The sequence below is a fragment of the Hordeum vulgare genome, chromosome 5H (assembly GCF_904849725.1).
Source record: "Hordeum vulgare subsp. vulgare chromosome 5H, MorexV3_pseudomolecules_assembly, whole genome shotgun sequence".
Classification (NCBI taxonomy): Eukaryota; Viridiplantae; Streptophyta; class Magnoliopsida; order Poales; family Poaceae; genus Hordeum; species Hordeum vulgare.
In genome coordinates, this window is record NC_058522.1 from 54,922,869 (window position 1) to 54,994,957 (window position 72,089).

General features: G+C 44.5%; 1 protein-coding gene across 2 annotated transcripts; it reads right to left on the reverse strand.

The window, feature by feature from the left end:
* Positions 1-11,359: 11,359 nt before the first annotated feature.
* Positions 11,360-15,140, reverse strand: LOC123397187 (phosphatidylinositol-glycan biosynthesis class X protein). 2 transcript variants are annotated; one of them, XM_045091834.1, is made up of 4 exons: positions 14,780-15,140; positions 14,148-14,514; positions 13,910-14,064; positions 11,360-12,239 (listed from the first exon to the last, which is right to left on the reverse strand). In XM_045091834.1, exons 1-4 carry the CDS (start codon positions 14,864-14,866, stop codon positions 11,985-11,987), a joined length of 864 nt encoding a protein of 287 aa, XP_044947769.1. In that variant the 5' UTR covers positions 14,867-15,140; the 3' UTR covers positions 11,360-11,984. The 2 variants fall into 2 exon arrangements, with proteins under 2 accessions (XP_044947769.1, XP_044947770.1); XM_045091835.1 differs by lacking the exon at positions 14,780-15,140 and adding an exon at positions 14,602-14,772.
* Positions 15,141-72,089: the final 56,949 nt, after the last annotated feature.

The following is a 72,089-nucleotide window of genomic DNA, read 5'->3' on the forward strand; positions in this document are numbered from 1 at the left end:
CTCCAAGTCTTGGGTTTTGTTTGGCCAACTAGATCTATGATTCTTGTAATGGGGGAAGTGCTTGGTTTTGAGTTCATACCGTGTGGTGACCTTTCCCAGTGACAGTAGGGGCAGCAAGGCACACATCGTGTAGTTGCCATCAAGGGTAACAAGGTGGGCATTGTCGTAGATATGAGATTTTCCATCTACATCATGTCATCTTGCTTAAGGCGTTACTCTGTTCTTTTGGACTTAATACACTAGATGCATGCTGGATAGCGGTCGACGTGTGGAGTAATAGTAGTAGATGCAGAAAGTATCGGTCTACTTGTTTTGGACGTGATGCCTATAGATATAATCATTTCCATAGATGACGTCACGACTTTGCGCAGTTCTATCAATTGCTCAACAGTAAATTTTTTCACCCACCGTCTACTTGCTTTCATGAGAGAAGCCACTAGTGAACACTACGGAGCCCGGGTCTATTCACTCCTATCGTTTCCACTTTTGCTTTTACTTTGCTTTGTTACTTTGTTGCTTTCAGTTCTCACTTGGCAAACAATCTATAAGGGATTGACAACCCCTTCATAGAGTTGGGAGCAACTTTTGTGTTTGTGCAGGCACTAGTGATACTCCTTCACTGGATCGATACCTTGGTTCTCAAAACTGGGGGAAATACTTACCACTTCAACGCTACATCACCCTTTCCGCTTCGAGGGAACACCAACGCAAGGCTCCAAGGCCACGGGGAAATCCTTTGCATATTTGCCTAGGAAGTCCCTAAAGGCGTAGCCGTAGCAGAAGGATTCCTGGTGCCGTTGCTGAGGAGTATCAAGGCAAGAACAGTCTCCCGTCAGCACATGTTTCTGGCGCCGTTGGAAGGTCTTTTGTTCTAGTAGCAGAAGTATTTCTGGCACCGTTGCCGGGGAAGGAGAGATCTATCCAAGTAGGTCTCACAAACTCATCTCCTGCATTTACTTTTTTGCGAGTTGCCTCTCGTTTTCCTCTCCCCCACTTCACATTTGCCGTTTTCATTTGCCTTTCTCCTTTGCCGTTTTCTTTTGCCTTTTGCCTTTTTGCCGTTTTCCTTTGCCGGTTTTCTTGCTTGCTTGTGTGCTCGTTTGTTTGTTGAAGTCATCATGGCTTAAAACACCAAACTTTGCAACTTCTCGAGTACCAATAATAATGATTTTATTAGTACTCCGATTGCTCCCGCCACTAGTGCGGAATCGTATGAAATCAACGCAGCTTTGCTGAATCTTGTTATGAAAGAGCAATTCTCTGGCCTTCCTAGTGAAGATGCCGCATCCCATCTCAATACCTTCATTGAGCTTTGCGATATGCAAAATAAAATATATGTGGATAATGACGTGATTAAGTTGAAGCTTTTTCCTTTCTCGTTGCGAGATCGCGCAAAAACTTGGTTTTCTTCTTTGCCTAAAAATAGTATCGATTCTTGGGATAAGTGCAAAGATGCTTACATATCCAAGTATTTTCCGCTAGCTAAGATCATCTCCTTACGTTACGATATCATGAATTTCAAGGAACTTGATAAGGAACACGTTGCACAATCTTGGGAGAGGATGAAGCTTATGATTAGAAATTGTCCCGCTCATGGCTTGAGTTTGTGGATGATTATACAAATCTTTTACGCTGGCTTGAATTTCGCTTCTCGCAATATCTTGGACTCCGCCTCAGGTGGAACGTTCATGGAAATCACGTTAGGAGACGCTACAAAAATCTTAGACAATATCATGACCAACTACTCTCAGTGGCACACTGAAAGGTCACCTGCTAGCAAAAAGGTACACGCTATAGAAGAAATTTACTCGCTTAGTGCTAAGATGGACGAGTTGATGAATTTGGTTGCTAGTAGAAACGCTCCTTTAGATCCTAATGACATGCCACTATCTTCCTTGATTGAGAGTAGCAACGCTAGTTTGGACGTTAACTTTGTTGGTAGGAACAATTTTGGCAACAACAATGCTTTTAGAGGAAACTATGTTGCTAGGCCTTTTCCTAGTAACTCCTCTAACAATTATGGCAATTACTACAACAACATTTATGGAAATCACAACAAATTACCCTCTGATTTAGAGAGTAATATCAAAGAGTTCATCAACTCTCAAAAGATTTTCAATGAGTCCATAGAGGAAAAACTACTCAAAATTGACGATTTGGCTAAGACCGTTGATAGGATGTCTTGTGATATTGATGCTTTGAAAGTTAGATGCGCTCCTCCCAAGGTCAACTTGGATGAAACTTTGAAAGCTATGCGTGTCTCCATGAATGAGAGCAGAGAAAGAACTGCCCAAGTTCGCGCTAGGCATGAATGGTTTAAAAGGGTGCGTTCTAGTGATGCAAATCACGAAGATCTTAAAGTGCTTGGTGTGACTCCTCTTGAATCTTTGTTTTCGTGTGTCAAGCCTATTGATGAAGGGGCTGGATATGAATCCACTTTAGTTGAGAAACGCCCCAATGATTCGGAGTCCACCCATCTTGATGATAAAGGTGTGGAGAGTGGAGTAGAAGAAATCAAAATTTTGGGTAGTAATGAAACTCACACTTTGGATTTCAAGGAATTCAATTATGATAATTTCTCCTTGTTTGAATGCATTTCTTTGATGCAATCCATTGCAAACTCTCCACATGCTTATAGCCAAAGCAAAGCCTTTGCCGCGCATATCGTAGATGCTATGATGAAATCTCTTGAAGAGAAGCTCGAACTAGAAGTCTCTATACCTAGAAAACTTCATTATGAGTGGGAACCTACTATCAAAATCATGATCAAAAACTATGAGTGCAATGCTTTGTGTGATTTGGGTGCTAGTGTTTCCACGATTCCAAAGTCTTTATGTGATATTCTTGGTTTTCATGAGATTGAAGAGTGTTCTCTTAATTTGCATCTTGCGGATTCTACTGTCAAGGAACCCATGGGAAGGATTGATGATGTTCTTATTGTTGCAAATAAGAACTATGTACCCGTGGATTTCATTGTACTTGACATAGGTCGCAATCCTTCATGTCCCATTATTCTTGGTAGACCTTTCCTAAGGACTATTGGTGATATCATCGATATGAAGGAAGGGAATATTAGATTTCAATTTCCTATAAAGAAGGGCATGGAGCACTTTCCTAGAAATAAAATAAGATTGCCTTATGAATCTATGATGAGGGCTACTTATGGTTTGAGCACCAAAGATGACTATACGTGATTCCATCACCTTTTGCCTACCTAAGGGCGTTAAACAAAAGCGCTTGTTGGGAGGCAACCCAACGAATCTATCCTTTTTATTTCTGTTTTGTGTTTTTCACACTTTTATAATTCTGTTATGATTGTGTTTTTTGTGTTTCTTTTTGCGTTTGTGCCAAGCAAAACCGTTATGATTAGTCTTGGGGATGATCGTTTGGTCATGCTGGAAAAGACAGAAACTTTCTGCTCACGGAAAGAATTTTCATTTTTTATCTGTAAGAGATTTTGAGTTGATTCTTTGTTCCGCTGATTGCTACGCAAATTCTTCAGACTTTCGTAATTTTTCAGAGTTTTTGAAGTACAAGAAGTATACGAAGTATACAGATTGCTACAGACTGGTCTGCTATTAACAGATTCTGTTTTTTGTTGTGTTGGTTGCTTATTTTGATGAAACTATGGATAGTATCGGGGGGTATTAGCCATGGAAGATTGAAAATACAGTAACCCAACATCAGCATAAGTAGAATTTAAGTTTGCTACAGTACCGAAGGAAGTGGTGGTTTGCTTTCTTATACTAATGTTATCACGAGTTTCTGTTTAAGTTCCGTGTTGTGAAGTTTTCAAGTTTTGGGTGAAGTTCTTATGGATAAAGAGATAAAGAGTGGCAAGATCTCAAGCTTGGGGATGCCCAAGGCATCCCAAGAGATTCAAGGATGCAGTAAAATCCTAAGCTTGGGGATGCCCCGGGAAGGCATCCCTCTCTCGTCTTCAATCCATCGGTAACGTTACTTGGGGCTATATTTTTATTAACCACATGTTATGTGTTTTTGCTTGGAGCGTCTTGTATCGTAGGAGTCTTTTATTTTTGTTGTGTCACAATCATCCTTGCTGCACACCTATAGAGAGAGACATGCACTCACCGTGATTTTTTCGAGCTTCACTTATATCCTTTGGTAGACAATTCAGCTCACATGTGCTTCACTTATATCTTTTGAGCTAGTTGATTTTGTTCTATGTGCTTCACTTATATATTTTAGAGCACGGCGGTGCGTGGCTTGGTAGTTGATCTATGCTATGAAAGTAGTCTCAAAAGGGGTATTTATCCAGAGGGATATGAAAACTTCCACCTTCATGTGCATTGAATAGTTAGAAAAGTTTGATTCATCTCAATTAGTTTTGAGTTGTGGTTATGGTAATATTGAAGTTATGCTAGTAAGGTGTTGTGGATCTAGAAATACTTGTGTTGAAGTTAGTGATTCCCGTAGCATGCACGTATGGTGAACCGCTATGTGATGAAATCTGAGCATGATTAGTCTATTGATTGTCATCCTTTGTGTGGCGGTCGGGATCGCGCGATGGTTTATACCTACCAACCCTTCCCCTAGGAGTATGCGTTGTATGCTTTGTTTCGATTACTAATAAAACTTTTGCAACAAGTATATGAGTTCTTCATGACTAATGTTGAGTCCATGGTTTAGATACACTTTCGCCTTCCACCATCACTATCTTCTTAGTGCCGTGCAACTTTCGCCGGTGCACGAAACCCACCATTAGCCTCCCTCAAAACAGCCACCATACCTACCTACTATGGCTTTTTCAAAGCTATTCCAAGATATATTGCCATGCAACTACCACCATGACATGTGCCACCACTTCTACATTGCCATTGCATGATCGTAAGATAGCTAGCATGATGTTTCCATTAATGTCTATGTCATGCTAGATCATTGCCACGGTACACTACCGAAGGCATTCCATATAGAGTCATTATTGCTCTAATTTTTGAGTTGTAAGTGTGATGATCATCATTTATGGAGCATTGTCCCATGTGAGGAAATAAAAGAGGCCAAAGATGCCCACCAAAAAAAAAGAGGCCAAAGAGCCCACAAAAAAATGAGAGAAAAAGAGAGAAGGGACAATGCTACTATCCTTCCACACTTGTGCATATTAAGCACCATGATCTTCATGATTGAGAGTCTCTTGTTTTGTCACCACCATATAGCTAGTGAGAAATTTTCATTACATAACTTGGCTTGTATATTCCAATGATAGGCTTCCTCAAAATTGCCTTAGGTCTTCGTGAGCAAGCAAGTTGGATGCACACCCACTAGTTTTCTTTAAGAGCTTTCACATACTCTTAGCTCTAGTGCATCATTTGTATGGCAATCCCTACTCATTCACATTGATATCTATTAATGAGCATCTCCACAGCTCATTGATATTCCTAGTTAATGTGACCATCTTCTCCTTGTTTGTCTTGCAACCTCCACCACACTCCACATCACTTATAGTGTAAAACCATGGCTCACGCTCATGTATTGCGTGAGAGTTGAAAAAGTTTGAGAAAGTAAAGGTGTGAAAACAATTACTTGGCCAATACCGGGGTTGTGCATGATTTAAATTCGTTGTGCAATGATGATAGAGCATAGCCAGACTATATGTTTTTGTAGGGATAACTTTCTTTTGGCCTTGTTATTTTGAAAGTTCATGATTACCTTGCTAGTTTGCTTGAAGTATTATTGTTTCCACGTCAATAGCAAACTATTGTTTTGAATCTCATGGATCTGAACATTCACGTCACATAAGAGGAGTTACAAAGGACATCTATGCTAGGTAGCATGAAAGCATCAAAAATTCATTCTTTATCACTTCCCTACTCGAGGACGAGCAGGAGTTAAGCTTGGGATGCTTGATACGTCTCAAACGTATCTATAATTTTTGATGGTTTCATTTTGTTATCTTGTCATCTTTGGATGTTTTATGTACCTTTTATATCTTTTTTGGGACAAACTTATTAATTCAGTGCCAAGTGCGAGTTCCTGTTTTTTCTGTGTTTTTGGCTCTTTTCAGATCTGATTTTTGGAACGGAGTCCAAACGGAATAAAATCCACGAAATATTTTTTTCCCAAACGGAAGAAGATCAGGGGGCTTGAGGGCCAAGCCAGGAGAGCTACAAGGGGCCCACAAGCCCCCTAGCCGCCACCAGGGGGTGGCGGCTAGCAGGCTTGTGGCCTGCCTGGCGCCCCCTTGACCTATATATTCCCTAAGATACAGGAAAAAAATCAGGGAATCCACGAAAACACTTTTCCGCCGCCGCAAGCTTCCGTTTCCGCGAGATCTCATCTCGAGACCCTTCCCGGTGCCCTGCCGGAGGGGACTTTGGAGTTGGAGGGCTTCTTCATCATCATCATCGCCCCTCCAATGACTCGTGAGTAGTTCACTTCAGACCTACAGGTCTGTAGTTAGTAGCTAGATGGCTTCTTCTCTCTCTTGGATCTTCAATACAAAGTTCTCCATGATCTTCATGTGGATCTATGCGATGTAATCTTCTTTGGCGGTGTGTTTGTCGAGATCCGATGAATTGTGGATTTGTGATCAGATTATCTATGATATATATTTGAGTCTTTGCTGATTTCTTATATGCATGATTTGATATCCTTGTAAGTCTCTCCGAGTCTTGGGTTTTGTTTGGCCAACTAGATCTATGATTCTTGCAATGGGAGAAGTGCTTGGTTTTGGGTTCATGCCGTGTGGTGAGCTTTCCCAGTGACAATAGGGGCAGCAAGGCACACATCGTGTAGTTGCCATCAAGGGTAACAAGGTGGGCTTTGTCGTAGATATGAGATTGTCCATCTACATCATGTCATCTTGCTTAAGGCGTTACTCTGTTCTTTTGGACTTAATACACTAGATGCATGTTGGATAGCGGTCGACTTGTGGAGTAATAGTAGTAGATGCAGAAAGTATCGGTCTACTTGTTTTGGACGTGATGCCTATAGATATAATCATTGTCATAGATGACATCACGACTTTGCGCGGTTCTATCAATTGCTCGACAGTAATTTGTTCACCCACCGTCTACTTGCTTTCATGAGAGAAGCCACTAGTGAACACTACGGACCCCGGGTCTATTCACTCCTATGGTCTCCACTTTCGCTTTTACTTTGCTTTGTTACTTTGTTGCTTTCAGTTCTCACTTGGCAAACAATCTATAAGGGATTGACAACCCCTTCATAGCGTTGGAAGCAAGTTTTGTGTTTGTGCAGGCACTTGTGATACTCCTTCACTGGATCGATACCTTGGTTCTCAAAACTGAGGGAAATACTTACCACCGCTGCGCTACATCACCCTTTCCGCTTCTAGGGAACACCAACGCAAGGCTCCAAGGCCACGGGGAAATCCTTTCATATTTTCCTAGGAAGTCCCTAAAGGCGTAGCCGTAGCAGAAGGATTCCTGGTGCCGTTGCTGAGGAGTATCAAGGCAAGAACAGTCTCCCGTCAACACGTGTTTCTGGCACCGTTGGAAGGTCTTTTGTTGCAGTAGCAGCGGACACTTGGTCCGCGACACCGGCGACGTCGGGGCTGACGATGGGGACGCGCTCCACCCCTCCTAGCACCGAGAACAGGTCGAGGAAGACGCCGGCGTGCTCCAATACATGGCGAAAGGCGGTGGGGGAGCCACCGGAGGCGATCGACTACGATGGAGACGGCCGGCGCGCCCCTGTAACTACTTTGAACCTCTCAGCTCTCTGGTCTCTGCTCTTAGGAGCGTCGTCAGGAGGAGGAGGAGGAGGAGAAGGAGTGGCGGCGGCGCGAGGGAATGATGGGTAGCCCTAGGGATGCGGACCGCTTTATAGGGGGCACTCACGGGGCGTCCGTGCACACTCATAGTGACGCTCTCTCTCGCAGACACTAGAGGAAGGCGACGGCGTCAGGTTGCGGCAGGTAGCTGTCTAACGCGGGAGCTGGGCTGGCTGCACGGAGAGATGTTGGGCCACTGGGGCTGCTGATGCGCGCTCGCATGCTCGCGTGCTGGAGTTGGGCCTCGAGAGAGGGAGAGGCCCAAGAGAGCTCTCTCTCTCACACACACCTGATTTTTATTTAAAAACCAAACAAAACAAACAGTCCCTAATAAAATCCATAGAGGAAAATTAGGGAGATTTTCTTATATGAAACAAAAATACATTTGCACTCACGAAAAACATGCCCTAAATTATAGAAATGGTTTGAAATTTTTTAGAGCAACAAAATAATTCACCCCAAAACAATAATTGACATTGTTTTTAAGAAAAGTCACAACATAAAGTATCCACAACACCCAAGCGTTACTTTTAAAATACTTAACAGAATATTAAGTGAAGGTGCAACAATTTTAATAGTTTAATTGAGCAAGTTTCAAACCACACCCATCTATTAATTGAATAAGAGGGTTTTTCATAGTTTGTAAGAAACAAGGGTTTTTCTTGGTATGAAAAAGAGTTAAACTAGGAGCCACTCACCACTTGCAAGCACGCAACACACACAAACTCTCACATGGCATGAACAAACATTATGCACCGAAAAAATGATATGATGATTATGATGCCATAATGCAATGATGAAATGTGAGAGTCATGAAGCTAAAACTTTAGTAACCCAACACATGGATGGTTCCAACATGGAATGCGTTACAAATAAGGCAAGGGGTGCACTTGAGCTGTTACACTGAGGCACTGGGGATGGACAGCACCGGCAGATCGAAGTTGCATGGCTAGCTGGCTGGAGGAAGGTGGCGGCGGATGCGTCTGGATGGGTCTGGAAGGGAGGCACGACGGATTTTCTGATAAGAATCTGAAGAGATTAGTGAGCGTTAGATTCATACCCGATGGTTGAAAATGATAGTTGGAGGACACACCATCATCACCAACTCAGTCTTTTATAGGAGTAGAGAAAAAGCCTCGGATTTGTCTTTTTATACAACCCTCATTTCAACGTATTTAGTCCTTTAAATTTACACACTTGTGCATTATACCTTCATCTATCTATGTGATTTCTTCAAAAAAAATAAAAATGTAAAAATACATTTTTTTTATGAAATTAGAATTTTGCATTTGAATGCCTTCATAGAGCTCGGCCTCCAAAATCAATTTCCATAGCATGTAGTACTTATGCTGCTCTTCAAAAGCTTTTGAATTAGTCTATTTTATACTCCCTCCGTCTTAAAGCAAGTATCATTGATTTAGTAGTTTTATTAAATCAACGACACTTACTTTATCACGGAAGGAGTCTGTATTTGATATTTTTGATGACTTGAAACCACGGTCACACCAACGCGTCTCGTTAGTCTTTTAGATCTTCACGCCTTTGTTGTCGAGGCCGATTTCATTGTTTTGACCTTTTTAACATAGTTTAGCCCCAATCTTATCGATGTTTTTTTTTATTTGACTATTTTTTTCTATCATCATCCGCTGAAGCGTTAGGCATCCACACCCTACTGTCAGTCCCTATAACGCTAAGGATCGGGCCAATGCAGACAGTGTCGTCAGGTCAACGGGGTCAAACGAAATCGTTTGTGTTACCCTGATCCCTACGCCACAGGAAATGACGATATGATGTGGATGCCTATTGCCACAGGTAGGAAAAAGGATCGGGCTAAAGTTAGTTAAAAGGGATCAAAACCGTGAATTTTGGCCGGCTGTCGACCCCAAATATGAGGGGAAGTTGATGCTGGCCGCGGCAAACGGGCAGACGATCTAGTCCACACAGGCCACGGGGGTGCCGTGTCAGCGAGGTCCCTATCCATGGCCTCCCTCGGCCATGTATGTAGAGAAACCGAGACGTCAGCACTAGTGCAAAGCGAAGCAGGGCTCAGCGAGGCGGACGATGAAATGAACCTGACCGACGTGGAGATTACTGCTGTGACCCACCACTGCGCATATCATAATTCATACTGCTAGTATCTTGTGTGGACACCTTTGATTCGATGATTCTACATCGTGTGGCCCATCTGATTCGCAGGGTCATGCGTCTTGTGGACTCTCTTTCATTCCCGGGATTCTCACGACCTCAACTCCAAGGCACGACCCTATTCTGTCCGAATGCACGACACAGCGCGCAGGCGTAAACGGACTCTTATTCGTTTTTTGTTCGCTTTTGATCCATCTCCGACCCAAGTTTAAGCCGTCTTTGATGTGAAACGGACATCGTACGGATAGACTGAACGCACGTGCTTGTCCTTCCCTGGTCCGTCGGTCGATGGCACGGGTCTTCCTTTTTCTATCCCCCACCCACCGAGCCCTCCAGCCGCACCCTCACCACTCTTGTCACTCGTCGCCGCCGCCACTACCATTCGCCGTGCAGCTTGGACGCGCGCTCGCCCCAAACCTTCGCAGGCCCCGCTCCCTCGACGCCCCCGAGTTTCCCAACCACGACCACCTGATTTGCGCTCCCGACGGTCAGATTTGGAGCGGATCCGGTCGGACTTGGGACTCGTCCGGCTGCGGGGAGGCCACGTCGTGCCATGGACTGGCAGAATACCAGGCCAAGACCTCCCGGCAAGGTCGCAATGCCGCATGCAGGTACTGACTCCTCCTCTAGCCGTCCGGATCTACGCTGTCGACGGTTCGCAGGCAGATACAAGAACGGCGGAAGGTCGAGGTCAGTGCTGGCCCAAAGGGTCGTTGAAAGGTCCAGCGTCGCACCGTTGCCACTTATTAAGTGCGACGACTGCCCAAGGAAGGTCCAACGTCGCATGTCTACAACGTCGGAACATCCTGGATGGGTGTTCATCAAGTGCCCAAACGATGGGGAGGTATGTGCTACTTTAGCATAGTTTGTGCTTTTGAATTTGACTACTTGTGCTAACTTAATTTTGTTGTTGTATAGAATGGATGCGACTTTTGGTATTGGAAAGAAGAATACATTGATATTTTGTTATAACATAAATTAATAGATGTTCATGCGCTTTTAGCTACAATAAAAGTTAAAAATAAGAATAGTGTACTTGTTGCGAGGAAGCAACGTCAACCTTTTTAGACACGAATTTTTAGACACGAAGAAGATAGAAGCACGCAAGATCGAGCCTCCATAGATCAACAACAAATGCATTAGAAGGCACTAATCCAACTTATGAGAGTAGTTATGGAAGTTGAATTTATTTTAAAATGTCTTCATGTGGTTTTTGTTTTCTTTGATCTTGCTATTCTAGTCAAAATTTGATGATGTACTACCATGTATCAAAAATTAATAATAAAAATGAAAGGATATGTACTTGAAAAAAATGTATACGGACGGGAAGCGATCGACCCCATTGCCTGACCCAAACGAACAAAAACCGAATCAAACGGACATCCGAATGAGGTCGTACGCTGGAGTTGGCCTAAAAACATGATGGAAAATACAGTAGCATCGCTGCCAGTTCATCCTACATGATGTAAGGTGCAATTGATTGCACCAAAGAAACAATATAGGAAATCACCTGTTTATTTTTCTTCTTTGGCTGAAGATTACAATCCATGGAACTTCTTTTAAAAAAAAAGTGGAATTAGGTGAAAAATGGCCGGTAGGCGAAATGCTAAAAATCAAACTATCTCTATCGGAAAATCGCTTGGACAAAAATCATAGAATTCCCTTTATAATGATAATAAGAAGAAAAGCCCTCTGCAGTTTGAACAGGTAAAATAAGGGAGGTGATCAGGTGAAGTGCGGAGACGTCCAGCGGATCCATTATGTCAGACAGAGGCCATGGAACACCTCCCTCTTTTTTTCTTCTTCTTGGATGATCCCCTTCTTCTGCCAGTCAGTTAAGCGTGCAGTGACAACAGGAGAGGTTCGCATCAAGCATGCAACTGATGCTCTTTTCCCCTGCTTGTACTCGGCTTCCTCAAAGATGATGATATAATAGAACAATGTAGCTTCGGATCCGGATCAGCTCCTTTTTTTTGCAAATGACACGCAAAAGTGTGCGCGAAATTGTGCGTATAAGCCTTGCGACAAAAAGTCACATTCTGTCGACCATACCAATGCATCATGTCCTCCGTTTCCAGTACTTGCATCAAGGAGTCAGGGAAGCTGCTAGGACTATGGACATGGAGCAAACCAGAGCCGAAATGAAAGTGAGGCTAGATACAAATCCTGTGTGCGCTTTGTCGCCACAGGGTATGCGCCATGCGGCTTTCTCCACGGGCGTGGCGTCGAGATTCTGGAGGACACACACACAGGAATCAGGATGGGTTTCCTTTCTCCTGTAACGTAGGAGCAGGTCTGGGCTGCCAAACTCAACCGTTGCATAATCGCTGGCATCAAGAGGCTGCAAATAAACACGGCAATCAGACAGCAGTTTTCTTTCCATTACGGAAGAAAAAATAAACCACATGTATTGAACATATTGAAAATTGTTTATACCAAATCTACACATGAGAAGCTGACCATTCATCCATGATAATACATAAAACAGGAGTTTATGTATTATCACTATCATGTTTCTTTTTGATAGTGAATAGTTTGCTAGGACCGAGCTTTCAAAAAGAAATAGCCCACATAGACGTTTTATGTATTATCACAGGAGTTATTTTCAGAGATATTTCAACAAAGAATCAAATAAGACCCTTTTTTTTATAAGCTTTGAAATTGCATATCCTAAATATATGTAGGAGCAGTTGGCCATGATAAAACCTTAAAAGGAAAAATATTTAGAATATTAATATTTAGAATTCCAACTGCTATGGACATCCACCTTCTAGAACAAATGAAGGGCAAACACAAATAAACAGCACAACGAGGCAAAGCTTTCATGACACCACATATATCTCAGGCATGTTTGTAGCAAGCTAGAAGATTCAAATGTAGGGTGGGGTAGGTGTCCACCACCACAAATGTAGCTTCCTTTGTTTTTCTCGTTATTTCCTGGAGCCTCCAACAATCTCTCCAATGCATTGTAGGGCATTTTAGATGAAAGTATTGGATTGCATATTTAAAGTCAGTGTTCCGTAGAAAGGTAAATCAAATGTACTCCAACAACTTGGTTTCCATTTCACTAGCTACATTTTATGATCACATAACTGCAGTTACCCTTATTTTACTCAATCCCTTGACACCATTCAACCTTCCATATTTTCTCGAAGGTGTATAAAATTCAGGTAAGCATGATAATATTAAACTCAACCTACAGAGATGAAAGCCAAAACACCCAGATTTTATGCAGCTAAGTTAATAGCATTCGTCTTATTTGTCTTCCTCATTTCTCGCTGTCTTGGTTGACTGTATAGCCGAAGTAAATTTATTGTCAGGTGCAGTCTATTAGAAAATTAAATTTGCCAGATGTAGCCCACCTCCCTCGCTATTCACCAGTTTTAATATTCTTATGGAAAACTTTGGAAGCCTTTTAAGGTGGGTTGCTCCATAGCATTAGCATAATTGCATAAATAAATGGAGCTAGTAAGATGTGACCTAGAGCAAGACTAAACAGAAATGAAGTTGCAAGATTTTGCCTATCTCTACTCAATATTTATTACTTTAATGTTCTGCAATAAATAAACACGTGCCAGGCTTTCCATTATTGTGGGTCAACCTGACCTGAAATAAGTGTTTCCTATGTTGAGATGATGAATTGTTTGATATCCATCATGGAGGTAATATGTAGATAACCACCAGAACACTGTTCAGTATTTCAAATATCTACATGAACTAGTTTACTCAAATTGAGAACACAAATATGAGTGAAACCTCTTCTATTGTCACTTTCCGTATAAGAAGCATGTAGCCCGTTTGTTAGCACATATAGCTTATTTCAAAACTAGAAAACTACCGGGGCCTCCCGATGGCACCCTTTGATCTTGCAGCCTTGACAGTTTTGTAGTTAGTTTAGCTTCTTCTATTTCTCTTGTTTTTGTTTCATTTAGTTTTCGTCTGACCTATGCTTCGGGTTGGTAGCCTGCCAAACACGTAAAGATGCATGTTTGAGAAGAAAAATAAACTTACTGGATATCTAGCATGGAGAGGAAGCTCTATTACAAGGTTATAGCCCATTGATGTGCTTGGCTTGAGATCAAAATGAATCTCAACAGCTGACCAGTTGGACAGGGCAGAGGGCAGTTCAAGGTTTGTGTCTCCAAAAACAGCAACATCAAGAAAAACTGCAAGACAAAAATGGAAATTAACATGGTGCAAATGAGTAGTATTACCATAGTTGATTACCCAGCTCAGAGTATGGTTCCACCTTTCCGCTCAACAAAGTGCTGCAGCTCAAATGGGTCGGCGAATACACCTCTTGGGAGCTTTTCAATTAACACCAGACTGGCATCGTAACCATCAAGGAATTGTACCATACCATCTTTGGAGTTACCAAATTTAACAGAATAGATTAAGCGGCGGTGGGAACCTTCACCCACCAGCTGACGATGCACTTCTGAAAGCGCAGGCACATCAAGTTCATCAGCAAGTCCTTTACACAAGTCAGCGGTATCAGGTACTTCGGTCAAGTCACGATGTTGAGAAAGCTGTCTCGCCAAGGAACCCACATGTGCATCAGCAACGTATGTCCTAGAGCAAGGCATGCAATTGACATATTGCTGGCTGCCGTGTGCCTGTTTGGAACAGGAGTTATAACTCGTCAACAACAAAATATGAAACAGCCTGGAACAAAAGCACACCAAAATTCAAAATAGCAAGACCATGGAGGCGTGGAAGCTTTGCGGAACCCATCTCTTGTCGAGCTACACGTCGCACGGGCACCTCAAGCCCCAACCAATCCCAGCAGGCAGCAGCATACACAGAACATTGACAGGTTGCAGATTCCGCAGAAAATAATTGCGCACCGTCCAGGCGAATCCATTCCAAACCCCCACTCACCTGCCCATTCGATGACGAAGCGTCGGAGATCCAAGCGGCGGCGAGAAGCGCCACGGCGAGCAAGCACGGCCCGCTCCCCGCGGCCATGGAGATGGTGGAGAAGAACGGGAGAGGGGCCAGAAACGACCGGGGAAGGGCGCCGCCGGACGGGTTCGCCAGGCGCCCTCGAGGACCGCTTGGAGGGTACCCCGTCGGCCCGCCGTGCGTGGGTGCGTACGGCTACGGGCTCGCGCGCCGGATTTTCTTCTGTGGAGGCGATCTGGGCCGTGTGCCTCTTCCTTCTCCCTTCCCCTTCTTTCTTGCCTTCCCCTTCTTTCTTCCGAGCCTCCGAGGCATGGAAATACAGGGATCTATGTGTGACGTTGAAACACGTTTTCTTTTCACAAACTAGTTCCTATGAGCCGGTCACGCCGAAACTTTCGGCCGGTCACGCGCGAGCCGTCAGATCGAACCCTGTTTGACCGTCAGATCGAGTCAGGCAGCAAAAATCATCGACGGTAGCAAAAACAAGCAGCGATGTAGCAAATTTCGGTCACGGACGCAACAAAAAACATGGTTGCAGCAAAATCGTCGTCGTCGTCGTCTTCGCAAGGTCGCAACGCCGCCTTGATGGATGTAGCAAAAAAGTTCTTCGGTGGTAGCAAAATGCAACTACGGTTGCGGCAAAAATTCATCGCGGCCGTCGCTAGGTCGCAGGTCCACCTTGATGGATGTAGCAAAAAAGTTAGCCGGTAGTAGCAAAATGCAACTATGGTTGCAGCTTTCCTTGCTGGACAAAGCCGATTGAAGCTTTTTCTGTCTATGCTTGTGTTGGGGAACGTAGTAATTTTAAAAAAAAAATCCTACGTCACACAAGGATCTATCTATGAAGAAACTAGCAACGAGCAAAGGGATAGAGCATCTTCATACTGTCGGATTTCGGGCTCCGCAAAACCCTAAAGATTTGAACTCAGGAGCGTGTACGAAGATCTCTCACGGCCTAACCTCGCATAGCTCACTACTCGACGGGGATGGCGAAGAACTCACTCGATGATGAGGGAAACACAGAACATAACAGTTTACCCAGGTTTCGGCCACTGCGAAGCGTAAAACCCTACTCCTGCTTTGGTGGATTGACTCTCGTGGGGGCTGGTGGATGAACTAGTACAGTGTTCTTCCGCCTCCTGAGGCTAGGTAGCCTTAGCGGCGTGAAGATGAGTCAATGAAGGGTTCGGGGTCAGATCAGATCCCCTTCTACGAAGCAACATATCCTCTATTTATAGTGGCGGCCCCGGTCCTCTTCCCTTATCGTTTCCGCGGGAAGGGATCCCGCAACGGCCAATTTCGAAGGGGGACAGGCGAACATGCTTTCCCTGTCCAAAAGTGGTCTTCGCCTGCAAAGTAGCTACCTGCGCTGCAGGGGTTGGCTCAGGGATCACGTCCGTCCTGCCGGCGGACGGCCAGGGTCTTTTTGCACCAGAATGGAAACCTTTAGAAGGTGCCTTGCGAACCTGCATTCATCCTTGCCTCCTTTGCACCAAAGGGGAAACTGCTCCGTCCTACAGTCCGCTGCTCGCCCGTCCTTCTTCTGCGTCATCCTTGACTCGTGAGGCCGGGCCTCGCCTCGGAATATCTGCCGCTCGGGAGGGGTCCTGAGGAGGCCCCCTGCGGGTCCTGATGTCGTTCCTCCTCACGAGGCTTGGCCCCTCGCGAGGGACTTGTCTTGGGTGGTGTCGGGCCCGTTGGTTTGCTTGATGAAGTGGGCCAGCCCTGGGCCGTAGGCAGGCAGGTCTGGGAACCCCCATACCCAGAACGTCAACAGTAGCCCCCAGTCCCAAGGCACGCCTGGGTTGGCTTCTCGGCGAAGCCTTGAGGGCGACCCGAAGCGTCGCGGGCCCTAGTTGCATGCGGGCCAGGCGGCACACGTGTCCAGCGGCCATGCGGCGACGCTCTCGCTCCTCGAGGCATCCGGGGTGCACCCCGCCACGATGGCACGATTTCCAAGAACCGCGCAGGCCATCATTGTTCTCATTGAATGGCGTTGGTGCGGCCTGACCATGCCCAACGGCCCTTTGCGGACGTGACCGCTCGGTGGACAGGTGAAGAGACGTGAGCGTCAGCGCTCCATTCGGCCCACCTCGCGATCCTCGTGGGGCGCGCGACGCTTGCGCTTCCACGACGTTTGGTATCCATGGTTCACCTATAAATCTGCCCCGCCCCCGCCAAGGGGGAGGCACCATAACCTTGAGCTCCTTCTGTGCTTCCTCCACTTCGCCGCGAAAAACCCTCTTCTCCCCTTCGTCCCTTGTCCTCATGGCGTCTCCCGGATGTGATCTTAGCCGGGGGAAGCGCGTGGCACCTTCCGCACCTTCGTTCGTTCCCGGGGGCAGCGGCGTAGGGCCCTCCGAGTCGTCGCGCGTCCACCATCGTTGGGCCCTGAGCGACGAGTAAGTCCCTCGTCTGCATCTCTTTTCCTTGTCGCCTCATCTGCTGCTTGCTGGTTGATAGTACCTTTACCCTAGAGCGCCCTCGGCCAAGAAGCTTAGGCTAGGCGAGCTTCAGGAGGAGGTGGAGGGGCTGTGGGCTCAGCTCGCGAGTGCTGTGGCCACCTGATGACGAGTTGATGGATATAATTCACGCCCCTCGTTGGTTACCCCAAGTGGAAGGTGGAGATGTAGTCAGCAGCAGATTTCCCTTACATGGAGACTGTAAGGTTTATCGAACCAAGAGGACTCCTAGGCTCAACAAGTAGGCGTCTTCCACCCTGGCGCTAGCAGAAGACGTGGACCTGCACACACAACAAATAACTTTGCTCCCAACGAGTACTGAGAGGTTTTCAATCTCTCCGGCCTTGTAGTTTGCAAAGGATCAAAACACAAGCGGGGAGGTAATAGTGATTTCAACGGAAAAGTAAATGAAAGCGGTAAATGATGGAGGTGTAAACGATGATGGTAATATGGATCGGAATCACATGATGTTCACTAGTGATGTCTCCCTCCCAAAAGACGATAAACAACTATGCTTGGGTAAACAAATCACAGTTGGGCAATTGACAGAATTATGACCGCACCGCAATGCTAATTGTGCTACTTGATAGTTAGAGGTCCAGTAGTAATGGGCAGTATGACAAGACAAGTAGACCGTTTATTCATCAGCATCTACTTACTAATCATCCACCTTGAGATATCTATCTAGAACATCTCTCCGGTATTAAGTTGTGAGCCCCACCCAAAGTGTAAACTCAAAGCAACGGACAACTGCATTAACGAACTATGTGTAAGGTAAACAATCCTTGCAACCGTGGTCACAAGCACCGTTGTTTTCTCCCTAGTGGCAACAAGCACATCCCCTAGTCTCATGTTTCTATCACTCAAGCTAGACATCGAGGGGCATGAACCCACAATCATGCACAACGCTCCCTCTTGGAGTTACAATCTACTACTTGGCCAAAGCAATAAAAAGCAACGGAGAACATGCATGAATCACTAAGGAACATAATATAAAAGGATAATCAAATATATAACTCATAACAATCTGAACATAATCTCATAATCGATCGGATCCCAACAAACCGAGCATAGCAATAGCAAGAGAATTACATAGATGCCTTGATCATGTAAGGCAGCTCACAAGGACTAACCATTGAAGCACAAGATTGGAAAGAAGACATCACATAGCTACTGGTCATGGACTCATGGTCCAAGGAGGACTACTCATAGGATGTCCGGGAAGCGTCCATGGTGGTGGAGAAGCTCCCGGAGGTCAATCCTCCCTCCAGCGGGGTGTCGGGAAGAGGTCTCCTGACACTCCCAATCTCGGAAGCGCTGCGGCGGCGGAACGGTGGAGAACTTCGCGATTCCAGAAAGTCTGCGAGGGTTTCCTCTCGGGACTCTAAATATAGGCCAAAGGAGTGCACCGGAGAGGTGGGACCCACCCAGGCGACCTCCTGGCGCGGCCTAGGGCCTGGCCGCGCCAGCAGGCCGCCTGTGAGGCCCCTGGCCCCCATCTGGCCCTCCTTCGGTGATCCGGAAGCTTCTGTTTCGCTGATTTTTTATATAATTTTTCTGTATTTTTTCGTGCTTCAAAAAATTGGGTAAAAGCCCCTGCAAAACAGACATCAGAAGACAGAAACTGGCACTGGGTGCACTGAGTTAGTAGGTTAGTCCAAATATGTGTAAAATGACATAAAAGTGTAGCAAAACATATAACAATGTCACCCAAAAGATCATCGAACAAGTAGAAATTATAGATACGTTTGGGACGTATCAACATCCCCAAGCTTAATTTCTGCTCGTCCTCGAGTAGATAAATGATAACACAATAATTTCTGTGGTGACATGCTAACACACATATAAGAACTTCAAAGTAAATAAAGTGAGATATGCAATTCAAGTCAAGACAATAACAAGCAAGAGTCTATATCTAGTATTGAATTTAGCAAAGAACATAAAGGTGCAAGAGCTCTCGTTGTCTGTGACTCGAATGTCTCCAAATGGTGTTTGCGTGCAAGAAGTGGGAGATTGGTTGAGATCATAAAATATTATTTTTTAATTGAGAACTCAATCTACTAAACCTCACACTTAGTCTCCTTCTGAATCTTATTTTGACACATCCCGAGACCACTAGTCAGGCACAAGTCAAAATGATCCTCTCCCTTTCGACTTTGAGAACTCGTGCAATGGATGAGCGTAAGCAAGATATGTTGGCACTTAGGATGGCAAATAGAATAATGATGGGGAAGGAAGACAAAAAGGTGTGGAAGTCTCACATCAATGAGGACAACCATAGGTGAGAGAAAGCCAAATGATAGATATTATGTGAGGAGTCGGGATTGCCATGTAACGGATGCACATATGAGCTAAGGTAAGCTCTCGAATGGAACTAGTGGGGGTCCATCCAACTTGTTTGCTCATGAAGACCTAGAGCTCATTTGAGGAGGCTCGTCATTGGAATATGCAAACCAAGTTCTATAGTGTAAGGGTCCCCACATAGTTATGCATGAATGATAATCTCTATGTAGTAACAATATAACAATGGAGTACGAGTGTGGATCTTTCAAAAGGAATAGTAGTGTTGCCCCTTCTCTCCTTTTATTTATCTTTTTTCCTTTTTTCCTTTTTTTCTTTTTTTAAATATTTTTTGGCCTCTTTGGCTCTTTCTTTTTATCTCTCATTTGTCCTTTTTGGGATCTTTTGTTTTGTCCACTTTGGGATCTTTTCCCCACTTAAGGGCAACACTCTATGTTTTACATGAATAAAAAGAAAATCATCACACTTTATAAGAAGTACTCAATATAAAGACAAGTGAAAACTATCATGATGTATGCAAATGTATGCCTCTGCTAGTGTAGTAGGATATGCAATGATACTAGCGCGTCATGTAGCAGTAATTTGGAAAAGGCCCAACTATCATGCGGCTCTATGATCAAGCAAAAGCATGTATGACATGAAGATCAAGTCATGAGATGGTGGATGTTGCATGGCAATGTATATCGGAAAGGCTATGGAAATGCCTTAATAGGTAGGTATGGTGGATGTTTTGAGGAAAGATATAATGAGGCTTATGTATGACAGGGCGTATCATGTCATGGGTTTGGATGCACGGGCGGAGTTTGCACCAACTCTCAATGTGAGAAAGGGCAATGCACGGTACCGAAGAGGCTAGCAAAATATGGATGGTAGAAGTGCCAACAATCGAATACTCACATTAGTCCGAAGAACTCATACACTTATTATCGGTAACTCTCTATCTAGTTAGGAAATTCACAAAGAGACAAGTACCCCGAGGAGTTTTTGGGCGTTTGGTTATCCTTGCGCATCCTCGACTCATGGTAACTTGAGGGTACTCTATATATTCCAACCCTTCTAGAGGTTAGCGATCAATTTAGTAGCTAGAGTTCTCAACTAATTTTTAGTTTTTGAAAAACACACGGATTTCCCAAAATACGACACCTATCACTAATAGGCTCAAGCTCTTGGCACCAATAGTCCAAACATTACTCAAATCAATACCTCAAAACTATTACAGGTTACTACTAAACTTAAATAGCAACCTCAATTACCTACTCATGCAAGACACACAACTCAGTGCAACGAGCCAACTCTCTAAACAATATAAGCATGATAACTCAAGAGAGTTCCAAAATCAACCTAAATAAAAGCTCTTAAAAAGATAAGCATGAAAACTAAGAGCTAAGCATGACAGTAGCTACGAAAAGATGAAGAACACACAAAAAGAATAAGCATGAAAACCTATGTTGTGTTCTAGAGTGGAATGGAGTGTGTCTCTCTCCCAAACAAGGTAGGCTAGGTTCCAACTTGTTATGAACAGCAAGCAAAACTAAAACAAACTAAAAAGAAAAGAGTGAGACACTCCAAGCATAGCACATATCATATGAAGTGATAAAAATATAGCATGGAGATGGACGACCTGATGATTGTTGATAGAGAAGGGAATGCACGGGGGCATCCCCAAGATTAGATGCTTGAGTCTACTTGAATATTTTTGGGGTGCATGGGGGCATCCCCAAGCTTGAGCGCTTGACACTCCTGCATCTTCTTTCATCATCTCTCCCGTCGCATACTTGAAAACTCCCTTCATATGAAACTCATCATAAGCTGATTAGAGTGGTTAGTTCCCTTAATAAAATAATTCATTACCTACTGAAAATTAAGATTTTCGTGAAAATCTAGTGCTTATCATGATTGACAAAAGGTTTTTGCAAATAAAAAATAAGCTTAGGATTTGCAAAATAATGAAAACGCAAAACATGGCAGAACCTGTGAAAAACAGAACAACAGGTAGTAAATAATTTATTCGGGGCACTTCTGCAACTCAAATGAACAAACTCATAGCAGATGCTAGAAATATAATTATATAGAGAATGCTTTCAAAAAAATCAGATAAAAAAGATTATCTCGTGATTTTTCGCGAATTTTTCTGTCAGGCAGACAGAATCTGTTTCTAGAGAGAATGTCACAACTTTTGAACTTTCTTGCAATCGGAGGCTAAAACTTGGCACAAAGCTTGAAAATAAAGATAGAGTGATGTTGCTACAGAATTTAAAAGCATCAAGACCACTAAAACTTAAAGCAAAAACTCAAAGTAAAGATAACAAGGGTTGTCTCCCTAGAGCTCTTTCTTTATAGCCATAAAGATAGGCTTGAGATTTTAATGATGCTCTCGTAGGAATAAGAGTTGTAGAACAAATGTGAGCATCAAGAAGCAGATACCAAACACATTTAAGTCTAACATGCTTCCTATGCGTAGGAATATTGCAATAGAATAATTTATTGAAGCACAAAGTAATAAGCATATGAAGGCAAAACAAGTGCAGCTTCAAAACCTTCAACATAAAGAGAGGGAACTTGATATTATTGAAAGATCTATAAGCATATGTTCCCTTCTCATAATAATTTTCAGTGGGATCATGAATAAACTCAACAATATAAGTATCACATAAAGCATTGTTACCATGATCCACATGGACTTCACGAAGAGGATAAAACTTTGAGTAAAAGAGGGGCCGAATCTCTTCCCAATCCCATAGGTGAGAATCATCTAGTAGCCTATACCATTCCAATGCTTTTCCTTTCAGTGACAAGGCAAATAATTTCCTCATGACTCCATCTCTTGTCAAACCTGAAATCTTAAACAAGTCACAAAGTTCTGTAAGTTTCAACAAATGAATACTAGGATTCACTGTTCCATCTCCTGCATAACAATCATTCCTAATTATTTCAATTATCCGAAGTGGTATTTTGAATGGGATACATTCAGTAGGTGGAGGAGACTTCTCTACCACGGGTGTGGTAAAGCGGCCTTCCCCAAGCAGCGAACTAAGAGTGTAGTTTTCCATAAGCCTAACTAGCTCATGGCAAACTAACAAGACTAAACACAAATGTAAAAGATAGCGTGCAACTCCCCTATCTTGAAGAATGGAGTCCCCGGCAACGGCGCCAAATTTTTTGCTTGATGACGAGTTGATGGATATACTTCTCACCCCTCGTTGGTTACCCCAAGTGGAAGGTGGAGATGTAGTCAGCAACAGATTTCCCTTACACGGAGACTGTAAGGTTTATCGAACCAAGAGGACTCCTAGGCTCAACAAATACGTGTCTTCCACCCTAGCGCTAGCAGAAGACGTGGACCTGCACACACAACAAATAACTTTGCTCCCAACAAGTACAGAGAAGTTGTTCATATCTTCAGCCTTGTAGTTTGCAAAGTATCAAAACACAAGCGAGAAGGTAATAGTGATAGCAACGGAAAAGTAAATGAAAGCGGTAAAATGATGGAGGTGTAAACAATGATGGTGATATGGACCGGAGTCACATGATGTTCACTAGTGATGTCTCTCTCCCAAAAGACGATAAACAACGATGCTTGGGTAAACAAATAATGGTTGGCAATTGACAGAATTATGATCGCACTGCAATGCTAATTATGCTCCTCGATAGTTAGAGGTTCAATAGTAATGGGCAGTATGCCAAGACAAGTAGATTGTTTATTCATCAGCATCTACTTACTAATCATCCACCTTGAGATATCTATCCAGAACATCTCTCCGGTATTAAGTTGTGAGCCCCACCCAAAGTGTAAACTCAAAGCAACGGACAACTGCATTAACGAATTATGCTTAAGGTAAACAATCCTTGCAACCGTGGTCACAAGCACCATTGTTTTCTCCCTGGTGGCAACAATCACATCTACTAGTCTCATGTTTCTGTCACTCAAGCTAGACATCGAGGGGCATGAACCCACAATCATGCATAACGCTCTCTCTTGGAGTGACAATCTACTACTTGGCCAAAGCAATAAAAAGCAACGAAGAACATGCATGAATCACTAAGGAACATAATATAAAAGGATAATCAAATATATAACTCCTAACAATTTGAACATAATCTCATAATCCATCGGATCCCAATAAACTGAGCATAGCAATAGCGAGAGAATTACATAGATGCCTTGATCATGTAGGGCACCTCACAAGGACTAACCATTGAAGAACAAGATTGGAGAGAATACATCACATAGCTACTGGCCATGGACTCATGGTCCAAGGAGGACTACTCACGGCACGTCTGAGAAGCGTCCATGGCGGTGGAGAAGCTCCCGGAGGTCAATCCTCCCTCCGGCAGGGTGCAAGGAAGAGGTGTCGTGACGCTCCCGATCTTGGAAGCGCTACAGCGGCGGACCGATGGAGAAATTTGCGATTCCAGAAAGTCTGCAAGGGTGGGACCCACCGACATGGGACTCTAAATATAGGCCATCGGAGGGCACCGGAGGAGGTGGGACCCACCCAGGTGACCTCCTGGCGCGACCTAGGGCCTGGCCGCGCCAGCAGGCTGCCTGGGAGGCCCCTGGTCCCCCTCTAGCCCTCCTTCGGTGATTTGGAAGCTTCTGTTTCGCTGATATTTTATATATATATTTCTGTATTTTTTCGGGCTTTGAAAAATTGGGTAAAAGCCCCTGCAAAATAGACATCATCAGACAAAAACTGGCAATGGGTGCACTGAGTTAGTAGGTTAGTCCAAATATGTGTAAAATGATATAAAAGTGCAAGAAAACATATAACAATGTCACCCAAAAGATCAGGGAAGAAGCAGAAATTATAGATACGTTTGGGACGTATCACCGCCCTCCATGCCGCCCGCGAGGGCGAAGGTGTAACGCCCAAGATGCGACCCTATCTTCAATTTGGCCTGAAGGCCTCGTCAGGGATATAAGCGCATCTCGTCGTGTCGCAAGAATGGATATCGTTACAAGTACATGTACTGAAAAGAAGATATATATATATATATATATATAGAATTGGCTTACACTCGCCACAAGCTACATCAGAGTCACATCAGTACAATACATAATTATCATGAAGAAGAGCAGGGTCCGACTACGAACGAAAACAAACGAGAAAAGAAGAACGACGTCCATCCTTGCTATCCCAGCCTGCCCGCCTGGAACCCATCCTATATCGATGATGAAGAAGAAGAAGAAGCAACTCCAAATGAACAATCAACGCACTCACGTCAAGTAACCTTTACCTGTACCTGCAACTGGTGTTGTAGTAATCTGTGAGCCACAGGGGACTCAGCAATCTCATTTCCAAAGGTATCAAGACTAGCAAAGCTTAATGGGTGAGGCATGGGTAAGTGGTGAGGTTGCAGCAGCGGCTAAGCATATATTTGGTGGCTAAACTTACGAGTACAAGAAAATAAGAGGGGGAAGATCTAAGTATAATGGACGTGAGCTACTGATGATCAAATGAATGATCCTGAACACCTACCTACGTCAGACATAACCCCATCATGTCCTCGATCGGAGAAGGAACTCACGAAAGAGACAGTCACGGTTAGGCACACAGTTGGCATATTTTAATTAAGTTAACTTCAAGTTATCTAGAACCAGTGTTAAACAAAGTTTCCACGTTGCCACATAACCGCGTGCACGGCTTTCCGAAAGATTTAACCCTGCAGGGGTGCTCCAACTAGTCCATCACAAATTACCACAAGCCGCATAGAAATCCTCAATCACGAAGCTCGCGATCTCATCGAATTCCCTAGTGGAAAACCTCAACTCTGAGATTACCCAAAGCATCACCGGAATCCCGATGCACAAGATATTTCATCAAAGGTAAAACTAATCCAGCAAGGCCGCCCGACGTGTCGACGATCCCGATAGGAGCTGCGTATCTCGTTCTCAGGACACGACGATTGGGTCACACTAGGAGAACCAAACCTCGGGTTGCCTCGCGGTGGCCCCGTAGTCTGCCAGTTTGGACCAACACTCATGAGGAGCACTAGCCCGGGGGTTGATTAAATTTCCAGGGGTGCCGGCGGGTCCCTATGCATTATTATTAGGTTATTAGGCAAATGTAGTACCAAAGTTGGGCCTTGCCAGACCAGTCTTAATCTAAAATGAATTATCAAGGGGGTCCCCATAACAACCCCGATCGTGTTAGGAGTGCTCATTTATGGAACATAACACCAGTAGCTGAAAACTAAGGGGGCAAAGGTGGAACAAAACACCAGGCTAGAAAGGCCGAGCCTTCCACCTTTTACCAAGTATATAGGTGCATTAAATTAAATAGCATTTAATATGATGATATAACAAGGAACCCATGTTTTCACATGGAAGCAATTGCACCTGTAACTAGCAACGCTAACACAGGGTTAAGCAAGCAGTAACATAGCCAATCAGTGGTTTGCTAGGTTGAACAGGTTGAAGGTTTCATGGCATTGTTGAGAGGCTGATATTTAACATGTGGTAGGCAACGAGACATAATCGATAGAACGGTATACTAGCATGGCAATGATAGTAATGGTATCTGGGGAAACGGTCATCTTGCCTGAGATCCCGCTTGGAAGAAGAATGCCTCCGTGAAGCAGACGAACAAACGTAGTCGAACGGGTCCTCACAATCCGGCACGCCGCGGAACTCTATCGAGACGAAGCAAACCGGAAACACAAATCAACACACGGAATTCACCACACGATGCACAACGCAAATGATGCATGAGCAGCTGAATACATGCAAGTCACGGCATGACAATCCACGACAAACAAACACTACACGTTAAGTGAAGTTCAATATGCAACGAGTTGCATATTGACGAAACTCCACGCTTAATTATTTAGTTCTATCCCGATTAGATACACGGCAATATTAAATGTGGTTAAAACATGGCAAGAGGTGAAGCACAATTAATCTACCTATCTAGGCATTTTAAATGAGGTCGGAAATGACATATAGCACCTCCGAGACGACCTCACATGTTAATTTACAATTCTGTCCTGATCTAAACTAACACTTTTAATTAGTTGTTAAACAGCAAAACAAATAGGTTCACGTGATTCTAAGCGTCATTTCAAGCAAACTACACATAAAGAACATCTCCAACGGAGCTACGGTTCAAAAGATACAAGCACCGCAAGATATGATGGCATGAATGCAACATGTGTGCAACGACGGTCACGAGCACTTCAAAACATACAATCAGCAAAATAAAATGAAACTACACGAGATTCCAAGCAAGTTTCATGTAGGACACGATCAAAACGGAGCTACGGTTCAAAAACTACGAGCAAAACAAGATATCACTACAATCTCCCAAAATCAGCCTCATAGCATTTCTGTACCCCACAACTACGAGCTACAAAACTCCGATATGCTCAAGCAAGACATGACACGAAAGAGGGCAAGAAGCACTACAACATACAACCAACAACAACTAGCATGGCATCATGTATCACTAGGGAGAGAAGTCACAAAATGGCATCTCACACACTATTTCAGACTTAGTGAAAATAACACTTCATGGAAGTGCAGTTTTCGATCTGAAGCCATATTGACAGCAGCAAAACCAAAAGCTACAGGAATCCAAATGGCATGAAAATTCACTGCATGCTAGAGAAACACAAGGTCTACAACTAACTCCATTGGACCAACCTCAAAAGAGCTAGAGATCACAAGATACAAGCTAGACAAGACAACAACAAAATATAACAGATTTCACACTTAGAAATATTTCAGCACCTAAAAATCAGCACTATTTCTAGCAACTTGAGAGCAATCAAACCACACCTAAACATGCATTTCCATTGCAACCAAAATTACCAGGGGCTATACTAAACATCCAAGAACAACTCCCTAGTTGACAACTTAATCAAACGAAGCACGGAATATATCCTACGAAAAAGACAAGAGGGCAACATGGCAAAATATCACGCGAACTAACTTCCTCAAAAGCTAAAATTAATTGCACAAAAAAATCCAATGGATTTTTCTACCCCGAAAACATATAAAACATGTGGGGTTGGAACACGAAATATTGCCACACGTAAAAGCGAGAAAATAACCTATACACGAAAAAATAAACTAGCGGCAAACCCTACACGCAAAAATACGAGTGACCGCTCTAAAATACATGAAAAAATGGTTCCTTAAACATGAACATTTCTACTACGGCATTTGGGCAACCCGGACACGCGTGAAAAAATAATTACGGGCACTATCCTATTGGAACAACACGCTAATCTATGCATTCGACACATCAAACAACGTCAAATAATTATGCAAGTTTTATAAATGGATTCTACACGCAAAACTACATGAAAACCATATCTAATTCAGCGCGATCCGACTAACGGTTTAAAAGATACACGCGTTTTAAATATACGTCTATTTACTGGAATTTATCAATTCCTAAAATTCCTAAAATCTAAATGGGCCGAAAGGGCAGCGCAAGATAACGAAATAATAAGCAAGGCGGGGAATAGCTCGGCCTCACCTTGGGCTAGAGGCTGGCCTGGTGCTGTGAGCTGAGGGGGAATGACGGGCTGGAGGGGAAGCTGGGCCGAGGCCTGGGCGCTGGAGAGGCCCAGCTGGGGCGAGGGCGCGCTGGCCGTCGTGCTCCTTGTGCACGGGCTGGCAGCAGCCATGGAGGCGGCAGATCCGGGGCCTCCAATACCATTCCCGCCGGTGGGAGCCCGAGCCGGTGGCCGGTGGAGGAGATCGCCGGCGGCTTGGCTTCGGTGAGGGAGGAGCAGGCGGGACTGCACGGATCCAGGGCGGCGCGCTCTAGGGCTAGCGCGGGGCATGCGGCCCGAGAGGAGGAGGCAGGGGCGGCGCGGCGAGGCACGAAGTGCGGCAGGAACCATGGAGGCGCTGGAGCAGGGCCTCGGGAGCTGAGGAGCTCGGGCAGGAGGAGGGAGGCGCCCTGGGCCGTTGGATCCGAGATCCGACGGTCCAGATTTGGTGAGCTAGGCTGGATCAGATCTGGGGGAAGGGAGATGGCTGCTAGGGTTTCGGGAATTGCACGCTTTTCGAGGAGAGAGGAGAGGGGGCTGTCTAAAATTATGAGGGGGGTATTTATAATGAAAAAGGGGGCTAGGTTAACCAGAATTTCGTTCCGGATCCAACCGTGCGGTCGGATTCGGATAATTCCGAACGCGGGAACGGTTACGAGGACGTGTAGAGGGGATATCTGGAGACGAGAGGGAGAACAGGTGGCGCGGCAACAATTTTTTTAAAACACCGACAACCGTCTGACGGTAGACCGAATACGGTGCTGCTACGGTCAACCGTTCGGGTACCAGACGGACTCCGGTCGCGACGAAATTTGACAAGCGGCCTACCTATAACTAATCACGACCGCATGCCAAGTTTCACCCCGATCGGAGAAAGTTTTACGCACACTTTTAAAACAGGGTTTCGATGATGCCGCGACGCGTGTGTGTGTGAACGGGCTCAGAACGAACAACGATGAGAACCCGCAACTAACAACAGATGCAAGTTTGAAAACTGGCGGCAACGGAGATGCCGATGCAATGCAGATGATGCGAATGATGCGATGATGATGCGACAAATGAAAATACCCACACGACGAAAATGGAAAGAAAGGGGAATCTTATGGAACGTCGGTCTCGGGCTGTCACAACTCTCCTACACTACAAGAGGATCTCGCCCCGAGATCCAAGAATGAAAGGGGGAGAGGATGAGGAAGCAGGAGGTAAAACTTAATTGCTTCTTTGACAAACGAGTGAAAGCAATGATCCTTGAAGGTTGCAAAGCGATAAGGAAAGATATGAGAAAGAAGAAAGAATTCACGGAAAATTTCGGCATCACTTCGGTAGGAAAATGGGACAAAAAATTCAATAAGATGGAAGAAATAGACAATATTCACAACCAACAACTAAATATAACAAGGGAACACCTTGATCTTGATAGAACAACATGATTGATCCAAAATAGCAACATCACAAGGCCTCCGGAACAATAGAATAGGAACTAGCTCATACGGAAGAAGAAAATGAAGAAAATAATGACAACTATATCGCAAATGAACTTGGCAAGCATCCTTGCAAGAAAAATTGGATGGAGTTGTTGGAAAAAACAACAACAAAAAGAACAAGGTAGTAGTGGGCTTATGGAAACCTTTGAAACTAATGGAGTGACAACCAGCCACTAACAAAAACAAGGATTGATTGGGAGAAACAAGATATGAACAATTTCTTACACCAAGAGGATACATTGAGAACTTGGATTAATGACAAGCACCATGATAGCAACAAACCATAGAGAATCTTTAGGTGAAATCCAAACTAGGATAGCTCAAAGAAGAATCATGGATTGAAAAAAAATGTCTCATGATCATAGAATTGGTGGATTTAATTATCTCGTACTTGAAAGGAAAACTCTTCGAGACTCCTACACTAACAAGAATGCTATAATACCACCTCAAAGAATAAAGGAAGAACAATTGCACATATAAATGCAAGAGAAAGGATAATTGAGGTTCTGCAACAGAATCTTGAAGAATACTTGAGAATGATCACATCCTTGAAGAACCACCATGATGAGCCTCCTTATCAAATGGACGATGCAAGATATGAAGGATGAAAAGAATAAGATTATGACCTTGGCAAGATTTAGATGTAGCCTCACAAAGATACTTAATAAAACTTGGAACTCCGGAAAAGAAAGTTAGGCACTTGAGAAAAGAATTGATATCATGAGCCCTCCGGAAGAACAATTGAAATCTCTTGGAAGAAGGAAGGACACTAATAAGAATTATTGTTATGCTCACCCTTCATCAAATTAAATTGATGACAAGCAACGGATCTAGCATACAACTTATTCCTCTAGAAATGATTGAGGAGAGATATGAGCACAAACTAGAAGAATTGTTGCAAAAAAACACCGGTGAGAATTGAAATGAATGAGGCAACCATGAATGAACGGAGATACATGAGAATGAAGAGATCATGAGCCACCTGAGAGCAACTAGCACAAGGCACCGGATAATCGAGAGACGAACGAAGGGACAGCAATTGAGAAGAATTGAGTATGAAAGCTGAAAGCTGATAACGAAGAAGTCTTCTGAAATGATGGCCTTTGGAGGAACGAGAAATAAAAACAACTCAGAAATGATCCGGATAGCAATAAAGGGATTACTCATGATTGGAACAATTAAGATGATGGCACCAAGCTGAAATGATGAATCTTCTAGAGAATGGACCAAGATTTGAGAGAAACACTCCTTCGGTCTTCAAAGCTGAAAATGACGAGAAGAACACCACCAAGAATAACTGAGACACTCCGGAATAATGAAGAATGAAAGGTTGAGCCAAAGACGAGAAACACTTCAAATTGATCTTGAAGAAGGAATAAGACTGATGAAATTCATACTTACGTCATAGTTGAAAAGAATTAGAGATCTTCGGAAAAGATTACAAGAGACAAATAAGATCCAGGGAAAACCTGTGGGTTATGGGCCCACTCAAAGAAACCACTGTTGAAAAGATTGCTTAGAAAGAGAGATATTGCACTGGTAAAAGAAAACTAGATGAGGTTAGCACCTCGAAATAACTGAAGGATTGAAAACGAGAACTTCTGAAATATCTTTAACACTCCGGATAGAAAGAGAGAGGAATTAATAACAAGATAGTCTGAAAAGAATTTCCAACATGGGAAAGAATTTACAAGGATGAAAAGGATATGATGAACACGGACAACTGAATTGAATTCACCGGTAAGGATGACAAGAATGAATAAAGATGAACATGAAGCTCCTGAGAATCTTCACAACGAATCACCGGGTAAGAGAGAAAAGAACACACAGCGGAAGCACAATGAAAAGAAAACTCTTGGAAGAAAATTGAATCACTGAGAAAAAGGGCGGGAGGGTGGGGAAAAACAAAGACAACTTGGGCTAGATGAGACAACTCCGGAAAGAATTCAGAGAATGATCTTGCAAAATAGGAGAGGATGGAATTCACTTGAAGAGAAACACATTGGTTGGAAAAGAATTAACCTGACGACTCCGGTTGACAAGAATTGACAAGACAACTGATTGAGCAAAAGAATTAGCATTAACATAAAAATATGAGAACACCTCTTAGGAAAGATCTGAAATCACCACTTGACATCGAAGCAACTTGAATTACCACATTCAACAAAACAAAGGATGAGGCTTATGAAACAAGCCAGAACAAACTCATGAGAAAGATTTCGTCCGATATTTTCGTGGGCAGGATCGCACGGGCTCGATTTTACAGTAGCCATCAAGTGCAAGGTAGTGCACCCGACATACGAAGCATCCGCGAGTCGTAGCAAGCTACAAGGACTCTTTAAGACACAACGTGTACCGCTGTAGGTCGACCGTGAACAAATGAATCCACTAGATGTCGAACCCCAACCTAACATCATGCATTTGTTGAAAGATTGTCCTATAAGCAACTACTTGAATTCCCACCTAAGAATTACCGGAATTTTTGGTCATGCAATCTGGTACACGGATACAAGGAGTAATATCACACAACTCCTATACTAACCTATCACCTGTATCACATCCGTCAACACACAACCAGAATCTTGGACCTTCATCTACAACACACCCTCGTGATCACAATGATACAAAGTATGGCAGTACTCCCGAACAATCTGCACCAGTACTAGGGACATCGGGGTTATCTCGCCACTACTAGTATTGAAGCAATTACGAACATCCTTCGTTCTGAGATACTAAGAAATCTGAATGATAACGATGTGCTCGAGAATCCCCTGGAGCTCAACTCCCCGGAAGAAAATCAAGTCAGAGAGGAGGCACCAAGACAGAACTCCGTCACATCGGCATCATATAGATCCCAAGAATATCTGCGTGATCCTAAATTTTTTTTGAGTGGGAAGAGGAGTAGAATTAAAATATTACATCAAGATTCCTCACCAGAGCATAGACGAGGAGAAGAAAGAATCCTACTCTCTGATATATAACTAGACTCAAAGCAGTTTTTCACTAGACTCGACTCGGCCAAGTTCGATCAATCAAGGGGGCTCCTAGGTCGGTACTGCTCTGATACCAACTTGTCACGCCCAAGATGCGACCCTATCTTCAATTTGGCCTGAAGGCCTCGTCAGGGATAGAAGCGCATCTCGTCGTGTCGCAAGAATGGATATCGTTACAAGTACATGTACTGAAAAGAAGATATATATACATATATATATATAGAATTGGCTTACACTCGCCACAAGCTACATAAGAGTCACATCAGTACAATACATAATTATCATGAAGAAGAGCAGGGTCCGTTTACGAACGAAAACAAACGAGAAAAGAAGAACGACGTCCATCCTTGCTATCCCAGGCTGCCGGCCTAGAACCCATACTAGATCGATGAAGAAGAAGAAGAAGAAGCAACTCCAAATGAACAATCAACGCACTCGCGTCAAGTAACCTTTACCTGTACCTGCAACTGGTGTTGTAGTAATCTGTGAGCCACAGGGGACTCAGCAATCTTATTTCCAAAGGTATCAAGACTAGCAAAGCTTAATGGGTGAGGCATGGTTAAGTGGTGAGGTTGCAGCAGCGGCTAAGCATATATTTGGTGGCTAAACTTATGAGTACAAGAAAATAAGAGGGGAAGATCTACGTATAACGGACGTGAGCTACTGATGATCAAATGAATGATCCTGAACACCTACCTACGTCAGACATAACCCCACCGTGTCCTCGATCGGAGAAGGAACTCACGAAAGAGACAGTCACGGTTACGCACACAGTTGGCATATTTTAATTAAGTTAACTTCAAGTTATCTAGAACCAGTGTTAAACAAAGTTTCCACGTTGCCACATAACCGCGGGCCCGGCTTTTCGAAAGATTTAACCCTGCAGGGGTGCTCCAACTAGTCCATCACAAATTACCACAAGCCGCATAGAAATCCTCAATCACGAAGCTCGCGATCTCGTCGAATTCCCTAGTGGAAAACCTCAACTCTGAGATTACTCAAAGCATCACCGGGATCCCGATGCACAAGATATTTCATCAAAGGTAAAACTAATCCAGCAAGGCCGCCCGACGTGTCGACGATCCCGATAGGAGCCGCATATCTCGTTCTCAGGACACGACGATTGGGTCACACTAGGAGAACCAAACCTCGGGTTGCCTCGCGGTGGCCCCGTAGTCTGCCAGTTTGGACCAACACTCATGAGGAGCACTGGCCCGGGGGTTGATTAAATTTCCAGGGGTGCCGGCGGGTCCCTATGCATTATTATTAGGTTATTAGGCAAATGTAGTACCAAAGTTGGGCCTTGCCAGACCAGTCTTAATCTAAAATGAATTATCAAGGGGGTCCCCATAACAACCCCGATCGTGTTAGGAGTGCTCATTTATGGAACATAACACCAGTAGCTGAAAACTAAGGGGGCAAAGGTGGAACAAAACACCAGGCTAGAAAGGCCGAACCTTCCACCTTTTACCAAGTATATAGGTGCATTAAATTAAATAGCATTTAATATGATGATATAACAAGGAACCCATGTTTTCACATGGAAGCAATTGCACCTGTAACTAGCAACGCTAACACAGGGTTAAGCAAGCAGTAACATAGCCAATCAGTGGTTTGCTAGGTTGAACAGGTTGAAGGTTTCATGGCATTGTTGAGAGGCTGATATTTAACATGTGGTAGGCAACGAGACATAATCGATAGAACGATATACTAGCATGGCAATGATAGTAATGGTATCTGGGGAAACGGTCATCTTGCCTGAGATCCCGCTTGGAAGAAGAATGCCTCCGTGAAGCAGACGAACAAACGTAGTCGAACGGGTCCTCACAATCCGGCACGCCGCGGAACTCTATCGAGACGAAGCAAACCGGAAACACAAATCAACACACGGAATTCACCACACGATGCACAACGCAAATGATGCATGAGCAGCTGAATACATGCAAGTCACGGCATGACAATCCACGACAAACAAACACTACACGTTAAGTGAAGTTCAATATGCAACGAGTTGCATATTGACGAAACTCCACGCTTAATTATTTAGTTCTATCCCGATTAGATACACGGCAATATTAAATGTGGTTAAAACATGGCAAGAGGTGAAGCGCAATTAATCTACCTATCTAGGCATTTTAAATGAGGTCGGAAATGACATATAGCACCTCCGAGACGACCTCACATGTTAATTTACAATTCTGTCCTGATCTGAACTAACACTTTTAGTTAGTTGTTAAACAGCAAAAAAAATAGGTTCATGTGATTCTAAGCGTCATTTCAAGCAAACTACACATAAAGAACATCTCCAACGGAGCTACGGTTCAAAAGATACAAGCACCGCAAGATATGATGGCATGAATGCAACATGTGTGCAACGACGGTCACGAGCACTTCAAAACATACAACCAGAAAAATAAAATGAAACTACACGAGATTCTAAGCAAGTTCCATGTAGGACACGATCAAAACGGAGCTACGGTTCAAAAATTACGAGCAAAACAAGATATCACTACAATCTGCCAAAATCAGCCACATAGCATTTTCTATACCCCACAACTACGAGCTACAAAACTCCGATATGCTCAAGAAAGACATGACACGAAAGAGGGCAAGAAGAACTACAACATACAACCAACAACAACTAGCATGGCACCATGGATCACTAGGGAAAGAAGTCACAAAATGGCATCTCGCACACTATTTCAGACTTAGTGAAAATTACACTTCATGGAAGTGCAGTTTTCGATCTGAAGCCATATTGACAGCAGCAAAACCAAAAGCTACAGGAATCCAAATAGCATGAAAATTCACAGCATGCTAGAGAAACACAAGGTCTACAACTAACTCCATTGGACCAACCTCAAAAGAGCTACAGATCACAAGATACAAGCAAGAAAAGACAACAACAAAATATAACACATTTCAGACTTAGAAATATTTCAGCACCTACAAATCAGCACTATTTCTAGCAACTTGAGAGCAATCAAACCACACCTAAACATGCATTTCTATTGCAACCAAAATTACCAGGGGCTATACTAAACATCCAAGAACAACTCCCTAGTTGACAATTTAATCAAACGAAGCACGGAATAAATCCTACAAAAAAGACAAGAGGGCAACATAGCAAAATATCGCACGAGCTAACTTCCTCAAAAGCTAAAACTAATTGCACAGAAAAATCCAATGGATTTTTCTACCCCGAAAACATATAAAACATGTGGGGTTGCAACACGAAAATATTGCCACACGTAAAAGCGAGAAAATAACCTATACACGGAAAAAATAAACTAGCGGCAAACCCTACACGCGAAAATACGAGTGACCGCTCTAAAATACATGGAAAAATGGTTCCTAAAACATGAACATTTCTACTACGGCATTTGGGCAACCCGGACACGCGCGAAAAAATAATTACGGACACTATCCTATTGGAACAACACGCTAATCTATGCATTCGACACGTCAAACAACGTCATATAATTATGCAAGTTTTCTAAACGGATTCGACATGCAAAACTACATGAAAACCATATCTAATTCATCACGATCCGACTAACGGTTTAAAAGATACACGCGTTTTAAATATACGTCTATTTACTAGAATTTATTAATTCCTAAAATTCCTAAAATCTAAATGGGCCGAAAGGGCAGTGCAAGATAACGAAATAATAAGCAAGGCGGGGAATAGCTCGGCCTCACCTTGGGCCGGAGGCCGGCCTGGTGTTGTGGGCTGAGGGGGAATGACGGGCTGGAGGGGAAGCTGGGCCGAGGCCTGGGCACTGGAGAGGCCCAGCTGGGGCGAGGGCGCGCTTTCCGTCGTGCTTCTTGTGCACGGGCTAGCAGCAGGCATGGAGGCGGCGGATCCGGGCGGATCCGGGGCCTCCGATCCCATTCCCGCCGGTGGGAGCCCGAGCCGGTGGCCGGTGGAGGAGATCGCCGGCGGCTAGGCTTCAGTCAGGGAGGAGCAGGCGGGACGGCGTGGATCCAGGGCTTTTCGCTCTAGGGCTAGCGCGGGGCATGCGGCCCGAGAGGAGGAGGCACGGGCGATGCGGCGCAGGCAGGTAGGGGCGGCACGGCACAGGCAGGCAGGGGCGGCGCGGCGAGGCACGCAGTGCGGCAGGAACCATGGAGGCACTGGAGCAGGGCCTCGGGAGCTGAGGAGCTCGGGCAGGAGGAGGGAGGCGTCCTGGGCCGTTGGATCCGAGATCCGACGGTCCAGATCGGGTGAGCTAGGTTGGATCAGATCTAGGGGAAGGGAGATGGCTGCTAGGGTTTCGGGAATTGCACGCTTTTCGAGGAGAGAGGAGAGGGGGTGTCTAAAATTATGAGGGGGTATTTACACAGAAAAAGGGGGGCTAGGTTAACCGGAATTTCGTTCCGGATCCAACCGTGCGGTCGGATTCGGATAATTCCAAACACGGGAACGGTTACGAGGACGTGTAGAGGGGATATCCAGAGACGAGAGGGAGAACGGACGGCGCGGCAACAGTTTTTTGAAAACACCGACAACCGTCTGACGGTAGACCGAATACGGTGCCGCTACGGTCGACCGTTCGGGTACCAGACGGACTCCGGTCGCGACGAAATTTGACAGGCGACCTACCTATAACTAATCACGACCGCATGCCAAGTTTCACCCCGATCAGAGAAAGTTTTACGCACACTTTTAAAACAGGGTTTCGATGATGCCGCGACGCATACGTGTGTGAACGGGCTCAGAACGAACAACGACGAGAACCGGCAACTAACAACGGATGCAAGTTTAAAAACTGGCGGCAATGGAGATGCCGATGCAATGCAGATGATGCGAATGATGCGATGATGATGCGACAAATGAAAATACCCACACGACGAAAATGGAAAGAAAGGGGAATCTTCTGGAACGTCGGTCTCGGGCTGTCACAGAAGGGGAGGCCAAGGCCGAGCTGATGTCGCTGCGGAATCAGGTTCAGGAGGTGACCAACGCCGTCTTAGCGAGCAAGGATGAGGCGTCGCTCGCCCCAATGCTGGCGTCCCAGCGGGCTAAGCAGTTCACGGGCATCGCCAGCCGGGCGGCTGATGCGACTCGCCGGTTTGCGGGGAGGCCCCGGCGCTGCCAATTGTGAGGAGCGACGGGGGCTACCTCACCTTCTTCGAAAAGGTGGTGGAGGCGCTGGAGGCCGGCGTCTCCCGAGTGGAGGAGGAGAGTGCGTCCGACACGCGCGAGCTTCTAGGCCTTGCCTTGACGCTTGTCTTCTCCAACCTGTGTCGCCTTGTCCCGGAGCTCGATCTCCAGCGCGTCGTCGAGCCGCTACCCGCTGAGCCCCGATGCCTTCTCCGGGACGAAGTGTACCCGCACGTGGACGCCCTCATGGAGCGGTACTTCCGGGCGCCTGTCACCAGCGAGGAGGAGGCCTCTGATGCCGAGCCCACAGGTGCCAAGGGCGGCGTCGACGGCCTTTCCCCCTAGGCGTCTCCAAGCTTCTGTTTCCTTCTCGTGTAACATCACACCAAGAACTCTGCCCTGTTGGGCGTTAAAATTTTGTTCGTTACCTTCATCGTTTTCTGTTTTCCCTTTTGCTCGTGGGTCGATTGCTCACTTGCCGGTAGTCGTTGCAGCTCGGCTTCTTTACATAGGGCTCGTCGCTGCCCCAGCCGTCACTCGGGAGTAACGATGGACGGGGCCCTCAGGAGGTCCCGTCCTCCCGAGGTACCGCTCGTTGATGACGAGTTGATGTATATACTTCTCGCCCCTCGTTGGTTACCCCAAGTGGAAGTTGGAGATGTAGTCAGCAACAAATTTCCCATACACGGAGACTGTAAGGTTTATCGAAACAGGAGGACTCCTAGGCTCAACAAGTAGATGTCTCCTGTCCTGGTAAACAGAAGACGTGGACCTGCACACATAACAAAGAACTTTGCTCCCAACAAGTACAGAGAGGTTGTCAATCTCTCCGGCCTTTTAGTTTGCAAAGGATCAAAACACAAGCGGGAAAATAATAGTGATTGCAACGGAAAAGTAAATGAAAGCGGTAAATGATGGAGGTGTAAACAATGATGGTGATATGGACTGGAGTCACATGATGTTCACTAGTGATGTCTCTCTCCCAAAAGATGATAAACAACTATGCTAGGGTAAACAAATCACAGTTGGGCAATGACAGAATTATGATCGCACTACAATGCTAATTATGCTCCTTGATAGTTAGAGGTTAAATAGTAATTGGCAGTACGCCAAGACAAGTAGATTGTTTATTCATCAACATCTACTTACTAATCATCCACCTTGAGATATCTATCCAGAACATCTCTCCAGTATTAAGTTGCGAGCCCCACCGAAAGTGTAAACTCAAAACAACAGACAACTGCATTAACGAACTATGCGTAAGGTAAACAATCCTTGCAACCATGGTCACAAGCACCGTTGTTTTCTCCCTGGTGGCAACAAACACATCCCCTAGTCTCATGTTTCTGTCACTCAAGCTAGACATCGAGGGGCATGAACCCACAATCATGCATAACGCTCCCTCTTGGAGTAACGATCTACTACTTGGACAAAGCAACAAAAAGCAACGGAGAACATGCATGAATCACTAAGGAACATAATATAAAAGGATAATCAAATATATAACTCATAACAATATGAACATTATCTCATAATCCATCGGATCCCAACAAATCGAGCATAGCAATAGCAAGAGAATTACATAGATGCCTTGATCATGTAGGGCAGCTCATAAGGACTAACCATTGAAGCACAAGATTGGAGAGAAGACATCACATAACTACTGGTCATGGACTCATGGTCCAAGGAGGACTACTCACAGCACGTCCGGGAAGCATCCATGGCGGTGGAGAAGCTCCCGGAGGTCAATCCTCCATCCAGTAGGGTGCCGGGAAGAGGTCTCCTGACACTCCCGATCTCGGAAGCGCTGCGGCGGCGGAACGATGGAGAAATTCGCGATTCCAGAAAGTCTGCGAGGGTTTCCTCTCGGGAATCTAAATATAGGCCAAAGGCAGGCACCGGAGGATGTGGGACCCACCCAGGCAACATCCTGGCGCGGCCTAGGGCCTGGCCGCGCGAGCAGGCCGCCTAGGAGGCCCCTGGCCCCCTTTGGCCCTCCTTCGTTGACCTGGAAGCTTCTGTTTTGCTGATTTTTATATATATATTTTTGGATTTTTTCGGGCTTCGGAAAATTGGGTAAAAGCCCGTGCAAAATAGACATTTGCAGATAGAAACTGGCATTGGGTGCAGTGAGTTAGTAGGTTAGCCCAAATATGTGTAAAATGATATAAAAGTGTAGCAAAACATATAACAATGTCACCCAAAAGATCGTGGAAGGAGCAGAAATTATAGATATGTTTGGGACGTATCACCCGTGTAGCCGCACGCTTGCTTGATGACCTCCTTCCTCATTGCAGCTGAATCCTTAGGCTCTGCATCCCTTCGTTAGTGCTCATATTTTTAATTCATTGTTCGTCTCATGTGAAACCAGATGGTCCCGGTCTGGGCCTGCAGGGTACTTAGCTCGTGGGTTTGTGCTGGTCTCTTGCGTAGCCCCTCCTGAGTAGCTCCTGTTGTGTAGGTGGGACATGGTGAAGACCCTTTCGGCACTCTATGTCTGCACGTCCCAGTCCCGCCCATTTCCCTGCTGCCATGAGGTGCAACCCGTTACCAACGTTGTTCCTTACGGGGCAAAGCCCCGGCGCCCCAGGTGTCGACGTGGTCGACACTTGGGTGGACGAGTGGCCTTGTGACCAGTAAGGATCCTGAGGCATGCTGCTCAGGAGCCCCCCTTGACACTCAAGCCGCTCTACGTCGACAGGCCCCGGTTTCATATATTTCCCCACCGCCGCTAGGTTCGCACTTTGTAGGGCGGGGCCCCGCCACTCCTGACGCCGACTGGAGCTCCGGGACAACGCGAGCAGTGGCGAGTGGCATTATGACCGGTAAGACTCCTGAGGCGGTGCCCAGGAGCCCCCCTTTTGGTGCTCGAGCGATTCCGCACTCCGTTCCTTTGGTCATTGCCCCAGGGGACCCTGAGGCCTCCCGAGACTCTTTGTATCAAGTTTCGGTTCGGACCCCTGAGCGGGGGTTGACTACTGAAAAGTGTTTGCCCCTCGGGCGGCAAGTCCTTGCTTTCGTGCTCCTTGAATCCTAGGGGCGGTGTGGAGCGTTCATCTCCAAAAATGTCATCCGGAAAAGGAGGCTTTGAGGCGGCAAAACGATCAAGCGCGAGAGAAAGTTCCCCTCCCCCCTTTTGTTTTTTCAAACGTCGGGTACTGAGAGTTAAAAACCAACTTTTGAAATCGGCAAGTTTAAGTTCAGCGGAAGACAGTTCAAAACCCAAGAAGAAGCAAGCAAAACGTCGCGTCTGGCACCTAAGCTGGCACAGTCATTGGTGGACTGAGTTGGTTCCTTTGCCAGCTGGGGGCATAGTTATTGGTGGACTGGATTGGGTGCCCCCATCCCCGCACTGAGCATAGGGCTTCCACTAGGCGTGGGGTGGACCCCTTCCGCGTCCTCGGGGGGCCGTGGGCGTATACAACCACGGCTCGTTGAAAGTGCGTTATATCGACTAGAGGGGGGGTGAATAGGAGATTTTTAGAATTTCATCACTGAGGAGATTCCTTTTGAGGAAATTCCTCACTGATGACTAACTTACAGCGGATACAGTTAAGGATCAGTTGTGCAATTGTTCACAACAGCAGTATTACAGAGTGAAGATTATGAAAACAGATTGCACAGCAAGCAGGCACGCAGAATACAGATGATGATTTACTCAAGTGAAGAATTTTGGGGTTGAGGAAATTCAGAGAAAGTCTTCAGCAAATTCTTCAAACAGTCACAGTGAAAGTCATCAACACATAATACAGAGAATGTAAAGAGTTGAGGAATTAGAACCCGATTCTTGGTGAAGGCTGTTGTTGATGACCCAGTTCCAACTGCTGTGACAGTTGTACATCTGGTTTGGAGCGGCTTGGTATTTAAACCAAAGGACACCCAGTCCCGGGACACACAGTCCCTACCGTATTCTCCTTGAGCTAAGGACACACAGTCCTCGCCCAATACTCGTGGTAAGTCTTCAGGGCAGACTTCCAAACCCTCACAAACTCGGTCACCCGGCGATCCACAATTGACTGCTGGATTGCTCTAGACCATGACGCCTAACCGTCTGGAGGATGCACAGTCCTCAAAGGTAAAAGGCTTCAGTCCCACACAGGAACAACTTCTTCAGTGATGCTCAATCACTAGGTTTGGTTTGTGGTTTCGGTGGGTGGTGTATTTCCTCAGTGATGATTTACTCTCGAAAGCTCTGAGGAATTGGGTTGCTCTTATGACAAGTGTCAGTTTCTAACGGAGCAGCCAACCAGCTGGTGGTTGTGGGGGGCGGCTATTTATAGCCTGGGAGCATTCCGACATGATTTGACATTAATGCCCTTAAATAATATGACCGTTGGAGTGGATAAGATCAGTGACTTGGCGTGGCTTATCGAAACGGTCGGGACTCTCAACTGTGAGAGTCCTCATGTCACTCATATTCCTCACTTGAGGCTTTTGGTAGGATTTGGCTTGGGTTGAGCATCATGAGGAAATCCATTCCATAGTGTTACTTTGACCCCCTTTAACAGTACGGTGTTCCTATTCATCAAATGCGAAGAAAGTAAAACAGAAAACGAAAATCTTCACGCTTCAATTTCTTCAGAACGATTTTCTTCAGGAACCACCGATTTTCTCAATATCAATATCTTCATGATGAATATCCATTTCATCGCAAATTCTTCGCGATTCATTTCTTTAGCTTCAGACCAATTTCTTCAACTGAAGACATATATTTTTAGGGGTCGATATTCTTCAAATATCTCAAACTTCTGAATGACTTATAGATCCTGTGTACACTTAAAAACACATTAGATACTTAACCTATAAGTCTTCAAACCACCAAAATCACTAAGGGGCACTAGATGCACTTACAATCTCCCCCTTTTTGGTGGTTGATGGCAATTAGGTTAAGTCTTCAACAGGGATCAAAAATATGAAGTGTAAATGCTCATTTGAGGAATTTGAAAACAAGATTCACAGAGACTCCCCCTGAAGATGTGCATACCTTGGGGATTTTGCTTTTATAGCATATGCACATTGATGATTTATATCATGGAGATCTCCCCCTGAATCTTGTAAATCATGCATACATATAACATATCATATGAAGAGAATGAGGATGCATGATGGCAAATGGTATCTGACGAATTTCAGCATGCGTGCATTAAAACTTGAGGAATAAGCATGCGAAGAAAAAACGTTCAAAAGCGTCAGAGTACCATTGGGCTTAAGTTACAACTCATTACATAAAAACTTCAGAAGAGCCAAGAGTTTGTAACTTAAATATAGTTCGTAAGCCCCAAAAATAGGTCCCGTTTGAAGACTAACTCTCAAGTTTCTCCCCCTTTGTCATCAAGGGACAAAAAGGGACAAACTGAGGACTAACGCCCGTGAAGACATCATTGCTTGGCAGTTGATGAAGATCCTTGGCACTTCTTGGGTGTAGTCTTCTTCCTTGGGCCTGTCGCGGTGTCAAGTTGTTCCTCATCAGATTCGGCGGTGCAGAAGGACGAGAAGGAGCTGTCTTCAAGATCTGGCACTGGAATGGGCCTGAACTTCTTCTTGGGAGGCCACGACCAGTCAAAGTCCTGCTCAAAGTTCAATTCTTCAAGCTCAGTCTGGGTCTTCAGATGTGCAAGGGTAGCCCAGGTGCGATCAAAAACCTCATGCAGATAGTGATGATTAAGCTTCACACTGTTCTGTGTCTCAGTGAGGGTTTTCACAATGGCACCAAACTGGCGTTTGACCCATTTGTGGTTGTGATCCACCTTCTGATGAAGACTGAGAAGAAGTTCTCTGGTGGTTAGCACGCGAGGAGGAACTGGGCTTGGCGGACGAGTCTCAGTGTCGTCCCATGAAGAATATGCATCTGGTTCTTTGAACTGGCCATCAAGGGGCCTGTTTCCTTCATCAATCACAGACTTTCCTTTTCCCTCAATGGGCTCGAAAGTCTTCTTGTTTACCCGGATAGGAGGCATATAACCAACATGGTTCTGGAAATCTGCGTGAAAGTTGATGCCTGTCCTTGTCCTGAGGAATCTCATGATCCATGGTGCATAGATTTTGTGATCATAGGGGCACATTGCATTGTCAGCCAAAGTCCTCAAGAAGAAATCGTGGATATTCATGGGGATACCGTGAATGATGTTGAAGAGGATGTTCTTCATGAGGCCGACGACATCTTCGTCATCATCATGGCCTTTGATTGGCGCTAGCACACTGCAGAGAATGCGGTAGGCAGACCGTGGTGTGTACTTTAGCTCATGGACGAGGAATGTGGTTCTTGAGGGTTTTCCTGCAGCCAAAGGCTTCATGAGGACTTCCATCATTCCATTTGGCAGCTCACGCTCACCATAAAGCTTCACTGCCCCTTCTGAAGGAATTGGTACGGGCAGTTCTCTGAGGAGTTCAGACGCTGGAGCCTTGTAGTGAGTATTTTGGGTCATCCAGTCGAACACCCAAGTGTTGATGTCATCAGCATTGCCCGAGATGTGCAGAGTTGAATAGAAATGAAGAATTAGCTCACTATTCCAATCTGATATGTCAGAGCACATAGGGAGCAAACCTGCATCATGTAGTACACGGAGGACTGGTTCCATGCAGGGAATTTCTTCAAGGTCAGCATGAGGAATGTGCCTGTGCTGGAATATCTTGTTGCGGCCACAGAGCACAGAAGCATAGTAGTTCATCTGCGTCCTTGTCCAAAACTTCAGATGCCTCATTTGAGGCTTGTCATAAGGATTCTCTCTGATGAAATACATACGTTCCTCAAAGAAATTCTCTTTCTGAAACTTTGGCCTCTTCGAGAATGGCAGGCGCTGAACTGGATTGAGATTGTGCTGAGGAATGGGAGGGGAAACAACCATGGCAGATTCTGGGTTGAGGACAATGAATTCATTGTCAGGGGCGGGAACATTTTCTTCAGCAGTTTCCTCAGGATGAGGAATTTCTTGTTCTAGCTGAGCATCAGGCTGAGGAATTTCTTCATCCTTCTCAGCTTGAGGAGTTTGATCAGCTTGTTCAGTGGGAGGAGCCTGCTCAGACTGGACATTTTCTTCAGCTTGATTTTCATCAGCTGACTTTGTGGCAGAAGCAGATTCATCAGCTGCTGCAGCTGAGGCTTCAATAGTCTCTTTCTGAGGAATATGAGGTTGAGGACTGTCATCAATCTGTATTTCCTCATCAGTATGCTCCTCAGAGGCAGCATCCTTCATTTCCTCATCTGCCCTCGTAGTGTGGTCACCAACGACAACCATTTCAAATGAGGGTGCAACATTAAGAGGCACCGGGTCCAGTGGGGCAGATTCTTCAATTTCCTTGAGGCGTTTTGCCTCAATCTTTTCTTCTGCTGAGGAAGCTTTTCTCTTCTTTGCTTCCTTCTCAGCAGCCCTTGTCTTTTTCGCGTCTGATGCAGACGGGATTAACTTCTTCACCTTTGAAGTTTTTGGGGAAGGTGTATTCTTAACAGATTCTTCAGCTGGCAGTGAGGAACCAGCTGGAACATAGTCATCATCCTGCTTTGGTGAAGCAGCTGGATCGGTAGCAGTTTCATCAGGAGCGGTCTCAGTGATGATTTCTTCAATGGCCGGCTCATCAGCACGGCGCTCTTGGTATTGTTCCTCAGCTTGAGGAATTTCCTCCTCAACAGGAGATGCATCTTTTGGCTGTTCAACCAGGGGCTAAGGAGTTGGTGCTGGTGGGGGGTGACGTCTGTTGTAGTCATCAACAGCACTAGTGGCTAGCTTGATGAAATTGCTTTTGATGCTTGTTCGATCTGACAGTTTCTCACACTTGTCAGTCAAGACTTGCAGTTCTGCCTGGGTGGACACCAATGCTTCAGGCGTCAGTTTGAGAACATTTTGCCTGAGGAATTTCTCCTTTCTGGCCTTTGCAATCTTTGCCTGCTTGGCCTTCTGTTCCTTACACTTGGCTTCGTTTATGAAAGTAGCCACCATGTGGCTGACACCAGGAGGAAGTTTCAAATCATCAATGGGTGTGTTTGGGTCTTCATACCACACATTGATGAAATCGAGGAGGACCTTGGGGTCCATCGCCAGAGGAATAGCACTGCCTGATGCTTGTGCTACCCTTTCTTGTTTGTTCCTGATGATGGCTTCCAGAGTTTCATCATCATATTCTTCACTTCCCTCTGATGCAGACGGGACTGTAATGATTTTGCTTGGGCTGGGCAGAGGTGCAGGTTCAGTAGTAGCCAAAGTCTTCACATGGGGAGTTGAAGACTTTGTCTCCGAGCTAGTTGCAGCTGGGAGTGAGGAGCTGGAGCTGGCAGTCGTAGTCTTCACGACTTTCTTCTGTACTGGCTTTGGAGGTGGAGCTGAGGACTTTGGTGTGGATGCGATTGGTGCTGAGGGTTTTGGCGCTGATGGTTTTGGTGTGGATGGTTTTGGAACCGAGGGTTTTGGAGCTGAGGGTTTGGTGACTGAAGCCTGTGCAAACTTTTCTTGGGGTTTTGAAGCTTTTGCCTTTGCTGGCACAGACTTTGGTTGAGGAATCTCGGAGCCTGAGGTTTCTGCTGCTGAGGAATGAGCAGCACCGGAGGCAACATCTGAAGATTCATGAAATTTCTTCACTGCTGTTTCTGCTTGCTTCTTGAGCTTGGCCAGATGCCTTTCTTTTTCCTCTGGGTAGTCATCAAGTGTCATGAGACTTGAGGGATGAGCAACTTGATGATCCTCAAGTGGGGCCCTTTTGCCAGGAGGCTTCAAGGCGAATTTCTTCGCATACTTTGGAGTCACAAACCTGTACTCCTTCCACTCCTTTGCCCATCTGCGTTCAATTTTCTGCAGCCTAATCTTTCTTTTAGGCATAGTCTCAGGTTCATCATCAGGCGTGCAGTAGTCCAAGTATATGTCATCAGGAATGTCCACAGCTGTGTTCTGCTCCAGTTTCTTTCCTCCCCTCTGTTTCCTTTCTTCCTCCATTTTCTTCAGACGAGGAACTATCTGAGGATTTTGAACTCTTGAGGATTCTGATGAGCCTTGAAGAGTTTCTTCCAGAAACGCTGCAAATGAGTTAATGTGATGAGAACCGAGAGATTCATCAGCTGACATGTGTGTACCTGTGAACAGAGTATAGTTGCGAGGAATTTGGAGAGGTCATATGCGTTCTCAGATTTGAAGAAAAAGGAAAAGTTTGACAGTTTGAGGAATATAACCAGTGGTTGAGGAATTTGCTTAAGCATTCTGTTCTTGGGTTCCAGAGTTGTACAGATCCGAAAATTCGCACAATTGAGGAATCTCGTGAAAATCTTAGATGCTTAGCTAGTTCATCAATGATTGTGGTGATGGATAGTGTTTGAGGAATCATGTGCGCATCGTATCTTGAAGAAAAACAGATTTCACAAGGGAGAGGTAAAATTTTAGATCTAATCTGTTGTAAAAATGGGATATAATTACCCTGGAAGGTGCGAACGAAGAACACAAAAAGGTGGTGTTGGAGAGGTTCTTCGGTCAAGTGTCCAATGCACCCTAACTTGGCAGCAGAGGATGTCTACGGCGGCGGCGGACGTAGATGTTCCGACTCCGGCGTGATCCTGGCGGCGAGAAGGTTGAGGCAGTGAAGCTCTTCCTTGCCGGCGACAAGACTACCAGCGGTGGCGCTAGGGTTCGGTGTGCTGTGGCAGGAGAGCGATGAGGCGAAGAAGATGATACCGAGGGGGTTAAGGACATATTTATAGCCCGAAAGTTACTGTTTGGCACGAAAGTTTCGGACCGAATAGCCCTTGCCTCTATGTCTCCGCAGGACACGTGTAGCTCCCTACGATGCGGTGGAGATAGTGGAGATCGTGGCTATCCAATCGTGGGAAGTGGGGTTTCCGTTACTGTTCCTTTGAAGAAGACAATTTTTCGAAGATTTGAGGATTTTCGTTACAAAATCATCAGCTGACAAGGATGCAGTGAGGATTTTGAACAAAGTTTCAAGTAGAACGCATATGAAGAATTGAATAGACTGGATAAGTATAGCATAGAGGGAAAAAGGGTCCGATCACATTCACTTAGCAGAAACATCAACTTGAAGAATTAGCAATAAGTGAATGCTATTGAGGACTAGAAATCACAGTCTACCTAGGCAAATGAAAGTCATCAAGTGTTTTTGAAGATTTTGCAATAGATCATCACAATTTAGAACAGCTGTTTTGATGAAAAATGCATTGTGAGGAATTTGATCATTTGAAGAAAAGCAACTTGAGGAATTTCACATTCGGCGGTGGCGTTACCCACCATATAAGAATGTTGATTACAGACGCCGCGTACAATTGTCGTAGGGCCCTGAGAATCAATTTCTTCGTTAATTTCTTCACATTCAGAGTGATTTTCTTCATTGGTTGAAGAAAATCGTTTCATCACGTGTTGCACATCTAAGTCATCAACTTTGCATAAGTGTTAGGATGTGTGCATGTTTTTACAATTTGAAGACTCTAAGATATTTAGCTCACACCGCAACTTGCAAAACCTTTTCTCATCCAAGGGCTTAGTGAAGATATCAGCCAGTTGATCATCAGTCTTCACATGGTCGATGAGGATATTGCCCTTGAGGACATGGTCCCGAAGAAAATGATGACGAATCTGGATGTGCTTGGTCTTCGAGTGCTGTACTGGGTTGTAGGCAATCTTGATAGCACTCTCATTGTCACAGTAGAGAGGCACATTCTTCATGTTGATGCCGTAGTCCTTGAGGGTTTGCTTCATCCATAGTAATTGAGCACAGCAAGAACCAGCAACAATGTATTCAGCTTCGGCAGTGGAGAGTGATACGCAGTTCTGCTTCTTTGAGGACCAGCAAACCAGTGATCATCCGAGGAAATGGCATGTGCCAAATGTTGACTTGCGATCCACACGGTCACCAGCATAGTCTGAATCAGAATACCCTACCAGATGAAGATTGGAGCCCTTGGGATACCATAATCCTAGTGTTGGTGTGTGAGCTAAGTATCGAAGAATATGTTTCACAACCTTATGGTTTGATTCCTTCGGTTTTGCTTGAAAACGTGCACACATGCAAACACTAAGCATTATGTCTGGCCTAGATGCACATAGATACAATAAAGAGCCAACCATAGAACGGTATACCTACTGATCGAAATCTTTACCATTTTCATCAGTGCCGAGGTGACCGTTGGTAGGCATTGGAGTCTTGGCACCTTTGCATTCATGCATGTCGAATTTCCTCAGAACATCCTTGAGGTATTTCTCCTGTGATATGAAGATTCCATTGTTTTGTTGACGAATTTGAAGACCTAAGAAGAATTTCAGCTCCCCCATCATAGACATCTGATATTCTTCACTCATCATGTAGGCAAATTCATCACTGTATCTTTTGTCAGTACAGCCAAATATGATATCATCAACATAAATTTGACATACAAACAATTCATTATCATAAGATTTTGTGAAAAGAGTTGGATCGAGTGAACCAGGTTTGAAGCCTTTCTTCATGAGGAATTCCTTCAATGTATCATACCATGCCCGAGGGGCTTGCTTGAGGCCATACAGAGCCTTTTTGAGTCTGAAGACTTTGTCTGGATTCTTTGGATCCTCAAAACCTGGGGGCTGAGCAACATATACTTCTTCCTCAAGCTTACCATTGAGGAATGCACTTTTCACATCCATTTGATATAAGATGATGTTATGATGATTAGCATAAGCAAGTAGAATTCGAATAGCTTCAAGTCTAGCAACAGGTGCAAAAGTTTCATCGAAATCTATTCCTTCAACCTGGGTGTAGCCTTGGGCTACAAGTCGTGCCTTGTTCCTCACCACTTGACCGTCCTCATCTTGCTTGTTTCGGAAAATCCACTTGGTGCCGATGATGTTATGCTTGCGAGGATCGGGTCGTTTGACGAGCTCCCATACGTCATTCAGCTTGAATTGAAGAAGTTCGTCTTGCATGGCTTGGATCTACTCCGGTTCCAGAAAAGCCTCAGCTACTTTTGAGGGTTCTGTGATAGATACAAAAGAGAAATGCCCACAAAAGTTAACTAAGTGTGAAGCTTTTGAGCGAGTGAGAGGACCTGGCGCGTTGATGTCGTTGAGGATTTTGTCAAGTTCTACTTCATTTGCAATCCTCGGATGAGCTGGTTGAGGATTTTGTCTGGGCTGAGGAAGTGGTGTTGTTGCAATTTCCTCAGGAGCATCTTCTTGGTTTCTGTCAGCGATAGGGATTATTTCTTCTTCAATTTCCTCAGTGGGAACAATGTCTTCAGTAGGCTTAAGCTTTATCGCTTCCTCAAGGGACAGTTTATCTAGATCAGAAGGCAATTGCTCTCTTTGCGAGCCATTAGTTTCATCGAACCGCACATCTACAGTCTCAACAACTTTGTTGTGATAGTTGTTGAATACTTTGTAGATGTGCGAGTCCTTTCCATAACCGAGCATAAAACCTTCATGTGCCTTAGGTGCAAATTTTGAGCTATGGTGAGGATCTGTAATCCAGCATTTTGCACCGAAGACTTTGAAATAACTTACATTGGGTTTCTTCTCAGTGAGGAGTTCATATGAGGTTTTCTTGAGGAATTTGTGAAGATATACCCTGTTGATGATATGGCATGCAGTGTTGATTGCTTCAGGGCAGAAGCGACGAGGAGTCTGATATTCTTCAAGCATAGTTCTTGCCATTTCAACAAGAGTCCTGTTCTTTCTTTCGACAACACCATTCTGCTGAGGAGTATAAGGAGCAGACAATTCGTGAGTAATACCAAGTTCATCAAGATAATCATCAATACCAGTGTTTTTGAACTCGGTTCCATTATCACTCCTAATATGTTTGATCTTGATGCCGAAGTTCGTCGAGGCCCTTGAAGAAAATCGTTTGAAGATTTCCTGCACTTCAGTTTTATACACTATGATATGCACCCAAGTGTATCTGGAATAATCATCAACTATGACAAAGCCATATAGAGATGCTGCATTGGTTAGTGTTGCATAGTGAGTAGGTCCAAACAAATCCATATGAAGCAATTCAAATGGACGGGTAGTGGTCATGATGATTTTGGAGGGATGCTTGGATGTGGTCATTTTCCCAGATTCACAAGCACTGCAGAGATGATCCTTGAGGAATTTGACAGATTCGATGCCAATGACATGCTTCTTCCTTGCAAGTGTGTGCAAATTCCTCATGCCTGCATGACCTAGTCTTCTGTGCCACAGCCATCCTTCTGAGGTTTTTGCTAGTAAGCAAGTGGCTGGTTGAGGACCTGTAGAGAAGTCAACAATGTACAAATCCCCTCTTCTTACACCTTCGAAGACTTTGGATCTGTCAGATTCCATGATGACTACACATCTATATCTACCAAAGATAACAATCATATCAAGATCACAAAGCATCGAGACTGACATGAGGTTAAAACCAAGGGATTCAACAAGCATCACTTTGTCCATATGCCTATCCTTGGAAATAGCTACTTTGCCAAGTCCCAATACCTTGCTTTTACCTTTATCAGCATATGTGATTTTCTTCAGAGGTGAAGGAGTTAGTGGCATATTCATCAGTAGGCTTTTATCACCAGTCATGTAATGTGTGCAGCCACTATCGAGAACCCACTCAGTATTTTTGGGTTTGTCATCCTGCAGATGAATTAGTACAGCTTACCATCTCATATGCTTCAAGTTTGAAGAATATGATACTTATTTCATCAGTTTAGTAATTTCATCATAACAGAAATGTAAGGACGTGTGAAATATTTCTATTTCATCAATCATTAGCTTGTGTCCTATCAAGCATTTCCTCAGGTCTCCAGCAAATTCTTCAGATGATGATTTTCATCTGGAGACCTGGCCTGCAGAAGTGATTAGTTTGATTTCTTCACCACCCACATCTGAAGGGGTGGCAAAGCGTTCAACATCCTGCGAGCACCATATGAGAAAGGTTGCATTGAAGCTAATGCACTTCTCTTAACAGTAGGGGGGGTTAAATTACTCATATGAGTATGCAGAGAACTGGTTTGAGGATTTATGGACATAATGATTTGAGGAGTAGCGCTCATAATCATATTCCTTGTAGTTTCCCTGCATGTTAGACGCAGAAGCATGGGTACGAGCATAGTTTTGACCAGTTGATGATTTTGATCCTCTTGAAGACTTTGGTCCTCCTGAGGATTTGGATCTGGGGTTCAGATTCTTCAGAGGTGATGTCATGAGGACATTCACTTGAAGATTTTCAAGACAGCTTTTGGGAACCCAGATTTTCCTCAGAGGAGGGCCATTCCTGCAGTTAGTTCCAACATATCGAGCAAATACTTCACCAGATTGATTTTTGAACAGTTTATAGTTGGAATCAAATGACTCATCCGAGGAATAGGATAATTCACATGAGAAGCCAGTTAGATTAGATGGATCAAAAGGAGGCCCAATAGCAGCAACCCATGAGGTTTTGGGATACTGCTCAGGTTTCCAATAAGATCCATCAGCATTCAATTTCCTCTCAAAGGCAATTCCTTCTTTCCTCGGGTTCCTGTTCAAGATCTGCTTTTTGAGCACATCACAAAGGATTTGATGTCCTTTGAGGCTTTTGTACATGCCTGTCACGTACAATTCCTTCAACCCTGCATTTTCATCAGTGACATTTGTGTTTTCCTCAAGTGAGGAAATAGACACAACAGGTGCAGTTGAAGAATCTGTAGCAGTGGTAGCATTTGAAGATTCTGGTGAAGAATTAGCAGTTTCACGATCAATGCATTTAAGACATGGAGGAATAAATTCAACTTGACTAGCGCTGATCTGTTGAGCTAGTAATGAATCATTTTCCATACGAACATCATCATAAGACATCCTCAGCTTCTCAAGATCAAGCTTCCTTTGAAGAAATTCGTAGGAAAGCTTCTCATGATCAGTGAGGAGTGTATCATAACGATCCTGAAGAATATCAAATCTAGACTGAATATTTTTCATGTCAACAGCGAGGATTTGATTAAGATTCATTTCTTCATTCAACAGATCATCACTTTTGTCTAGCAGTTTTTGAAGCTTTTCCAGAGCAGTTTGTTGTTTAGTGGCAATGATGGAAAGTTTACTGTAACTGGGTTTTTTGTAATCATCATGTTCACAGTCACTTGAATCAGAGGAGGAGGCATTATGTGATACCTTTGAACCTTTTGCCATGGAGCAATAGGTTGGAGCGAAGTCATCAGCATAGTCATCAGTATGGATGGTGCACTCATTTTCTTCAAGATTGAAGATTGACTTGCTGACTAAATTGGTTGCTAGTGCAAGACTGGCCTGTCCAGATTCTGAATCTTCTCCAGAGCCTTCTTCATCATCACATTCTTCTGATTCTGCCTCGGAATCCATTTCCTTGCCAATAAGTGCCCTAGCCTTTCTGAAGCTAGTCTTCTTGTGTGAAGAGGACTTTGAAGATGAGGATTTTGAAGATTTCTTCTTTTTCCTTGAGTCATCAGAACTGTCATCCTTGTATTTCTTTTTCTTTGATTCCTTTCCCCAGCGAGGACAATCAGCAATGTAATGGCCTGATTTCTTGCACTTGTGACAGGTCCGTTTCTTGTAGTCCTCAGATGCAGATTCTGATTTCCTCATGTCTCTTCTTGATGATTTACCGAACTGTCCTCGTCGTGTAAATCTCTGGAATTTCCTCACAAGTATTGCAAGCTCCTGTCCAAATTCTTCAGGGTCACAACTGCTGTCATCCGTTTCTTCTTCAGATGAGGAAATTGCTCTAGCCTTCAGTGCTCGTGGTCTGGAATAGCTTGGTCCATATAGATCTCTCTTTTCTTCTTGCTGGAATTCATGAGTATTTAGCCTTTCAAGAATATCAGCTGGATCTAGCATCTTGTAGTCTGGTCTTTCTTGAATCATCAGAACTAGAGTGTCAAATGAGGAATCCAAGGATCTCAGCAGTTTCTTCACAACTTCATGATCAGTGATGTCTCGAGCTCCCAGTGCTTGCAGTTCATTGGATATATCAGTGAGGTGATCAAAGGTGTCTTGGCAGCATTCATTGTCATGTCTCTTGAAGCGATTGAAGAGATTGCGAAGAATATCAACACGAGAGTCACGCTAGGTTGATACTCCTTCATTTACCTTGCACAATCTCTCCCAGATCAGTGTTGCAGATCCCAAAGCACTTACTCTTCCAAACTGACCTGGGCTCAAATAGCCACAGATGATGTTCTTCGCTTGAGAATTGAGTTGCTTAAATCTCTTCACATCAGCTGCAGTGACACTGGAAGAAACGAGGGGAACGCCATTTTCCACAATATACCAGAGATCATTGTCAATTGCTTGCAGATGCAGTTGCATTTTGTTCTTCCAGAAAGGAAAGTTCTTCCCTTCGTAGGTGGGACATGGTGCAGTCACCTTGAACATGCCTGCAGTCGACATAACAAAAACTCCAGGTGGTTAAACCAAAATCACACAGAACAAGGGAGTACCTTGCTCTGATACCAATTGAAAGTGCGTAATATCGACTAGAGGGGGGGTGAATAGGAGATTTTTAGAATTTCATCACTGAGGAGATTCCTGTTGAGGAAATTCCTCACTGATGACTAACTTACAGCGGAAACAGTTAAGGATCAGTTGTGCAATTGTTCACAACAACAGTATTACAGAGTGAAGATTATGAAAACAGATTGCACAGCAAGCAGGCACGTAGAATACAGATGATGATTTACTCAAGTGAAGAATTTTGGGGTTGAGGAAATTCAGAGAAAGTCTTCAGCAAATTCTTCAAACAGTCACAGTGAAAGTCATCAACACATAATACAGAGAATGTAAAGAGTTGAGGAATTAGAACCCGATTCTTGGTGAAGACTGTTGTTGATGACCCAGTTCCAACTGCTGTGACAGTTGTACATCTGGTTTGGAGCGGCTTGGTATTTAAACCAAAGGACACCCAGTCCCGGGACACACAGTCCCTACCGTATTCTCCTTGAGCTAAGGACACACAGTCCTCGCCCAACACTCGTGGTAAGTCTTCAGGGCAGACTTCCAAACCCTCACAAACTCGGTCACCCGGCGATCCACAATTGACTGCTGGATTGCTCTAGACCATGACGCCTAACCGTCTGGAGGATGCACAGTCCTCAAAGGTAAAAGGCTTCAGTCCCACACAGGAACAACTTCTTCAGTGATGCTCAATCACTAGGTTTGGTTTGTGGTTTCGGTGGGTGGTGTATTTCCTCACTGATGATTTACTCTCGAAAGCTCTGAGGAATTGGGTTGCTCTTATGACAAGTGTCAGTTTCTAACGGAGCAGCCAACCAGCTGGTGGTTGTGGGGGGCGGCTATTTATAGCCTGGGAGCATACCGACATGATTTGACATTAATGCCCTTAAATAATATGACCGTTGGAGTGGATAAGATCTATGACTTGGCGTGGCTTATCGAAACGGTCGGGACTCTCAACTGTGAGAGTCCTCATGTCACTCATATTCCTCACTTGAGGCTTTTGGTAGGATTTGGCTTGGGTTGAGCATCATGAGGAAATCCATTCCATAGTGTTACTTTGACCCCCTTTAACAGTACGGTGTTCCTATTCATCAAATGCGAAGAAAGTAAAACAGAAAACGAAAATCTCCACGCTTCAATTTCTTCAGAACGATTTTCTTCAGGAACCACCGATTTTCTCAATATCAATATCTTCATGAGGAATATCCATTTCATCGCAAATTCTTTGCGATTTATTTCTTCAGCTTCAGACCAATTTCTTCAACTGAAGACATATATTTTAGGGGTCGATATTCTTCAAATATCTCAAACTTCTCAATGACTTATAGATCCTGTGCACACTTAAAAACACATTAGATACTTAACCTATAAGTCTTCAAACCACCAAAATCACTAAGGGGCACTAGATGCACTTACACTCGTTATTATGTGAGAGTGTCATGATGGGGGTGTATATGGGAGGTCGCGAGGACACTTTGGCCTCGCGAGTGTCCCTACCCCCGAAGCATTAGGCGCCTGATTCCAGAAGTCATTGGTGGACTGTGTTGATTATCGCCGTCTTCTCCCAAGCACTGAGCATAGGGCTACCACTAGGCGTGGGGTGGACCCCTTCCGCGTCCTCGGGGGGCCCTGGGCGTATACAGCCTCGGCTCGCTATTACGTGAGAGTGTCACGGGATGAAGTAGGTTCCGGAAGGATTGAAGGATAATGCAGAGTTGTCGTGAGTTGGTGCTGGTCCCGCGCGTTCGTTCTCCTGAGACCGGTTGAGGGATTTTCTAATGCTCTACGCCGGCAGGATCTAGTCCTGCACATTTCCCTGCCACCGTGAGGCGCCTCACGGGGCAAGGCCCTGACCCGGGGGTCAAGTGGCTTTGTGACCGGTAAGGCTCCTGAGGTGCGATGCTCAGAAGCCCCTTTGACGTTCGAGCGGATCTACGTCACTAAGATCCAGTCCTGCACATTTCCCGACCACCATTGTGTGAGACCGAATGAATGGATGTAGCTACGGGATCGAGCTCTGTCACCCGTGATAACGACCTAATGTCCATGGACGATATCAAGGGTGGCGGGTGGCCTTATGACCGGTAGGGCCCCTGTGGCACCATGCTCAGGAGCTCCCTTTTGATACTCAAGCGCCCCCCATATCTTCCTATTGGTTGTGGCCCTAGGGAGCTGCGAGGCCTCCCCAGGTACCGTGAAGGGGCGTCGTGCACCGGCCGGAGCCCCCGAGCGCGCGGGGGGGGGGGGGGGGTGTAGCTCGCCCAAAGATGCAAGCAAGGCAAGATGTCAGGTCGCTGAGTGGATGCAGCAGAAATTATGGAAGCTTGCGCAAATGATACGATGGGAAGAAGCATGCACTGAATATTTGAAGTCCATGTGGTTAGCAGACGCTTCCTAGGGCAGTAAACCCAAAAATTTACCTCGAATAGCTTCCTTGTGTCTGAGGAGCGCCTCGCGAGGCTTGGCCCTCGGCACCCACGCCTGTGTCGTGGTTGCTGCGGGTGGCCCGTGCCACTTGTGTTTTGTCACTGCATCTGACTCGTCCTCCTGAGGCCTGGGGTTCAACCCTTCGCAGTTCCTCCGCGGGGAAGGCAGCTGGCACCACGCCCGCGGCTTGGGGGTGCCTCTCTGCCCGTGCCTCTTGGGCCCACCTCAAGGAGGGCCCCCAAAGTGTTCCTCACTCCCGAGGAAGATAGGCGCCTGGGAGGACGCTTGAGGCTCTTCCTCATCGGGAGGGTAAGGTGATGCCGCATACTCCGGCACATGCGGCTCCATGTAGGCGTTCGATCGTCTTCCACGGTCGTTCAGCACCGCAACAGTGGCGGTCCCTATTGGTGGTGGAGGGGGATCCCCCCGACCATGCTGCTCGAAGATCTTCCTGCGATAAGCCTCCGCGCGAAGTCGCTTGTTCCTCTTGCTGCCGTTGGTTGGTCCCGGCACCGCCTGGTGCTTGATACGTCCATTTTGCATCATGCTTTTATGTTGATAGTTATCGCTTCTTGGGCTGTTATTTCACTTCATGGTGCAATACTTATGCCTTTTCTCTCTTATTTTGCAAGGTTTACTTGAAGAGGGAGAATGTCGGTAGCTGGAATTCTGGCCTGAAAAAGGAGCAAAGTTGAGATACCTATTCTGCACAACTCCAAACACCGTAAAAATCAACGAGGATTTTTTTCGGGAATTATAAAAAATACAAGGCCGAAGAAGCGCCAGAGGTGCACCAACAGGTGGCCACAAGCCTGCTAGGCGCGACTACCCCCTGGCCGCACCTAGGGGGCTTGTGGGCACCCAGCTGGCCCTCTGGCCCCCCTCTTCTGCTATGTGAAGGGTTTCGTCCGAAAAATAAATAAAGAGGAGGCTTTTTCGAGGATTCGCCGCAGCCACGAGGCGGAACTTGAGCAGAACCAATCTAGAGCTCCGGCAGGACGATCCTGCCGGGGAAACTTCCCTCCCGGAGGGGGAAATGATCACCATCATCATCACCAACACTCCTCTCATCGGAGGGGACTCACCACCATAAACATCTTCATCAGCACCATCTCATCTCCAAACCCTATTTCATCTCTTGTAACCAATCTCCGTCTCGCGACTCCGATTGGTACTTGTAAGGTTGCTAGTAGTGTTCATTACCCTTTGTAGTTGATGCTAGTTGGATTACTTGGTGGAAGAGTTTATGTTCAGATCCTTGATGCTACTCATTACCTCTCTGGTCATGAATATGATTATGCTTTGTGAGTAGTTACTTTTGTTCCCGAGGACATGGGATAAGTCATGCTAATAGTAGTCATGTGAATTTGGTATTCGTTCGGTATTTTGATGTGTTGTATGTTGTTTTTCCTCTAGTGGTGTTATGTGAACGTCGACTACATAACACTTCACCATTAATTTGGCCTAGAGGAAGGCATTGGGAAGTAGTAAGTAGATGATGGGTTGCTAGAGTGACAAAAGCTTAAACCCTAGTTTATGCGTTGCTTCGTAACGGGCTGATTTGGATCCACTAGTTTAATGCTATGGTTAGACTTTGTCTTAATTCTTCTTTCATAGTTGCGGATGCTTGCGAGAGGGGTTAATCATAAGTGGGATGCTTGTCCAAGTAAGGGCAGTACCCAAGCGCCGGTCCACCCATATATCAAACTATCAAAGTAACGAATGCGAATCGTATGAACATGATGAAAACTAGCATGACAGAAATTCCCGTGTGTCCTCGGGAGCGTTTTTCCTCCTATAAGACTTTGTCCAGGCTTGTCCCTTGCTACAAAAGGGATTGGGCCACTTTTCTGCACCGTTGCTACTTTTGTTACTTGTTGCTTGCTACGAATCATCTCACCACACAACCACTTGTTACCGATAATTTGAGTGCTTGCAGATTTTACCTTGCTGAAAACTACTTGTCAGATTCTTCTGCTCCTCGTTGGGTTCGACACTCTTACTTATCGAAAGGACTACGATTGATCCCCTATACTTGTGGGTCATCAGTGCTGACTCCCCCCTTGGTACCCTGACACGTCTCCGTTGTCGTAGTTCGCCTGCACCGATGCCTCCGCCTTCTGCTCGCTGCGCCGGAGGGAGCGCTCCTGTCTGGCCGCCCCGGACTGTCGGGGACCGATCCAGTCTTCGGGATGCGCACCGGTGTGTGCATCGATCGTTTCGTCATTCTGTTCGCGCCCCTCGTGGTTGTCAGCATGATGCGCCTCGGGGCCGGCCACCGAATCGTGGAGGAGGAGGAGGGCTGCACAAGGCGCGTCTCTCTCGGCCCCGCCCTGCATAGGAGGGGCTTGATAACCCACAAGTATAGGGGATCGCAACAGTTTTCGAGGGTAGAGTATTCAACCCAAATTTATTGATTCGACTCAAGGGGAAGCCAAAGAATATTGTCAAGTATTAGGAGTTGAGTTGTCAATTCAACCACACCTGAAAGATTTAGTATTTGCAGCAAGGTATTAGTAGCAAAGTAGGGTGATAGCAGCAGTAGCAACAGTAACCAGTAGCAACAAAGTGACAGAAGTAGCAGCAAAGTAACAACACTAGCAACAGAGTAACAGTAGCAGAAGTGACAACAGTAGCAGCAAAGTAACATAGCAAGGACCAGTAGTAAAAGACTCATAGGCATTGGATCGGTGATGGATGATTATGCCGGATGCTATTCATCATGCAACAGTTATAACACGAAGAGATAAGTAACTAGCTCCAGTTCGTCAATCTAATGTAGACATGTAATCCGTATGTAGTCTTACGTGCTTAGAGAAAAGAACTTGCATGACATCTATTGTCCATCCCTCCCGTGGCAGCAGGGTCCTAATGGAAACTACGGGATATTAAGGTTCTCCTTTTAATAAAGAACCCGACCAACGAATTAACACTTGGTGAATACATGAACTCCTCATACTATGGTCATCTCCGGGAGTGGTTCCGGCTATTGGCACTCCGGGGTTGCCGGGTCATAACACATAGTAGGTGACTACAACTTGCAAGATAGGATCAAGAACACACATATATTGGCGACAACATAATAGGTTCAGATCTGAAATCATGGCACTCGGGCCCTAGTGACAAGCATTAAGCATGGCAAAGTAGTAGCAACATCAATCCCCGTCAAAACTAACTCGATTACATGATAGATCTCATCCAACCCATCACCGTCCAGCAAGCCTACAATGAGATTACTCACGAACGGTGAAGATCATCATGGAATTGGCAATGAAGGAAGGTTGATGATGACGATGGCGACGATCTCCCCTCTCCGGAGCCCAGAACGAATTCCAGATCTGCCCTCCAGAGGAAGAACAGGAGGTGGCGGCGCCTCCGTATCGTAAAACGCGATCAACTCTTCTCCTTGATTTTTTTTCGGGCGAGACGGACTAAATAGAGCTGAGATTGGAGGCGGTGGAGCGTTGTGGGCCCCACAAGCCTGCCAGGCACGGCCAGGGGGGCCCGCGCCTGGTGGGCTTGTGGGCTCACAGCTCCACCCCTCTGGTTGATTCTTGCGCCAGTATTTTTTATATACTCCACAAAAATTCTCCGTAAATTTTTAGGTCATTCCAAGAACTTTTATTTCTGCACAAAAACAACACCATGGCAATTCTGCTGAAAACAGTGTTAGTCCGGGTTAGTTCCATTCAAATCATGCAAATTAGAGTCCAAAACAAGGGCAAAAGAGTTCAGAAAAGTAGATACGACGGAGACGTATCAACTCCCCCAAGCTTAAAGCCTTGCTTGTCCTCAAGCAATTCAGTTGACATACTGAAAGAGACAAAAGAACAACTTTTACAAATATGAGAGGGGGTAAAATATCATCTATACTATATGCATATATGGCAGGTGGTGTTGTAAGTTTTAGCGTAAAGAAAATTTTCTCCTACAACAAGAGATGGCTAAAAGCAAAATGTTACTACTTTGTTGGTTGTTAACGAGATGGTTCCACCAACCAATTCTCGTACCCATGTTGTCAATAATACCCACATCAATATTATTATTTGTGTTGAGAATTTCAGATAACTTCCGTTCCTTTGGCTCAAGTTGTCCATGACCGTGGACACGGCTAATCGATTAGGTTTGAGTACTCTGCAGAGTTTTGCACACGTTCCCCACAAGATTTGATCGCCTCCGTGTATGTCCTCGCACTTCAGGGTGTTTGAAGACCGGATGATCAAAACACGGTCTTTCAACAGGTCCCTCTGAATCCCTGTCGGTGCCCATCCATTCCTACCGTTCTTCTACATCTGCTAGCACCGCCTGTCCAGAGTCGCCGTGTTGTCCAACCAAGCCAGAGCCCATAATCACTTGTGGCTGTGCAGGTAAGCCTTGGGTCTTGAAAATATCTGTCCGTCTCTTTGAGCCTGGGTGAAGCTTTCCGCAGGATGTCATGGCCGTCTCCAGCATCCCCGGTCATCCACTGGTTTCTCCAGGGAGCCGATCAACCATCCTTCACCCAGAGTTGCATTGCATCACGAGGTCTTGAAAAGTCTTGACTTAACCGGTCTTGGTTATTAAATTATTCTCGCATCACTCGTGATAAACTCTCAACCAGAATCCCGTCTAATCAAGCATAGCAATATGAAATTTGTCATCCTGGGCCTAGTAACGGGGTTGTTGGGTGCCTACCACATGATACTACAATATGTAACCATAATTTCCAAGTACCTAGTCAGCATGCAATTGGGCATAGGATGGTAGAACTACGATGCATAAAACATAGGCGATACATGATCAAATGACTTGCCTGGCGATGTTGACAAAGAAGAATTTCTCGAGAAATAACTTGATAGACTACTCGTCACTCTCCGATGAAATCTATATAACAAACATATCATTCACATAAGCACTCATACTAGCAATCACTCTAGAAATCAAAACAAAAGAGAGAGTGAATAAGAATCCGAAGGAAACGTCAAATAAGACTAGGGAGTCTTCTACTACATCAAACACTAAATAGTTTTTTGTCCAATGGAAAATAATAACAGGGAACTAAGATATAAATTTAACTAAGATAAAATAAAGTATTTTTCACAAAACTATTTGAAATTATTTCCAAACGGGATTTGAAACAGTGGAGAAACCAATTGCAAGTTATTAGGGAACTAGAATTGATTTCACGATAACATATAAAAATAAAAATCAAACTTGTTGCAAACCTACTGGTAACTAACATAAACAAAACATAATCTTTCTGAAATATAAAAGAAAATAATTTAAAAACAATTATAGAAAAGGAAATAGCCATTAGCCATAATCCTAAAAGAGGTGAAACAGAAATTGTTTCACAAGAAACAATGAGCTAAAATACTCAAATAATTCTGAATTTTTACCACTGATAACTAAGATCACTAGTGATCAGTAGCAAAAAGAATCAAATTAAAATCTATTTTGAAACTCCCAGAATAAGCAAAACAAAGTTTAAACTAAATCTGATCTAATTCAAATTTGAAAATTTCAAACATAGACACATTATATGTTTTTAAAAACTACAGAAACATTGTGATCTACTGGAAAAATAATCAACCTCATTGGATCTCTAGATCAAAAGTTATGATCATAACAAGATTGAAACTTTCTCTGTTTTGGAATTAAAACAGAAAAAGAAAAACTGATGTCTAATCAGACATGTACACGTGGCAGCTTCTGGTTGGCTGGGATAGTGTGTGCTACGGGGAATACTAGCAAGCAGCTGATATCTAACTAAAAGTTTCGGCTAACTAATAAGTGATGGAAAAACCGTTCGGTTCTTTAACTAAAACCGAAGGGGTACTGTGATCTAATCTAACGCGTCTAACCTTGCGATGGTCGGCAGCGGCGTCCGAGGCGTGGGAAGGACGGAGGTGGGTCTCCTCCGTTGATTGTCGGCGACGGTGAGGTGCTTCGAGGTCAGGGGAGAGCAGGGGCGGCCGGGGAAGTTCCTGTTGCCGGCCAAACTCCGGCGAGCAGCGGGGGTGGCGTGGGGGAGAGGGCTTGGCGTTGCAAGAGGAAAAATGGAACGCGGGGAGGTGGTGGAGGCTGCTGGTGGCGTCGATTGGTGCGCGGGAGAGTGAGGCAGCAAGGGTGGTGGCGATTTTTTTCTACTGGAGCTTGGGCTCCAGCAAGGGCGGCGGCGTACTGGCGTGGGGAGAGGAGGGGGCTGAGGGGGGGCTTGGGGGGCGCGGCTTAAATAGAGGGAGAGGGGGCCGAGGGAAAGGAAAGGGGGGGAGGGAATCGGGAGGGGGGGGGTGATCCCGTGATCCAGGGGGTGGCAGGAGGTGCGCCATGGATGGGGGCAGTGGCGCTGGGAAGGAAAGGCACGGGAGAGAGAAAGAAGGAAGAAAGAAGAAAGAAGGAAAGAAAGAAAGGAAAAAAAGAAGTGGGGGGTGCGATGGGGAAAGGATGCTCGCGTGGGGAGGAGGATCGGCCAGGGATTTTCTCCCAGCGATGGGGGATCTGGGCCAAGAAAATCTCCCGATTTTGTTTTGTATTTTTTTTAAAACAGCAAGGGAAAAATAATAAAAGGAAACAAAATAAAAAGATTTATATGGGGTATTATATACCAAAATATTCAGAAAAATATTCCTACTCGTTTATCATTTTTCCAATACCAAAATAAAAACTTTTAAAAAATGTTTTTTTCAGAAAAATCCCTAAGGCTTTATTTTCTTTTGGCAAAGTATTTTCCCCATAAACTTGGGTCTTCTTGGCTCAAAATATTTCAGAAATGCCTCACATTTTGGAGGGTCATTTTCCTCCGCTCTTTCTTGCGTGCAAGAATTTTGTCGGGGCCTTTTCTCGGGGAAGAAAATATAGAAGCAAGGGCAAATATTTTGAAAGGATTCAAATGCAAACTCCGTTCAAATTCTTTATAGTTGAAGAAGTCATGTCATCTTCTCTTTTGCTTTTAAAAGATTGAATTTGAATTCATCGGAGATGGGGAAAGTCATTTTATTCCCTCTCATTCAAAAGTTTTTGAAAAGTTTCAAATTTCACTCAAGTTTCAATCACTCAAGCAAACAAACAAACAATATAATAATTATATTAACATTCCCAAATTTGGGATGTTACAAACCTACCACACTTAAAATGAATCTGGTCCTCGAGATTCGAAGAGGCTAGAAAGAAAGGTTAGGGTTTGGGGTCTTCTAACAAATCCAATCTCCGGCAAGGTGGGATGCTACCACACTTAAAATGAGAGATACTGGTCCCTTCAAATTTTAACAATCCTCTGGGGTTTTGGCAACTGACATCGCACAGTCTTCATATTAAATCCTTTGGTGATGCTCTCCCGTTATATTCATAACGTTTTCCATCAAAATCGAGTGCTCTTCCGTTGATATAAGCTTCTTCCGTTACTGGGTCTTCTTTAACTCACAGTCTCGTGGCCAGTTCTAAATAACATATCGATGGTTCTCATGGTGGTCTACCATTTGTGGTTATCCTGCAGAGAAATGGGTCTTGGCTTCATCCTCACCGTAAAAAAAAATTCCTACGCGTGACAACAAGTGCCATGTACATGGGCTTTCATTATACCATTCTAAGTCTTAAAAAAGGCTTCAAAGAACGTCGTCTCTCACTGTGGGTAAGTCTCTCAGATTTACCTTCCCGAATAGAAAGAGAATGATAAGAGTAAGTCATCATGGTGGCCAAGCCATGTCGCACTGAAATCATTACCTTGTATAAGGCTTAGTGAATCTCGTATTCTAACACTTGGGCATCCTCACAAGCGTTGCAGAATTTCTCTTGTACACGAACGAAGTTCGGATAAATCCAATGATTCTGCAAGCTGGACAAAACATCTATCGTAACTTCACAACTCTCAGGTTTTCGTATGCTGCTAGGGAAATGTTTGCTGATCATCTTAGCTTTTTCCAAGTTTCCTTCTCCAAATAGGTAGTACTTGATCCTTATTAGTCTCGGGGTCTGTGGGTTGCAGGACCACTTTAACTCATACTTAAAGTTACTCCGCCTTTAAATCTTATGGTGTTTCATTCCATCATACTCTTGGGGTAACCATCATAAAAATAGCCCTCAGACTTATTTTTGGTACACACTCCACTCTTTGGGATGCTTTCCGCTGGTGTGTTTACCATGAAAATGTATTGGTTCCTCCATAAACCATATTCATTTCATAATCAATCCTTTATTACATCCTTAATTTCTTCTCAAAAACTTCAATTCAAAAGTACTCTATTACAATGCTGCCATCCACATTGTTCGGTATGGTCAAGCTTTTGTGCCAACTTTATTCATCTATCTCTCTTGGAGGTACTTTAGTTCCACTCGAACTTTCCGAGGTGCTCCTTGAAATCATCCATCTTTTGCTTCATCATGGTGGCCATTAGCTTCATCTCCATCATCTCCGCATGCACTTCACTCAGGTGTTCCTGGGTATGACGGAGTCTTGCTTCAAGTATTTCTCCAATCTGACATATGGCTTCCATGGCAGCTTCACGAACAGCGTCAAAGAAGGTTGCTCGTGGTACACGTGAAATGAAAAATTATTGCCCCATAGTCTTTGGACAAACTCCTTTCACATGGTGGAGGTGTACTTCCACATACCAAAGTTCTACTCCACTTTCCATGAATGGGTAGCCTTTGTAGATTGCATCACCTTCAAGATGAATGTGCTTCATCATGTCCTTCAGGATTTTCGGGTAATCATGATCACTGGTCAGGGTCATGATCGTTTCTGGGCCCTTGAGGAATGACTCGTAGAGAGTTGTCATCTGTAGGTGTCAGTAAATAGGTACTCAGAGGAATGTATGTGTCTCCTTGGTAATCATGGTACATTCCTACTCAGTGGATCCTGTGGGTTTACCGATTACTACCACACTAAAAATGAATTATACTCATGCCTGCATGGACCATATTTTCTCATATCCTCATAATTGTTCAGAGATCTTTGTTCGAAGAGAAACAACGCATACAGTTTCAACATAGGCAATCATGAGACAATAAATTCCATTTATTCATGATGTTATTACAATCTCAGGGACTTCTGTTACAAAAATTTCACTCCATGATCTCATGAAAAACAAGAGTTCTTCAGATTACACTAATTTCTGCGGTCAAAACTTAACTACTCCTTTTTAGCTTTCTTCCTTTGTGGACAATCGCTAGCAAAATGTCCTGCTTCCTTGCAACGAAAGAAAATGAGTTCTGACAAGTCTCGAGGTGTCTTAGTGTTTGCTTTTGCTCCTTGGGTTTCTGGCTTCCTTCCTGAGCACATGTATTTGTGGTGGCAAAATTCCATGCACTTGTAACATCTGACATGACTCAGGTCTATATCTACAGAGATTTGGCTCTTCCGAGGGTACTTCTTCTTCTTTCCGGACTCCTTTATTTTGGCCAGTTCTTCTATTTCAAGTGGATCAAACTCCACTTTTTCCGTCGGGAAGTTTCCCAGATATTCTTGGCTTCCCTTCGTGCAATCCTGTGAATAATGTCCTTCTTCTCCACATGAGTAGCATGCGTTGGAGAAAAATCTGGTCAGACCTTGTCCATCAGGGTCTTGTTCATCACCGGTTCTTCTAGAATCTTCTTCTTGAGGGTTTCCTTCACTGCATCTTTCTGCTGCTTGACAAGTTGTTGCACCTTGCGGTAAATGCGACACTGAGCTGGGTAGTGGGTGGTTCCTTCACACAAGAAACAAGTCACCTGACTAGTTGGGCATTCCTCAGCTGGGTGATTTTCTTCACAATGAGTGCATCCATCCTTTTGTTCTTCCTGGGTGTGTCCTATTTCTCCATAGATCTTGCATGCACAAGTCTTCTCCTTCGGATTGTCATAGCACTTCTGAATAAGTCAGGATCTTAACAGAGTGTTCTTGAATTCGTCCCAAGTTTCTGCTCCACTAAATCCTTGTATGGCATGATGCATTTTCCACCAGATAGCATCACTTTGTGTAAAGTACTGAAGAGCGTGTGCCACTTCATACTTCCTTGAGATCAAGTTGTTCCCGAAGTGGTTCTCCATGTTCTGAATCCATATTTCAGCCTCCAGCTGGGTCATTGGTCCAGAGACTACAAGTCCAGCTTCATACTCCATCTGGTAGGGTTGAGGTTTTGGGGATGAGAGGGGTAAGAGAGAGGGAGATACACACAATACAAACAATATTTTTGAGAATAGGTTTTAGTTGTGGCCGTCAGAAAACACACACCAATGATGGCTCACAAATCTTCGTAACTAACGTGGGTATATAATTGGGGTTTGGACTTCTAATAAACATTGGAACGTTTCGGGGTCATCGAGTTCTTCGGGTCTTGAGAGTCTTCACTTGGTGTAGCTTCAACTGCATGATGAAATCCTCTTTACTTTGAAGTGGGAGTCGGTTGATCCTTCACGTGGTCAAAGGGGAAAGGGCGTTGTCTAACTATTTGAGGTGAGAGAGAACGTTTGATGAAATCAGAAGAGATGAGAAGTAAAAGGTGTTCTTGAAAAATAGAAATTTTGAGAGATCCTTTCCTAAGAAATTTCCAGTTTCTAGGGTCACGTCCTACAGTCAACATGTGCTCTGATACCATTTCTGTAGCGACCCGACTCAAAACGAGTCAAGCCTCTGTGTATCTGTGCCATCCTTGGATCAGTATGCTGGCACACACAGTACATCAATGTATATATCAAAGTGCAATCACATGTAAATAGCGTAAAACTAATATATACCTTAATTATCTCAGCGGAAGCAGTCAAGGGAGTGGAGTCCCAATAAACACCAACGGCAAGTTGAGTGTAGACCGTAACCCTGAATCGTACTCTTACTCGTCGAAGAAAAATATCTGCAACATAAGACGTTGCAGCCGTGTAGGTCAGCATATTGAATATGCCGGCAAGTCACATATGAGAGGGGGTAAAATATCATCTATACTATATGCATATATGGCAGGTGGTGTTGTAAGTTTTAGCGTAAAGCTTATATTCTCCTAACAACAAGAGAGGGCTAAAAGCAAAATGTTACTACTTTGTTGGTTGTTAACGAGATGGTTCCACCAACCAATTCTCATACCCATGTTGTCAATAATACCCACATCAATATTATTATTTGTGTTGAGAATTTCAGATAACTTCTGTTCCTTTGGCTCAAGTTGTCCATGATCGTGGACACGGCTAATCGATTAGGTTTGAGTACTCTGCAGAGTTTTGCACACGTTCCCCACAAGATTTGATCGCCTCCGTGTATGTCCTCGCACTTCAGGGTGTTTGAAGACCGGATGATCAAAACACGGTCTTTCAACGGGTCCCTCTGAACCCCTGTCGGTGCCCATCCATTCCTACCGTTCTTCTACATCTGCTAGCACCGCCTGTCCAGAGTCGCCGCGTTGTCCAACCAAGCCAGAGCCCATAATCACTTGTGGCTGTGCAGGTAAGCCTTGGGTCTTGAAAATATCTGTCCGTCTCTTTGAGCCTGGGTGAAGCTTTCCGCAGGATGTCATGGCCGTCTCCAGCATCCCCGGTCATCCACTGGTTTCTCCAGGGAGCCGATCAACCATCCTTCACCCAGAGTTGCATTGCATCACGAGGTCTTGAAAAGTCTTGACTTAACCGGTCTTGGTTATTAAATTATTCTCGCATCACTCGTGATAAACTCTCAACCAGAATCCCGTCTAATCAAGCATAGCAATATGAAATTTGTCGTCCTGGGCCTAGTAACGGGGTTGTTGGGTGCCTACCACATGATACTACAATATGTAACCATAATTTCCAAGTACCTAGTCAGCATGCAATTGGGCATAGGATGGTAGAACTACGATGCATAAAACATAGGCGATACATGATCAAATGACTTGCGTGGCGATGTTGACGAAGAAGAATTTCTCAAGAAATAACTTGATAGACTACTCGTCACTCTCCGATGAAATCTATATAACAAACATATCATTCACATAAGCACTCATACTAGCAATCACTCTAGCAATCAAAACAAAAGAGAGAGTGAATAAGAATCCGAAGGAAACTTCAAATAATACTAGGGAGTCTTCTACTACATCAAAAACTAAATATTTTTTTGTCCAACGGAAAATAATAACAGGGAACTAAGATATAAATTTAACTAAGATAAAATAAAGTATTTTTCACAAAACTATTCGAAATTATTTCCAAACGGGATTCGAAACAGTGGAGAAACCAATTGCAAGTTATTAGGGAACTAGAATTGATTTCATGATAACATATAAAAATAAAAATAAAAACTTGTTGCAAACCTACTGGTAACTAACAGAAACAAAACATAATCTTTCTGAAATATAAAAGAAAATAATTTAAAAACAATTATAGAAAAGGAAATAGCCATTAGCCATAATCCTAAAAGAGGTGAAACAGAAATTGTTTCACAAGAAACAATGAGCTAACATACTCAAATAATTCTGAAATTTTTACCACCGATAACTAAGATCACTAGTGATCAGTAGCAAAAAGAATAAAATTAAAAACTATTTTAAACTCCCAGAATAAGCAAAACAAGGTTTAAAATAAATCTGATCTAATTCAAATTTTCAAATTTCAAACATAGACAAATTATATGTTTTTAAAAACTACATAAAAATTGTGATCTACTGGAAAAAAGAATCAACCTCATTGGATCTCTAGATCAAAAGTTATGATCATAACAAGATTGAAACTTTCTCTGTTTTGGAATTAAAATAGAAAAAGAAAAACTGATTTCTAATCGGACAGGTACACGTGGCAGCTTCTGGTTGGCTGGGATAGTGTGTCCTACGGGGAATACTAGGAAGCGGCCGATATCTAACTAAAAACTTCGGCTAACTAATAAGTGACGGAAAAACTGTTCGGTTCTTTAACTAAAACCGAAGGGGTACTGTGATCTAATCTAAGGTGTCTATTCTAGATCCAACGGTTGAAGAAACATAACAGAAAGATCACCGGGTCTCCTTCTTCTCCGGCGAGACAGGAAGGTGGCGGTGGTCGTGGGCGTCCTTGCGATGGTCGGCGGCGGCGTCCGAGGCGTGGGGAGGACGGAGGTGGGTCTCCTCCATCGATTGGCGGCGACGGTGAGGTGCTTCGAGGTCGGGGGAGAGCAGGGGTGGCCGGGGAAGTTCTTGTTGCCGGCCGAACTCCGGCGAGCAGCGGGGGTGGCGTGGGGGAGAGGGCTTGGCGTTGCAAGAGGAAAAATGGAACGCGGGGAGGTGGTGGAGGCTGCTGGTGGCGTCGATTGGTGCGGGGGAGAGTGCGGCAGCGAGGGTGGTGGCGATTTTTTTTCTACTGGAGCTTGGGCTCCAGCAAGGGCGGCGGCGTACTGGCGTGGGGAGAGGAGGGGCCGAGGGGGGGCTTGGGGGCGCGGCTTAAATAGAGGGAGAGGGGGCCGAGGGAAAGGAAAGGGGGGGGGAGGGAATCGGGGGGGGGGGGGGGGTGATCCCGTGATCCAGGGGGTGGCAGGAGGTGCGCCATGGATGGGGGCAGTGGCGCTGGGAAGGAAAGGCACGGGAGAGAGAAAGAAGAAATCAGGAAAGAAAGAAAGGAAAAAAAAGTGCAGGGTGCACTCGGGAAAGGATGCTCGCGTGGGGAGGAGGATCGGCGAGGGATTTTCTCCTAGCGATGGGGGATCTGGCCCAAGAAAATCTCCCGATTTTGTTTTGTATTTTTTTAAAGCAGCAAGGGAAAAATAATAAAAGGAAACAAAATAAAAATATTTATATGGGGTATTATATACCAAAATTTTCAGAAAAATATTCCCTACTCGTTTATCATTTTTCCAATACCAAAATAAAAACTTTTAAAAAATGTTTTTTTTCAGAAAAATCCCTAAGGCTTTATTTTCTTTTGGCAAAGTATTTTCCCCATAAACTTGGGTCTCCTTGGCTTAAAATATTTCAGAAATGCCTCACATTTTGGAAGTTCATTTTCCTCCGCTCTTTCTTGCGTGCAAGAATTTTGTCGGGGCATTTTCTCGGGGAAGAAAATATAGAAGCAAGGGAAAATATTTTGAAAGGATTCAAATGAAAACTCCATTCAAATTCTTTATAGTTGAAGAAGTCATGTCATCTTCTCTCTTCGCTTTTAAAAGATTGAATTTGAATTCATCGGAGATGGGGAAAGTCATTTTATTCCCTCTCATTCAAAAGTTTTTGAAAAGTTTCAAATTTCACTCAAGTTTCAATCACTCAAGCAAACAAACAAACAATATAATAATTATATTAACATTCCCAAATTTGGGATGTTATAGGTAGATACCGCATATAGGTAGGTATGGTGGACTCATATGGAACAACTTTGGGTTTATGGAAGTGGATGCACAAGCAGTATTCCCGCTTAGTACAAGTGAAGGCTAGCAAAAGACTGGGAAGCGACCAACTAGAGAGCAACAACAGTCATCAAAATGCATTGAGATTAACCAACATTGAGTGCAAGCATGAGTAGGATATAAATCACCATGAACATGAATATCATAGAAGCTATGTTGATTTTGTTTCAACTACATGCGTGAACATGCACCAAGTCAAGCCAGTTGAATCATTCAAAGGAGGATACCATCCTATCATACTACATCATAGTCATCTCAAAATTCATGTTCGCATCCAAGACAAACCATTATAAGCTCCTAGCTAATTAAGCATGGCATCAGAAACTATGATCTCTAAGTTGTCATTGCAAACATGTTTCTCTCACAACAAAGCTGAATCAGGAACGATGAGCTAGTCATATTTACAAAAACAAAATAGATTGAGTTCATACCAGCTTTTCCAGGCTCAGTCACTTCATCATATATCGTTATTATTGCCTTTCACTTGCACGACCGAATGATGTGAACAATAATAAGAGTTCTCGTGTATTGGACTAAAGCTGGAATCTGCAGGCAAACACAAAGGAGAAGACAAAGTAATATGGCTCTTTGACAGATAAACAGATATGCATGCGAGAGCCACTAAACATTGTAACCATGGTCTTCTACCTTGACCCAAAGAAAAAAGAAAACTAATTACACGAGAAAGCTCCCAACAAGCAAAAGAAGAAAAAGAAAATATTTTTGGGTTTTCTCAAACTAGACAGACACACGAAAAGAAAACGAGAAAAAGAAAATAAACTAGCATGGATGATAAAGTGGCAAAGTATGAACACTGGCAAACAAAGTGAAAGCATAAGAAAGAATGTAAAGTCGGTGAGAAACACGTACTCCCCCAAGCTTAGGCTTTTGGCCTAAGTCGGTCTACTCCCAAGGAGGGAAATAACCAGCTCCGGGGTACTCCGGAGTGGACTGAGGATGCCACTGTTGTGTGAGCTCCTCTGGCTCCCACTGATAAACTGGCGTCTGGTACTCGATTGGTGGCTCGGGTACAGACACCTGTGGTTGGGCTATGCCCCAATATGCGTAGATGTCCGAGGGCATAATAATGTACCTACCTGCATGAAGATTGAACAAAGAAGGAGCAGTCAAAGTAATAGTCTCACGAGTACCGTGACTAAATACCAGGTTATAAATCATCCTTCTATTTATATCTCTATCAAGAAAGTCATGGCGAACCATGCTATCATAATATAGATATCTCTCAGGGAGAAGAATCTCTTCTTCCGCGTCTAGTCTAATAGGTATCTCAAAGTGTCTAGCAAGACGAGTAGCATAGATACCTCCATA

Bases quoted from the DNA above. Each gene is read 5' to 3' on its own strand.
- LOC123397187 (XM_045091834.1), bottom strand. From the start codon at position 14,866: ATGGCCGCGGGGAGCGGGCCGTGCTTGCTCGCCGTGGCGCTTCTCGCC. The intron at 14,065-14,147 runs GTGGAACCATAC...TTTGTCTTGCAG, and splicing joins GCACTTTGTTGAGCGGAAAG to TTTTTCTTGATGTTGCTGTT. The intron at 12,240-13,909 runs GTAAGTTTATTT...GTTTATTTGCAG, and splicing joins CTCTCCATGCTAGATATCCA to CCTCTTGATGCCAGCGATTA.